Below are 72,089 nucleotides of genomic sequence, written 5' to 3' on the forward strand. Positions count from 1 at the left end.
TGCAACTATGATATAATAATATTAACCGAGACATGGTTAAATGGTAATATCTTGAGTTCTGAGTTGTTTGATGAAAGATATACAGTTTACAGAAGGGATAGGAATGACTCGTGTTTTCAGTCCAAGGTGGATGGTGGTGGAGTTTTAATAGGGGTTTTAAAATCACTAAAATCCACCAAAATTACCTTATCTAACAGTAAATGTGAAGAATTATGGATTACGGTGGAATTAAATACTGTCAATAAGCCTTGTTTAATTACCTTCTGCGCGGTATATCTTCCACCACCAGTTAGGAGATCGGAGTTGGAATACTTCGCAGACAATGTGTCAAAAATGTCAGAGCGTCTTAAGTCTCACATTTGCGTTGTAGGAGACTTTAATTTAAGTAATATTAACTGGGTAAGAGCAACTCAATCTGAAGCTTACCAAACTACTCCTTTGTATCAATACTTTATTGACTTCTTGAACATAAACAATTTAAGACAATGTAACCTTATAACCAACTATATGGATAGAACTCTAGATTTAGTGCTGGTAGATTATCCATCTTGCAGTGTATCTCGTGCTATTGATGTTTTATGTCCCGAGGATCCACTGCATCCGTCGTTAATAATCACTTTACCTTTAGTAGACGAGCCTAGCTTACCTTATAACTTAGACAACAGAAAATTGAACTTTCGTAAGGTTGATTACCCGTTAGTAAATGAAAAATTAGGCACTATAAATTGGGAGGACTTATTTTCTGGTTTAACAGATGTCAACGAAATGGTTGCCATTTTATACCACAACATACGAAACATTATAAACACGTTTGTACCTCTAACTAAAGTGACCAAAAGAAAGTATCCACCTTGGTTCTCACGAGATCTAATTAGACGATTAAATGAAAAAAATAAATATAGAATCAAATACAAAAAATATAAAAATCCATTAGACCTAATCTCCTATCGTTTACTAGCCGAACGCTGCTCTAAACTCACTACTAAATGCTATCATGATTATTTAAGCAAAACAGAGAACATAATTTCTACAAACCCTAAATACTTTTGGTCATACGTGAAGGAGAAGAGAGGCGGTACTTTTTTTTTTTTTTTTTTTTTTTTTTTTTTTTTTTTTTTTTCTTTTCGAGGGGGAAACCTTCAAAAGGTACCCGGTGCCGTGGGAGCGACACGGGGTTATGTGGGACTTTTACCGCACTAAAACCCCCCCGGTGGCCGTCCTCGGCGCTGCGTAGGGGACTCCGGGATCTCCAAAGGAACGCGACCGGAGTCCTCTCAGCGCACTGCCCCGTCGGGCTCCGCCCAGGTGACTTTGTGTCACCACACCGTCTGGTGTATACGACGGAATGCGACCACACATACCGTCGTCCTTCCCGGGGTCGCTAGCCGGGCGGTTCGAGCTCCCACTCTTGCCGCCCGTAACCCCGAAAGCCCCTTTTAGTCGCCTCTTACGACAGGCAGGGGATACCGTAGCCCTATTCTGGTCCCGGAACTACAGGGACACCGCGCCTGGGGCGTTACGTACGCCCGCGGCGACTCCTCCTTCTCCTCCGAGCGGGTTCAGCGCGCTCCCTAGCTCGTTCGGCGTCTTCCTTTGCAGACATTACGTCATTGCAGAAGGTGATCATGCCGTCCCAGGCTTCGCTACGCTGAACCATCGCCCCGATGATAGCCGATGGAGAGAGATCCGGTCCCACTTTTTCGACGAGGATCCGCCGCTGAGACTCCCACGCTGGACAGTGCTGCAGCGTGTGCTGTGCAGAATCCTCATCGCACCCACAATGATGGCACTGGGCCGTCTGCTCCCTCCTTATCCTATTCAGATACTCACCGAAACAGCCATGTCCGGTGAGCATCTGAGTCAAGCGGTAGGTCACACGACCTTTGCTTCTCAGCCAAGCCCTGAAGTTCGGCAGGATTGCGTCGACCACCCGTTGGCGTATGTTGTGTGGTTCCAGGAGCCGATTACGCCAGCACCTCAGAGCGCGCCACCTGGCTCTCCTACTAAGCGCTGCGACCGTCTCTTCGCTGAAGGGTTCAGCCCTCTGGCGGAGGACGCGGATCTTATGGAAGACCCGTGCGTCCATATCCGCCAGAATGTCCAGAGGCGGAAGCCGCCCCAGGACTGTCGCCGCCTCATACGATATGGTACGATACCCACGGGCGACTCTGATAGCGATCATACGTTGCGCGGAATTTAATTTCCGCGCACGGCGCTGGCAGGCAGACAATCTGTCCGACCATACCGGCGCCCCGTAGAGCGCAATCGAGCGTATCACACCCGCGTAGAGGCGGCGGACTTCCTCCCTTGGTCCCCCGAGATTTGGCAGCAGTCTGTGCAAGGCACCCGCTACCTTATGAATCCGGGGGACGAGACGGTCGAAGTGCTCATCGAAGCACCAGCGGTCGTCCAGTGTAAGGCCAAGATACTTCATGTACCTGCCTATCCGGACGTCCGCTTCGCCGACGCGCACTGAAGTTTCAGCTGACTCGACTCTTCGCCCACGGCCATGGAACCACATAGCCTCGGTCTTCTGGGACGCAACCCGTAGGCCCAACCCGTGGATCTTCGCTATGACGCGTGCCACCCCGAGCTCTGCTAGCCGAACCGTTCTACAAAAAGACACCCCTTCTGCAAGAACGAGAGTGTCATCGGCGTAGCAGACGATGCTCACTCCTTGTGGGAGCACCGTTCTCAGCACTGCGTCATATGCGATATTCCACAGTAGTGGGCCCAGTACCGAACCCTGCGGCACCCCGCGCACGACGTTCCTTCCGCGAACGCTCCCATAGCGGCCTGGGAAGCGGATACGCCTGTCTGACAAGTAGGCCTTTAGAACCTCCCGCAAGTATGAAGGCACTTCATGGACAGACAGGCCCTCCATGATCGCACTCCAGGGTAGAGAGTTAAAAGCGTTGACAATGTCAAGACTGACTGCCAAAACTACTCTACCCTGAGATATGGCCCGCTCTGAGAGCGTTCGGACTCGAAGGATGGCGTCCATCGTCGAACGCTGCCGCCGGAAACCGAACTGGTTTTCAGACAGGTCTGGACCATGGCATGCTAGGTGATGGCTAATTCGAGAAGAAATAATCCTCTCGAATAGCTTGCCTGCCTCATCCAATAGGCAAATGGGTCTATATGCTGATGGGGAGTCTCGAGGCTTGCCCAACTTGTGCACCAGCACTAGCTTCGCCCGCCTCCAAACTGAAGGAAACCGTCCATAACGGAAGCAGGCGGTAAACAGCTTTTGCAGCCTCCCCCCCAACACTGTCAGCGCTAGGACCCATGCCTGACCTGGGATTCCATCCGGCCCCGGGGCAGTGTTTCGCCTTGCCATGCGCTTAATGGCAGTATCAAGCTCGCATTCGGTGACCGCCAAGTCATCTGACCAATCAGAGCTATCCGGCGACGCGGCGGGAGGACCCGTTTCGCCAGTGGTTCCTGAAAACAGGCTGTCCACCACTGTGTCCACGAAATGCGGGTCGAGAGTTTCCGTGAGTGGAGGCACCCATGGACGTAACTTGCCGAGAACCATCCTGTACGGGCGTCCCCATGGGTCTCGGTCTAGTCCCTCCACAAGCGCGCTCCAGTTCCGGGCCTTGCTTTCGGCGATTGCGCCCTGAAGCAATGTTGTTGCAGCCCGGTACTCCACGTACTTCTCCTCCCATTCCGCAACGCCAGCAGACCGTCGCCGTCGAGCCCGAGTGTACTGGCGTCTAGCACGTAGGCAGGCCGCACGCAGCCGTGCGATGTGCTCTGACCACCAGTACACAGGGCGCCTCCAGCCAGGTCTGACACGCGGCATCGCGGTATCGCAGATAGCCGTCATGTCATCCCTGAGAGAGAGGCGGTACTAGCACATACCCAGCATTTATGACTGATGGTGTAAAAAGTTGTAGCAATAACAACGATATATGTAATATGTTTGCGTCTCACTTCTGTTCCGTATACAATTCACATTCCAAATCAAGCTTCAATGTACCCAAAGCGGACTACCTCAGTTCAAGAGCTGGTACACATAGTGATATTTTCTCCCCAATACATATCAGCCAAGATGAAATACTCAAAGCTCTTAAAACTTTAGATATTAATAAGAGTGCTGGATCTGATGGAATTCCTCCTATTTTTATTGTTAACTGCGCATCCAATCTTTCAACTCCATTGTACATTATTTGCAACTCGTCGATCCGATCTGGGATTTTCCCCTCTGTATGGAAAACTGGGAAGGTCGTACCCATATATAAATCGGGCGATGCTCACCTTGTGAGTAACTACAGACCTATTTCTATTTTACCCACATTAGGCAAGGTATTTGAATCTCTTGTATGTCCGTACATACAAAGACACTTTGAGAAATACGTATCTGATTGCCAGCATGGTTTCTTAAGAGGCAGATCCACACATACTAATTTGGTGACTTACGTTGAGGAGTTAGCTGAACAGGTAGACAATCACAAGCAAGTAGACGCATTATACACTGATTTCAGTAAGGCATTCGACAGGATCGTTCACGATATCTTAATAAATAAATTAGTATTGTACGGCTTTGTGGGAACATTTCAAAAGTGGCTGATTTCTTACTTGAAAGATCGTTCGTCGTTCGTGGTTCTTAATGGTTTTACTTCCAAACCATTTCCAATATTGTCAGGTGTCCCGCAAGGATCTCATTTGGGTCCAGTGCTATTTAATATATTTATTAATGATCTTCCCCAGTACTTCTTGTATTCGTCCCCTTTATTGTTTGCCGACGACCTCAAATTATACAAAACTATTGAAACATGGGAAGACGTGGCTTTATTTCAGGCAGACATCAATTCTCTTGCCAAATGGACGTCTGATAATGGAATGGAACTAAATGTGGATAAATGCTTTCACATCAAGTTCACCAGAAAAATTAACTTAATTCCATCTCGTTACCATATTAACAACACAACGATCAGCGAAGGAACACAATCAGGGACTTGGGTGTCGTAATTGACAGCAAACTTACCTTCAACCCACACATCGACGTAACTATTAAAAAAGCATCAAAAATGTTAGGCTTCGTTATGAGAAATGGAAAATTATTTAAAATGGCAACCACCAAAGTGACTCTGTACAACAGTTTAGTGAGATCGATTTTGGAGTACGGTAGTGTGGTTTGGCGTCCGCACTATGCGACGCATACACTACGTCTGGAAAGAGTACAGAAGCGGTTTATGAGGCATCTGTCATACTTCAGTGGTAAGACGAAGCGTGAATTTTCATATTCCAACATGCTCAATTATTTTAAAATGGAAGATTTAGAAAGTCGAAGAAGAAATGCGGATTTAGTTTTTTTGTTCAAACTTATAAATAACCATTTATATGTTCCTCAACTTCTGCCAAAACTGTCTTTTAGAGTTCCTGTGAGAATGCCTCGTAAACCTCTTCAGCCGTTCGTCATTCCATTTCGAAGAACTGTGCTGGGTTCCAATTCACCTATATGTAGAATGGTCCGTATATACAATGGATGCAGTGGGTCTCCAGATATGGATATTAACCATGTGTCTCTGGATAAATTTAAAAAAATGCTTAAGTCTGTAGATTAGTCATTCGTAGATTAAAAATATATATTGGTCAATTCTTAGATTAATTAATGAGTATAAATACAAACTGTACTTTTGTTTATTGTTATAATGACGTCTTACTTTTTTGTATGCTTACAAGGAGTCTTTGATACTCACCTATAAGTGATTATGCATTTATTGTTAACTGTATTCCTAGTTCTTAAGTTATGGTGGCGCATGCAAATGTAATAATCGTTGGTGATGTTAATAAATAAATAAATAAATAAATAAATACACTGGCTATATAAGTCTATGCAAGAGCAGTGGCTGCAGCGAGGGTCTTACATTAGTTTTTATGAGGCTTAATTTAAGGACCATGTATATTTCTAAATAGTTATATGTTTTTATGATATACAGGGTGTTTTTTCAAAGGGTACCCAAATTTTTTTACCATATTCTAGACATCAATAATGTTATGTTCAAAATGTGAAAACTTTAAAATCCCCCTTAATTATTTAATTACATTAATTCTAAGTTATTCCAAATTCTGCGTACATTATGGACAACCATTGCATGGTACGCGCAGTCATTGATAATAACACTAGCACTAACGCACACAAACTCGTAATACAAGTATGCCGACGCGCGGTTCTTTTCATTGAGACTGACACGCACACAAATAAATGATCGGTTAAAGATTCCAATTTTTCCTTCATACTTTTCACGGGCTTAGGACCGTCATAATGAACAAATACACACTACCTACATTACGACTTTATTGTTTTAAAACGAATGTGCATGTTTAATTTATTATGGCGTATTTAAAAAATTTGGAATCAACTATTTACAACAAATTAACTTACCTAATTGCATAATTAATCAACTTTCTTTAAGTCCCTTATAAAACACACTGGTATTTACATTGTCTACATATCACTGGTATTTCAAAAACTGTTCAAAGTGGAGTCCATTTCTCTCAATACAAAGCTGAGCACGCTTTCTTAAATTGTTTTTTAACATTATTTGTGTCTGAACACTTTTCACTTCACTAAAAGCTGTAATTATTTTATTGCGTAGGTCCTCATAACTCTGGGCTTCCTCAACGTAAACAAGTCTTTTAATTTCTCCCCATAAATAAAAGTCTAACGGAGTAAGGTCCGGTGACCTAGGTGGCCACGCTATTGGCCCCCCGCGTCCTATCCATCTATCACCATATTCATTATTTAAATAATCACGCACAGCAGTTGAATAATGGGGTGGTGCACCGTCATGTTGGAAATAAAAATTATTTAATAATGCTAAGGGTACATCTTCCAATAATTCCGATATGACACTTCGTAACATTTCTAAATAATTACCGCCAGACAACCGTCCCTCGATAAAGTACGGGCCAACGATTATGTTACTAATGATACCAGCCCAAACATTAACGCTAAATCGCACTTGATGATGGCTGTCTTTAATTACGTGGGAATTGCTCAGTGCCCAATAATGTTCGTTGTGACTATTATAAAGTCCTACCCGCGTAAATAACGCCTCATCAGTCCACAAAATATTTACAGAGTCAAGGTTTGACAATAACCATTGACAAAATTGTATCCGAGGAGGACCATCGTTGTCATGGAGTGCTTGAACACGTTGATAATGAAATGGATGATATCCTAAAGAATTTAGCAACTTCCACACGTAATAACGGCTTACGCCGAATTGTCGGGCTGCGTCGATGGTACTAGCACGAGGATCTCGCTCAAAAAACTCGAGAATAGCATTCTCGACGGCCGGACTAATTACAACATGACCTCCTCGAGATGATGCATGGACCGGCACAGTGAACTGTCCAAAATCTGACAACCTTTGGTTAGCTGCTAAAATCGTCCTCGTATTAGGTACTCTTAAGTTATTTCCATGTATTTGTAAACGCGGTAAAGAGTCACTTTCGTAAAGTCTTTGCGCACCACGTAAACTTTCACCACTTAAAATGTAGCACCGTACCATCTCATAATACTCGCGGTTCGTATAACTTATTTGACTTTGTGCCGCCATTTTCACTCATAAAAAATAGCAAACGCATTCGAAAATCGGTCACGGTTGACTGGCGCCACTGGCGGCCGGCGGGCGGCGGTTGCGCATCACAGGTGTCTGCGAGGGCGAGGGGGAAAGGGGTTGTACGAAACTAGGCGATCGGTAGCCGAATATTACCGATATCTCCCTGCATAGTTTTTATGTTTGTGTGCGAGCGCTCAGAGTAGTGTGTGATAATAAATAGCAGAACTTATGAATGAAAATTTTCGTTGTTGAAATCATGTCCATGAGTTCTGTATTTAGCGGATAAAATGGTTCAATATTTCTTAATATTTTTTTTATTTTTTTATTTCAAAAATCGGTTATATTACCGCTTCTGAACCATCTGTGTCAATTTGGGTACTCTTGCTAAGGGCGTACGCCACGTCCTTTGGGTTCCTGTGCGTGCATAACAGTTCTTGGCTTATTTTGGCTACTGGTGTTGGGCGGCTATAGAGCAGCTCGAAGAGGTTGTTGCGCTCGATGTAAGGGAGTTGGTTTATGTCTCCGGCAAGTAGTGCTTCCGTCGCTCCGGTTAATCTTATCGCCATCACGATAGCCCCGAAATGGTTCATGAGAGCTTCGTCGATCAGAAGTCGTTCGTAGCTCTTCTCTGAACCATTTACCAATAGCGAAGCCATCGTGCGTACTCTTTTTTGGGCGTACGTTCCGGTGCGGTGGATGAGTCTCGTCCGGAGATCCCTCGCTGCCTCCGTTGTGGTCGTTATTATTAAGTCTTTTCCCTCTCGGTAATGGTCCACTATCCAGGTAGATTTGCCGCAGCCCGGGACCCCATTGACCCATGTGAGTTTGGGTACTTCCCATGTGTCTGGAGTGATGCCGTGTTCACCGGATAAACTGTCCGCCATAGCTAGGATCTTGTCGTCCAGCATTATCCTAGTGCATCGGGCAATCACTATGATGGGGTCACCTGGAGGGGTACAGAACTTTTCCCGGCCGGTCCGCTTACTCTCCTCCTCGTCTCTGGCAATGAAACCTCTGGTTGCGCTATAGGCTGCCATGTGTCTACTAGTTTCCTCTCCCGTGATGTTTTGGGAGGTGTTGTTGTCGTAGATGGCAGCCTCTGATTTCTCGAGTCTTTCTTTCAGCAGCTTTTGATCGTCTTGGAGGAAGGACGGTAGGATGTTTTCACAAGTCCTTCTGTTGTCCTCCATAGTCGCTACTGTTAGGGCTTTGAACTCGAGAAATGCGTTTATTATATGGTCCAGAGGGTTCTTCGCGTCCCGGAGGTTTGGCGGCTCGACCAGCCCCTTCTCGGCTTTGTTCAATGCGGTTTTTGCTGGTAGTGGATCATTCTTTGAGGTACTTGTCGTCGGTGTCTGTTGGTCTGTCAGTAGTTTTTTCTCTGGTATGTGTTGAGAGACGGTTTTGAATGTTCTCATTATCGCAGACAGCATTCCTCTCCTCTCTTTATATTCGGCAAGCTTCTCTCCTGCTGTGGTGTTTTCTGCTGCTCTTTTTTGTTGCAGCCTTTCTGAGCCACTGACTTCTTCAGGGCAAGCTACGGGGTGTCCCCATCTGTCTACAGGGTTTAGAGCGGTGGTTATGCCTGTTTGTCGTGGCTTGAGAAAGCTGAGGTTTTCGCCTCGGTCTTCATACACCACTACCTCATGCTTTTCGGAGGCTTTTAGGCTTCCCATGTGATCTTCCGCTCTTCCCTTTATGTATCCCACCACCATAGCATCCAAGCTTAGTACCCTTGGTGTTGTGTCGGGATTTTCGCTTGGATCTCCGAGTCTCAGTAGAATCGCGCACGCTTGAGCGAACTGAGTTTCGTTATCGCTCTCTTCAAATAGTGCTATCGTCTTGTTCCTCGATCGCACTATTTTGCAGCGCGTGTTGGCCACTGAGATTTCGGATAGCGCGTTGTATGTGCTGCGCTTCATTGTTGCCCTGAAGGTACTGCCGTTTAGCAGAGCCGCTAAGCCTGGTGAAATGGCTACTCTGCCTGAGCAATTCGTGTTGCAGAAGCTTATGCCGAATCTTTCCGAGTTACTGTCCATAAAGAGGGCCACTCCCCGTATTCTTAGGCATGGTTCCCCTTGTTCCGCTTGTTGGAGCAAGTTGGTAAATGCTGAGAGGGAGTTGTCAAGGGGATTGGGTGTTTGCTCTGAGTGGTCCTCGTTTATTTCCAGTGTTCGACTTAGGGTTGTTGTGGGTTGTGATGCTGCTTGCGATAATGTAGAATTCCTTTTGGCTACTACCCGGAAGATGGAGTCCAGGTATTCAAGGAAGCATTTCCTTTCTTTTTCTTTGCTCATGATGTCGCTAAGGATTGGCTTTTCCAGTTTGGCACCAATTTTTGACTCTGTCTCCGTCCGAATCGCCAGAAACCTGGGGCACTCCAAGATCACGTGCCAGACTGTTTCGCTTGTGTTGGGGTCACATTCGCATCCGGGACTGTCTTTCAACTTAAACCGATACAAATATTCCCCAATGCCTCCGTGTCCCGTCAGGGCTTGCACCTGCACCTGTGTCAGTTTTGTCTTCCTTATGATTGTGTAGGCTTTACCCACGTCCGGGAAGAAGGTCTTGGTGACTGACCCAGTGCTCGAGGTGGTGTAACGATCCTGCCATTTCAGGATCGTCTCCTCTCTGATTTTCCTTTTGACGTAAGACAACGGAGTCTCTGCGTAGTCTGGTGTTTCTGTCGTGTTCTTGGCGGCGGTCTTTGCTAGTTCATCTGCCCGTTCGTTTCCAGCGGTACCAACGTGAGCTCGGATCCAGAATAGCTGAACATTCTTTTTTTCCCTCCTGAGCCCCCTGATGTTGTCTTTTATTGCTTTCGTCAGGGGGTGAGTTGGTTTAGGGTTTGCAAGGAGCTCGAGCGAAGATCTCGACTCGCTCAGGATGTTGATGTTCGTCCTGCCGCTTGAAACCGCTTGTTCCACAGCCTTGTGTAGGGCATACAGTTCGGCCTGGAACACTGTACAGGAGGAGTCTAGACTATAGGTCGAAAAACTGGTTTCTTTCCCGTCCTCCCACCATGTTAGGGCGGCGCCTGTCATTCCCTCGATCTTACTGCCATCTGTGTAGATCTGAGGTCCGACAACACGGTGGGTGGCTATTGTTTGGGGGTCTACGCTTTCCAGCACTTGGTAGTTGATGGTGGTCAGTGTGGAGGGGTGAGGTAGGTCTTCGTGCCTCACCATGCGTTCCAGTTTTCGTCCTGGTGGTATGTAGTCTAGGGAGATGTTCTTCTTGGCCCTGTAAAGGCTTGCTGATTCGTGGATCCGGAGGTCTAGTGGGAGCAGCCCAGATAGGACGAGTGCAGCGGTAAGTGACACGGTTCTGTACGCCTTGCAGGTTTTTTGGGCAAAGCCCCTCTGCAGTGCCTCCAGTTGGCTTTTGTTCATCTGGAGGTCTGTCGCCTGGAACCATACGCTCGAAGCGTACGTCACTATTGGTTCTATTACCGCTACATAGATGGTTCGTACTATTTCGGTGTTTAGGCCCCAAGTCACTTTCGCGGCACACGCTAGCTGTTTGTATATGTCTGCCGCATTTTTGCATGTTGCGGCCACGTGTGATTTGAAGGTGAGCTTGTTGTCTATTATGAGACCTAGGAGCTTCATCTCCTTGACCAGATGTAGTCGGGTGCCCGACATATATAGCTTTGGGGGTTCATACTTCAGTTTCTTTGTGATGAGCAGCGCATTGGTCTTGTGCGCTGCGAAACTGAGCTTGTTCCGTGTCCCCCATTTGACAACATCTGTCAGCGCGTTGTTTGCTGAGTTCTCCAGGGTCTCGATTTTGGCGCTCGAGAACACCAGTACGATATCGTCCGCAAACGCTTGGCAGTGTACCTCCTTGCCGGTTAGATGGTCTAGTAGCGGGTCTAGGATGATATTCCAGAAGGTCGGTCCACCGATGGATCCTTGGACGCACCCCTTCGTGGTTTCCTTTTCGTACGCCGCTCCGGCATAGTTGATCTTGACCGTGCGGTCCTTGAGGTATGAGCTCACCATTGCGTAGATGTTTCTTGGGCATTTCCTCTTTTTTAATTGGTGCTTGAGTGCAGGCCACCAGGCGTTGTCGAAGGCACCCTCGATGTCCAGTGAGACCATTAGTACGATCTTTTTGTTGTTGACTTCAGATCGTACGAATTCCATGAGGTCATAGAGGGCGTCCTCGGTTCCGCGCTGCGGCGTGAAGCCATATTGCGTTTTATTAAGAGTTGGAAGGATGTGCCATTGGATTCGGCCTACCATGAGTTTTTCGATGATTTTCCCCATGACTGGCAGTAGGCCGATAGGTCGATACGACTTTGGTTTTGTGTAGTCGTCCTTTCCTGGCTTTCGGAGGATTACAACGTGGGCTGTTTTCCATTGCGTGGGGAAGTGCGCCAGCTCTAGGCACTTGTTCGCTATTGCCATAAACACTTCCCTTCCACTTTGGATGGCTTCTGTGCAGATGTCAGCGGTCAACCCGTCGCTCCCAGGGGCCTTTTTTGGGTTCATCGCTTTCAGCACCAGGTCCAATTCCGCTGGTGTGAATTTGGGGTCGTCCGCTGACAGCTGCCTCGATGTTTCTAGTTGGTCCTCCGTTGACCTTCGGAGTAGCGTGTGGTATTGGTCGTCGGTTGTAGCAGAGTCCTCAGGGTAGAACGTATCGGCGAGGAGTTTCGCCGATTTGTCTGGGGTCAATGTTCGACCGCTGGCGTCTTGAAGCAGTAGATCTTCATGCTTCCTCGCTGTTCTCCTGATGACTCTGTAAATGCCGTCCCACATGCTCTCTCTCTCCTGGGTGGTGCAAAATTCCTTCCAGCTCTTAGTTTGCGCATCCTGTGCTTGTTGGGTGTATGCTTCCCTCGCCTGTAGGTATTCCTTTATTACCGTCTCCCTTCGGTGGGGCGCAGCGTTCCTTATTCGCCGTTTCTTCCGATGGGTGTCTTTCAGTGCTTCTTCTAGGGTCTTCGACCACCAAGGTAGTCTAGTGTTCCCTTTCCAAAGCCCTGTTCTCGGGATGGTTGTTTCGCACGCTTCCTGTATGGCTGATGTGTATGCCGTGACCATGGCCTCGAGGTCCTCCGGGGTTTTTCCTTCCCTGATGGCGTCTGTAGTGATGTTATTATCTTCTAGTAGAGTCCTGAATCGTGTTCGGAATTCGGGCCAGTTTGCCTTTTTGGTGTTATATACTCGCGTGGTCGCGGCCCGTTTTGTTGTTAGTGCCGCGTCCAGGCGTACCACGAAGGTGATGGCGTTGTGGTCCGATGTTGTTATATTTCCGTTCACTCTCCAGTCCTCCACTCTCCCTAGGAGCGACTGACTACAGGCCGTTACGTCCACTATACTTGCGAATAGTCTGTCGCCCCTGTACGTCTCAAAGGTTGGTGTTCTCCCGGTGTTTAAAACCTCCAGTTCCATGTCGTTCAGGAACGTGCTATAGGTTGTCCCTCTCGGATTTTCGTAGCTGCTTCCCCACCAGTGGCTCCAGGCATTTACGTCCCCAGCCACTATTAGATTTTTTGTTTGGAGCGCCTGACACGCGGATCGAGTGCGTGCTAGGTAGGGTTCTATGTCTTTGTCTCCCTCGAAGTAGACCGACACGATTCCGATTTTCAGCTGACCCGCGGTTATGAGGGCTGCCGCCTCCGTTTCGGTGACCAGCTGGGGATCGTGGGTGATTTCCAGCTGTTCGCCGAAGACGAGTATGGCCGCCTTCACTGGCTTTTGTCTGTTTTGAGAGCACTGGATGATCTTCGTCCCGGGGTATTGTCCTATGACACCTGCTTTGCCCACGTATGGTTCTTGGACGAGGGCAATGTGCATACCCTGCTCTCTTGCAGCTTTTACCAGTTCCGTTGTTGCCAGCTTTGAGCGCTGCAGATTTGCTTGAATTATCCGCAGGCTTGTCTTGTCGGTCCAGTTCGGGGGTGACACCGGATGTCCTTGGGTGCCCTTAGCAGTAGGATATTCGAGATCGCGCTATGGCGTCCCACTTTCGTCTCTCAGGACATTCATCGCTGAATGCCTGGTGCGTCTCGTTGCTCTTTCCGGTTGCCCGACGGCAGTTTACGCAGGCTGGTGGTTTTTGTTTCAGCCTGCTCGGGCATTTTTCCCACGTGTGGGTCTCCCCACAGTAGCTACATGCCTGGTCCTTCTCCTTGCATACGGCCTTTGTGTGACCGTAGCCCAGGCATTTGGTGCACTGCACTAGTGGGGATTGATCCACTATGGGTCTCCTCTGGAGGCCTATGTAGACGGTGCCTGCCTCCGTGAGTTTTTTGTGTAATACCGGGGAGAGCTCGAGGATAGGGTGACACTCGTGTGGGTTCCTCGCTTTTTTCCTGTAGCGGACGCGGATAGCTTTGTCCTTCTCACCGACGTCGCTCAGTAGGTGTTTATTCTGAGCTAAGATGTGTTCCACTATCTCTGCGTCGGTGTGATAGGACAGCACGTCTTTTATTTTGGCCAGTGGGTTGTTGGTCCTGGCCACTTCCACTTTAAGCTGTTTGTCCGCGGCCACTCTGCTTTGTATCAGGGACATGTCCTCCTTTGTCCTGCAGCTTAGGATCACCTTTTGATTTTTGGCCTTTCTTACCCGATCCACCTTTGCCCCTGTCCTTTTTAGGTCCAAAGCCACTCTGATCGTCTCAATGACATTTTCTCCGGTCTTCTGGGGGTCTGTCGATGACACGATCAGGGTGTGGTTCGGGCTGGGCTTAGGTGGTGCGGGTTTGGAGACCGCCTGGGCGTATGTCGGCTTTATTGTGTTTGCCTTTGCGAGCTCTTGGAGTGCCATTTCGGTACCTATACTGATGGCAGGCGGCGGTGTTTTTTCCTTGAGCTCGCGCATTGTCCTTAATTCAGAGGACACTGCTTCCAGGCGTTCGGTGATGGGCTGCAGGTGCTCCTGTATGTCTTGTGGCTGGGTTTGTGGCGAGTGGGGTGTGTACGTTTTTTGTAATGTCTCGGTCAGGTCGTCAAGTTTTTTACTTATACTGGCTATTTCCGTGGGGGCGAGGTCTTTTGTGGGGTTGGTGGCCTGGGTCTCCAGTATTTTATTGTTGGTGATTACTATGTCGTCTGAGCAGACTCTGACCCTCTCGACGTCCTTCCTCAGTCTGTCCATTTGGGCGGAGATTGAGTTCACGCCCGTTAGTAATTTGGCGTGATCTTTTATTAGGGGTTCTAGGTGTTTAGAACCCTCCCCCTTGCCTTTCTCCGCGGACTTGCTAAGGACGTCTTTCATCGTCTGCTCGACTACACCAACAGACTTTACCAGGCCCTTTATTTGTTTGTGGGGCTCCTGGGTCTCATAGCCCAACCAACTCCTTACGGCTCTCGTCTCTTCCAGGTTCGCGTCGATCTGCTTTTTTGTGTTTCGCAGATCCTCGGTCAGGCTTTTTATTGTGTCGGCCATGTGCTTGTTGTGGGCCCTCTCTATCCTGACCAGTTCCTGGGCATGTCTTGATCTTTCTTTCTCCAGGTTATACTTGTGGCGCGACCTGGAGTCCGAGAGAGCCAGCACTGTTTCGTAGAGCGTTTGCAAGCATTCCAGTGCGGTGGTCTTGCACTCCCTTTTCATGTTGCCTGCCGCCTCCAGCGCTTCCTTCGCCCTCTGGAGCTGTTCGTTCGCCAGCTTTGTTGCCATGTCCATTTGGACCCCACTCCGCCTGTGCGACGTTCTTATTATGCTCGGACGCCCTTGGTCGGACAGGACCGATGCGTCCGAGAACTCCTCGTCTGATTCGATCGGGCGGGGTGGGATCTCAGCCAATTCCCACGTCTCAATTTTCTGGAGGACCGAGTCTGTTGGGGTGAGAGGTTTATCCCTAGGCAGGGACCTCTCGACTGATTCCTCGCTCACCGAAGATCGCGCTGTGGTCGTTTTCGTGCGTGCCAGCACCTTTTCACGCAGCGATCTCTGCGTCTTTAGCACCGGTCTCGAAGACGATGTTGTTGACTTCGCGACCGGTGCCGACAAGTGGGGAGCGGCCTCCGCAGATGGTTTCGACACTTGTGACGTGGCCGACATTGTGTATTTTTTTTTTTTTTTTTTTTGGTGTATTTAGATGACTAACTTAAACTATAGTACTAAGGTCCTTATATTTACGGCAATGGTGATGGTGCCGGAGTAAGCCTCGTTGCTGATCTTCTTGTTCACGGATCTCAGTGCGGGCTTGGAATTTGGAGATTCTGTTGGGGCAGAATGACAGAGAATCTCCTCCCGAGTCGTTTGAGCCCAAACTCGGGTATCCTAGCCCGCCTGGTTCAGGAGTTGTGGTCCGGGGGGGTGAGGTATCCTTGCGCGGGGGGAGGGGGGGAGGGGTTTCGTGGGTCGACGATTGAGGGGGGGTTCACTTTGAGTGTGCGGGGGGGGGGGGGGTCCGAGAGGGTCGAGGGGTGGGGGTCAGTTGGCTTGATGGGGTGTCTCTTGAGCTGGTTGCTCAGAGGAGAGCTGTCGGGGGGGGTCACCTAAGGGTGTTCACTAGGGGGGGTCACCTCGAGGGGGTTCACTGGGGGGGGGGGGTTATGCAAGGGGTGGAGAGTCCTCGTTGAGCTGGTTCAGGAGAGCCCAAACACGAAGGGTGTCGGTCTTCCTGTTCCGGAGTTCCCTTGGGTGTACCTTGTGTGGTGTTGGTGAGTGATGTTTGTCGTGTGCGGAGTCCTACGTCGGTGCGGGCGAGGTCTTGGAGCCGGTATCGGAGCGCGAGCAAATTCAGCCGCGTGCTAGCGAGATTAACCACGTGCGCGCTAGGTTATAGTTCCGACCGCGTGGTCGAGTTTCCACCACGTGGTGTTTTGTACTTTGCGGCCGTCGTATCTCCGTGTAGAGTAGGAGTTCCCGGGAGATACGGGTGTCGTTTGGTTCGTCTCGCTGAGGTCTTTTCGGGGTATTATTTTGTTGCTTAATTGGATTTGCCGTTACCTGGATAATGCTCTTCAAAGTCCAGGGTCTGCTGCTCCGGAGTCCTTTGATGTAGGGTGTTGCGCACACGAATCCTGGTGAATCACTCACTGTTTTATCACTTGAACAAGTAGTAGATGTTAAATTCACTGGTTTTCCGGTTTTATTGATTTTTAAGAGTTGGAATGGTTAGGTTAGGTTAGGTTAGGTTAGGTTAGGTTAGGTTAGGTTGGGTTTTTTTTTTTTTTTTTTTTTTTTTTTTAATTTCTCCTACCTTCGGCATGGTGGCCGTAGACTTTTTATATCTTATTACCCTTTCATACCAGTTCTCGCTTGTATCCTTCTCGCACTTTCATACTTCATACTTTATCTTCTCTCATTCATCATCTTTTGCTACTTTCCGGATGGGAATTCTATTTCTAATCTATATTATCTATTTCTAATTTAGGGGGTCACTTATACATTACAATCTTATTTCTATCAAATTATTTCTAATTTCTTAACTATTTATTAATACATTTCCTTATTTCTAGATGTTCTTTCCGGTTCTTATTTCCTATTTGTTATAACTATTTTTCTATTTTTTTCACGTGTTCTTTAAAGTTCTTATTTCTAAATTGTTTTTGTAATAAAGTTTCTTAATTTTATTTACTGTACTACTATTTCTAATCTCTATATTACTATTACTAATTTCTCTTCCAGCTTTATGTTGGTTGCGTGTATGCTCAGCATATACGGACCAGCATATTTACTTTACCTTTTACATTTATTATTTTTAGTACCATATCTTTACAAAATTTTAAAAATTTTGTATCTATATGTTTGTCTTTGCTAATTATTGTTGTGTGTTTCTGTTTTCCTTTCAGGTACTCATCAGCGACTTCCACTCCACCCACTTGCTTCGCGCAACGGATCCCGCTTTTAAGCTGGGCCAATTTCTTACGAAATTGGAACCAGTTTATCTTCCTGTCAATGTCGTAGGCGGGGGTGATACCACTGATGGGCACCTGTAAGTTCGTTTTTGTGTGATCCCCTACCAGCATGGGTCTAGTGTGGGTGAGGGTGTTGTGCATGGTGTTTCCTGCCGTGCTGCCCTCAGCAATAAGCAATGGCAGCGCGGGCTAACGCATCCCATTTCCGCCTCACCAGGCATTCCTCGCTGAACGCGTTGTGTGCGGTTAGGTTAGGTTAGGTTAGGTTAGGTTAGGTTAGGTTAGGTTAGGTTTTTTTTTTTTTTTTTTTTTTGATGTTTCATCTGTTGGTCCTCCGAAATATAGTTCGGAGTCCTGGTCTGCTGTTTCTTTTCATATCAGTTATCTCTTTTTCTATATTTTATTTAAATTTAAGTTTTACATGACCTTATATTACTTATTAATGTTATTTACTTTATTTATTATCACTTCACAGTATTCTAAAAAATTATCTCTATTTATCTTTTCTTCTAATATGTTACTAAGTGTATTTCTCTTTATTTCTATATTTAGTTCTGTTTCTATATCGTTTCTATATCTACTATACACGGGACATTCAGTAATAATGTGCAGAGCACTTTCCTCGACATCAGAGTCACAGACACACGACGGACTCTCCTTGCATTTGAAGCGATGCAAATACGAGGAGAATCCGCCGTGCCCCGTAAACATCTGTACTAATTTGTGGTTTAATTTTATGTTTTTCAGTACGGGATATGCCTTGGCCGCGTCAGGGAAAAATATTTTAGTGGTAGAGCCTTGCGGTGCTTCTTGATACCGTCTGTTCCATTCGTGAATCGAGTCCGTACGAATGGCTCGCTTCACGAATGACACAGGGCATCTATCGTACTTCGATTTAACTTTTAGTTTAAGTGCAGCGTCCTTTGCTAACTCGTCCGCTCTTTCGTTTCCCTCCAGTCCTATATGTGCTTTAATCCAATACAAATTAAGTGTTTTGCCTTGGCTTTGTATTCGTGCTATGTTGTTCTTAACTAATATAGCCAAAGTATGGAGGGATGAGGTGTTAGTGACGATTTCCAGAGCGGAACGAGAGTCGCAAAAGACGCTACATGACGCATGTTTCCTCTTAATAGTTTCCTGTGTAGCTTCTGCGAGCGCCAGCAACTCCGCTTGGAACACGGAGCAACAATCTTCCAGCCTCAACTTACGTGTGCCAATTTCCTCATTACCGTGACGGATGGATAGCGCTGCGCCTACTTTGCCTTCAATCTTACTTCCATCTGTAAAGATGTTTAGGCCCGCGTCGAGATGTTCTTCGAGCGCTACTTCATCCGCCACGATTTCAAAGATAATTGGACTCCACTGCGCTGGGTGCGGCGCGGCTTTGTAGGGGATAGGTACCTCCACCTCTCGGTCTCCTACCACTCGCCGGGTGTAGCCTTTCTTTATTTCGTAAAGCGAGGCTGCTTCCCTTACACGAATGTCTAAAGGAAGCAACCCGGCGAGTAATAGGGCCGAGTTTAGGGAAACGGTTTTATAGCCCTTGATGATCTTTTGTACAAAGCCGCGCTGCACGCAATCCAGTTCCTTCCGTATTCCAATCCTTTCCGTCGCGGGTGCCCACGCGCTCGCAGCGTACATTATAGTAGGCTCTACCACCGCCGTATATATGATCCGGATGATTTCGGAATTCAATCCCCAGTGTATTTTGGCGGCACGCGAAAGTTGCTTATAAAAGTTTAGGGCCTTTTTACAAACGTTTGCAGTATGTCTCTTGAATGTCATCCTGTTGTCGATGGTGAGACCGAGCAGTTTGACTTCCTGGGATACGCCAATGTCGACCCCGCCCATGACCAGGCGTGGGGTGTCATACTTCAGTTTACGCGTAATAACCATGGCAACAGTCTTGTGTGGCGCAAACTTTAGTTTGTTCCGGACACCCCAGGCCCGGACATGCTCGAGCGCGGCATTGGCGCGCTCCTCGATCTCGTGCGCGGTACCACCATCGAACACAAGAACGATGTCATCTGCAAACGCCTGCACGTAATCCCTTCTTCTCTTGTAAAGCCTTTTTTTTTTTTTTTTTTTTTTTTTGTTTACGAGGGGGAAACCTTCAAAAGGTACCCGACGACGTGGGAGCGACGCCGGGTTATGTGGGATTTTTACCGCACTAAAACCCCCCCGGTGGCCGCCCTCAACGCTTTTTGGAGAACTCCGGGATCTCCGAGGGAACACAACCGGAGTCCTCCGAGCGCGATGCCCGATCGGGCTCTGCCCTGGGGGATCACTTTTGGCTCCTCCCAAACCGTCTGGTGTTTACGTCGGTATGCGACCACACATATCGTCGTCCTTCCCGGGGTTGCTTGCTGGACGGTTCGAGCTCCCACTCTTGCCGCCCGCAACCCCGGAAGCCCCCTTTTAGTCGCCTCTTACGACAGGCAGGGGATACCGTAGCCCTATTCTGATCCCGGTACTACAGGGACACCGCGCCGTGGGGCGTCACCTACGCCCGCGGCGCCTCCTCCTTCGCGCGGGATCTGCTCGTTCCCTGGCCCGTTCGGCGTCCTCCTTAGCGACCATAACACGGTCGCAGAAGGCGACCAAGCTATCCCATGCCTCGCCGGAACGGACCATTGCCGCGACGACAGCCTCCGGAGAGAGGTCTGGTCCTACATGTTGCACCAGGATCCGCCGCTCGGACTGCCACGCTGGACAGTGCTCGAGCGTGTGCTGCGCGGAATCCTGGGCATGCCCGCAGTGATGGCACTGCGCTGTCGCTTCCCTGCCTATTCTATGCAGATACTCACCGAAGCAGCCATGTCCGGTGAGCATCTGTGTCAGCCGGTAGGTGACGCATTTCCTCCTTTTGAGCCATGCTCGGAAGTTGGGCAGTACTGCACGGACTATGCGTTGGCGTGCGCCCCGTGGCTCCTGCAGCCGCTCACGCCAGCGTCTTAGAGCGCGCCAGCTGGCTCTCGTCCGAAGCATTCTAACCGTCTCTGGATCAGCCCTCTGGCGGAGACCGCGGATCTTAAAGAAGATCTCTGCCGTCATATCCGCCAGAATGTCCAGGGGCGGGAACCGCCCCAGGAGTGTAGCCGCCTCGTACGATATTGTACGGTACCCTCGCGCGACTCTGATCGCGATCAAACGCTGCGCGGCATTCAATTTGGCCGCGCGGCGCCGGCAGCCCGACAGTCTTTGCGACCATACGGGCGCACCGTAGAGCGCGACAGAGTGCACGACACCTGCGTAGAGGCGACGGACTTCCTCCTTCGGTCCCCCGAGATTTGGCAGCAGTCTATGCAACGCACCCGCTACCTTATGAATCCGGGGGACAAGACGGCTAAAATGCTCGTCGAAATTCCAGCGGCTGTCCAACACTAGTCCAAGATACTTTAAGTATCTGCCCACTTCGATGACTGCGTCACCCACCCGCACTGACATGCAGGGTGGTCCCACGTTCGGCCTTAGGCCGTGGAACCATATCTCTTGTAAAGCCTATACCGAAAATAGGCAATCCTGTTGCGCTTTCTGATCTACGACCTATTAGCATCTTACCATGCCTCTCGAAGGTGATAGAGAAAGTTGCATTTAATCAAATAATAAATTACCTCGAGTCAAATAATATACTACCGTTATACCAGTCTGGGTTTAGAAGGAAGCGAGGCACCACTACTGCGTTAATTCAGGTAGTGGATGATATTTTAACATCGCAGGACAAAGGAGAGGGAACAATTCTGACTCTATTAGATTTTTCGCGTGCCTTTGAATCGCTCAATATCTCACTTTTGTTATCAAAACTGTCGTTCTACGGCCTTAGTGTTCAAACAGTAAAATGGTTTAACAGTTATTTTTTTAATCGAACTCAGAAGGTCGAACTTCAAAATAGCAATAGCGGTATAAGACATCAATCAACATCTCAAAATATAAGTCGAGGAGTTCCTCAGGGGTCTATTTTGGGACCTCTTCTTTTTATATTGTACAGTGCTGATGTGATAAATAATATAAAATATTGTAAATATCACATATACGCGGATGACATACAAGTATATATTTCATTTAAACCTTGTGACACAGATGAGGCAGTGTCTAGACTAAATTCGGACCTCGATCGTATTTCCCTGTGGTCTGAACGCAACTCCTTAGTATTAAATCCGAAAAAATCTAAGTTTTTGATCATGGGAACAACTACGCAGGTTCGCAAAATTAGTGGCAAAAATCCATCTATTATTTTAAACGGAGAATTAATAGATAGGGTATCAGAGGCACGTAACCTGGGGGTAGTCATGGACGAGAACCTTAGATTCGAGAAGCACATAAATAATATTGTACGTAATTGCTTTTATAGATTAAAAGTTTTATACCGTATCAGAAAGTACCTCAATGGGACCTTACGCATCAACCTATGTGAGGCCCTTGTTTTATCTAAGTTTAGTTACGCGGATACCCTCATAGGGCCACGACTCCTAGCACGGACAAAGAAAGTCATTCAACGAGTCCAGAATGCCTGTGCACGCTTTTGTTTTAGCATTCCGCCGCGCTCTCACGTAACTCCTTATATTAATGCCGCTAACATTTTAAAAATGGACCTCCGCAGGCAACTACATCTAGCCACATTTATATTCGGTGTTATAAAAAATAAGGAACCCCTATATCTATTCAATAAGCTGACCTGGGCTAGGGATTATATAAATGATAGAACCCGGTCAGCTCCGGATAAATTATGGTACCCGTCATACTGCTCGGCTGCCTTCAGGGGTAGCTTCCGGTACAGCGCCACTAAATGTTGGAACAACCTGCCTCCTCCTCTTCGCAGCCTAAAAACAGTCCAGAGATTTAAGTGTATATACAAAACTATATTACTTAAAGATCAAAAACAAAATTGTAATTTACGATAATTATAAGAGGTACCTAAGTAGTGAGATATGGTATATCTTACGATTGTACGACCATATGTCTCATTGTAATTTTAATTTAATGCCAAATTGTATAATTATATTAAGTACAATATATTATATGACTCTTAAATAGTTGAGGTATTAATATAACGTTTTCCTTTACTTACCTAAAATTTATAGCTCATAGACATCGTAGCAGGTTAGGGTTAATTAACATTTTACACATAAATTTTATGAATCAGCATAACAACAAAATCTAGCAAATAAAATAGCACAGCCGTCCGAGCAGCCCGGATGCAGGGGCAAACTGAAAATCAGCGCCATAACTCAGTTTACCTGCTCGTGGCACAAGCTGAGTTTGTCCCTTTTCGGTCGTTGCAACACATATTATGGTAAAAATTGAACTGATGTTTTTTTATTTTATTTTTTTTATTTTTTTCTCTTTTGTTTTATGTTATTTATGTTGTTTTTGTATTTCCGTTATATTTATTTTGTGTTGCAATTTATCCGAATAAAAATGTTTCTTTCTTTCTTTCTTTCTTTCTTCTCTGTTCCAGGTCTTTGAGGAGGGGATCCAACAACAGATTCCATAAAATGGGTCCTCCGATTGAACCCTGCACACACCCCTTTTCAGTATTTTTGGCATACTCTTCACCTGAGTATCGGACTCTAACTCTGCGGCCGCTGAGATAGCTGTCTATTACCCTCCTCAAGTTTATGGGGCACTTTTCCTCCGCCAGACGGACTCGTATAGCCGGCCACCAGGCGCTATCGAAGGCTCCCTCTATATCTAATGACACTAACGTAACGATCTTCTTCTCCTCTAACTTCTCGTTAATGTGTCTTATGAGAATATAGAGGGAGTCCTCGGCGCTCCTCTGGGGCATGAATCCGAACTGGCGGGTGCTCATTCGAGGTATTAAATGAAACTTGAGTCGGGCGAACAGCATCTTCTCAAATACCTTCCCAAGGACCGGGAGGAGTCCGATTGGCCTATACGACTTGGGGGTGGTGTAGGATTCTTTCCCGGGTTTTCGCAGGACAACCACTGTGGCTTCCTTCCATGGATCCGGGAAGTGTCCATGCTCTAGGCACTTGTTGAGCACTGCCAAGAAGTAAATCGGGTCTTCTTTTATGGCCTCCAGACAGATATCAGCCGTAAATCCGTCGGCTCCAGGTGCTTTTTTCGGGTTGAAGGATTTCACCGCGACATCGAGCTCGATCTGTGTAAAGGGTGGATCGCAAGAACCATCTTGTTGCCCTTCATTCACTATTCCTGCTCTCCTCCTTATGTCGCGGTGTTCGGAATTGTCGCTTTCTGAGAGGTCTTCCGGGTAAAAGGTCTCTGCTAGAGCCTTTACGGAACCTTCTGCGTCCAATTCGATCCCATCAACCCGAAGCGGAACATCTTCCTCCCTGCTCCTGGTCCTTCCTATTACCCTGTATATTCCGTCCCAAACCCCCTCCCTATCTTGCTTCCCACAAAAGTCCTTCCAACTCTTTATTCTTGCACTACTAGCTTCATTTTCATACTGTGTTTTCTTTTCCAGGTACTCCCGGACAACTCTCTCTCTCCGGACCGGCGCGGCGCATCGGATACGTCTTCTCATGGTTCTGACCTCTTGCTTGAGCCTAGCGAGATCCTCGGACCACCACGGCAAGGTAAGTTTTTGTGTGTGTTTCTTGATAGGTATAGAGTGTGTGCATGCCTGTGTTAATGCGTGTGTGTATGTGTGTATTGCAGTCTCTATGTTTTGTGTGTTGTGTATGTGCTCTACATCCGCTGGTGTAAGGTGATTTTCTGTCATTAATTGGTTCAGTTTCGAATGAAACTGTTCCCAATTTGCTTTTTTGGTATTGTAGAGTCGTGTAGTGCGTGTGATGTGAGTTCCTGATGATTTATGTAGTTGTAAGTTGAATATGATGCTGTTGTGGTCCGAGCTCGTCAGGCTCTCTACTACAGCCCAGTCTTGAACCAGAGCGAGCATATCCTCCGAGCAAGCCGTGATATCGACATTACTGGTGTATCGCCGGTCTCCCCTAATGGTGTCGAATGTTGGAATAGAGTTGTTGTTGTTTAATATATGGAGTCCTAGCTCATTTAATGCTGATAACAACTCTATCCCCCGAGGTTTGGTCTTCACGCTTCCCCACCAGGTGCTCCAGGCGTTAGCGTCTCCTCCCACTACAAGTCTCCTCGGCCCAATCTTCCGGGCTATTGTTTGAAGATGTTCCAGGTACGGGTCTAGAGGTTTGTCGCCTTCGAAGTAAATCGAGACCAAAGTAACCTGCCAGGCACTAGTGCGGAGTCCCACCACTGAGATGTTGTTCGTGGTGAGTTCCGGGTGTTGAATTACGTCCAGCGACGGAACGAGAACTGCGATCGCGGCTTTCACCACCCCTTCTCCTTGTTGAGTGCTCTGGTAGATTCTTGTACCCGGATACGTCTTAAGCTTCCCAACAGCTCCCACACAGGGTTCCTGCAGGAGAACAGCTGCAGCCTTTCGCCTCCCGGCTTCGATGAAGCATTCGTCTGTCGCAAGTTGTTTCCTCATGAGGTTTGCCTGTATTATTTTGCAAAGGACGCCCTTAGCAATACGCCACAGTGGATCTCGCTAGCGAGTCCCACTTGCGCCTCACCGGGCAGTCATTGCTAAAGGCGTTATGCTCACCTCTACCCATTTTAGCCTTTGCGCAGTTAATGCAGCTGGGGGGTGCGACCAGGAGTTCTTCCGGGCAATCAGACCTCAGGTGCTGTCCGCCGCAATGACTGCACACGTCGACTGCCTCGGTGCAGAAACGCTTCCCATGTCCGTACCCCAGGCAACGCGAGCATTGCACCAGGGGGGACTGGTCGGCGACCCTGATCCGCTGCATGTCGACGTGAACGGCTCCCGCGTTCGTAAGGTTTTGCCAGATTTTCGGCGACACCTTTGCCACTACGTGCGAAGTGAGGGGGTTTCTCGCGCGGCGTCTGTATCGAATTTCGATGCGGTCGTCGTCCCCGGCCACTTCCTTTAAGAGGTGTTTATTTTGCACCCGGATAGCCTTCAGTATGTCCTCGTCTGTGTTGCTATTAAGGACGCCGTAGAGGATAATCAGCGGATCCTTACTTTTGATGTCCTCGACGCTTAGGTTATTTTCCTTTGCTCCTATTCGTTCCTTAACTTTCCTCATTTCCTCTTCATTTCTACATCCTATGATTATCTTCCGGTCCCTAACTTTTCGAATCCTGTCGATCCTCGTTCCCTCTTCCCTTGCATTGACCACCTTTCTTAATCTTTCAAACACCTGATCCCCTGTCTCCTGATCATTTTTGGAGGCCACGACAATGGAATGCATGCATGCGGTCTCCACGGGTTTAGTTTTCGGAGAGCCAGCTACTACACTCGCGTATGTCATTCCATTGTCGCGAGACTCTTGCTCGTTTTTCAGTGCCGTCGTGAGTCTTTCTATGTCTAAGCTATTCCTCTGCAACAACTTAGCATGCTCTTCCAATTTCTGAATGACTTCGCTGGGGTGAGGCATTACTTTTACTTCTTTTCCTTTCTCACTATTTACATCTTTTCCATTCCTGTCTTCTTCAGCTTCCTTGACGAGAGCATAGAGTCTGTCAACAGCCTCCGTAACTCCGTTTTTGATTTCAGTCTTTAGATTGCGACTGTTCCCAAGATGAAGTTTAGCTTTCATAAGACATGCCTTTGCCTCTGTCGTCCTATTTATATATTTCTTTGGGGACTCTGGAGCGTCTGTCGTCGATGCCCCCGCCGCCGCCTTTCGCGGTACCTGAGTTGGTTGCGCTCTAGTCTTAGATTGCCCTACAGGCTGACTGGAGGTCCCACGCGGCGCCGGCGGTGACATCGAAGACCGAGCCCGAATTTCCCCAAAGCTCGACCGGCTGGATACCTGGTCGTGTGGTATGGTCGGATCCTTAGTATTTTGTTGGTTTTTGGGGTCGGGGTCGGGGGTTGTTTGTCCGAGCATTGTATTAATTTAAAGTGATTGGATTTGCAAAATGTATAGAAAGATGTATCAAATAAAATAAAATTTTGTTCGGAGAATGTAAAAAATTTTGGTCTCACAATCGACCAGTCCACGTTAGTGAACGAATTGAGGGTGGGTGGGCCTACAAACTTTTCTGATTTTTTCGTCTAAAAAGGGGAATTCCCGCGGAACTACTGAAACTTTTCTGATTTTTTCGTCTATGGATAGGGGCTCAAGAGAAGCAGATACTGAAAAAGGAATGAAGAAGATAGCACGTCGGAGCGCGGAGAAATCGAAGAAAAACAAAAGGCGTCTAGTGCGAAAAATGAGAAGTGTTATTATTATTACAATTTTGCGCGGATCGGAGTGAAACGTATATGGGGAGAAAGGTATTGATGAGACAAAGCTAACGATATAAGATTTATTCGCGTAAGGCCGCGGACGGCGAAGCTACAGTAATTTCAAAATGCCTAGAGAATATTTTGTATGGAGAAACGGACTCGACCTCTATGACTCGGTCGGTAGGTACTAACTTTAATTTTTATTTTTCAGGTTTGGCGAAAATTAGGATGCGGATCGGCTATGGTAAGTGTTATTTACTGTTTTATGTAGTTTAAAGTATATAACAAGTGTGTTTTAAGTAATTTAAGGGCGGGCAACTTTTCTGATTTTTTCGTCTAAAAAGGGGAATTCCCGCGGAACTACTGAAGGTATCCCGTCGGGAGTGATGTCTATGGATAGGGGCTCAAGAGAAGCAGATACTGAAAAAGGAATGAAGAAGATAGCACGTCGGAGCGCGGAGAAATCGAAGAAAAACAAAAGGCGTCTAGTGCGAAAAATGAGAAGTGTTATTATTATTACAATTTTGCGCGGATCGGAGTGAAACGTATATGGGGAGAAAGGTATTGATGAGACAAAGCTAACGATATAAGATTTATTCGCGTAAGGCCGCGGACGGCGAAGCTACAGTAATTTCAAAATGCCTAGAGAATGGGTTAGGTTTTTTTTTTTTTTTTTTTTATTAATAAAACTACACTCCACAGACTGATCGTCCGTGCCTTTTTTTATGGTAAGTTTATTTTGTCATGTGTTACATAGCTCCACTTGGCCCGCGCTCCAGCCCTCTGCTTGTACACTGGCTATATAAGTCTATGCAAGAGCAGTTGCTGCAGCGAGGGTCTTACATTAGTTTTTATGAGGCTTAATTTAAGGACCATGTATATTTCTAAATACTTATATGTTTTTATGATATATATATTTTTTTTTTTTTTTTTTTTTTTAGATATATTTATGTGTATATATTTATGTATTTTTTTTTTTTTTTTTTTTTTTATATTAAATACATGTTTACATATGACATTAGCATTTTGTTACATAACTATTTGACTATTGACTATTACATTTTATTACGCTGTTACTTAACTATTTGACTATTACATTTTATTTACCGACTTACGACTATACAATGGGACTGACTTACAACTATACGTGCTATATAATATTATGGTAGTTTGCGGAGGTCGCTTCGAGCTTGTCCTTAGACTTGGCAATTGCCTTGAGGTCCCTGCTTCGGATTGCCATAGAGGTGTTGTAGTCCTCCAGTCTTTCGTCTGTGGCAGTCATAGCCTTCCGGATGAACTGGGCTATGGCGTCTTCGCTGTAGTCAGAGTAGTAGGTACAGCTGATGGTGTGACGCGATACTGCCACTACGGCGTGGGGGACACTGTCATGCAGTCGTAGTTGTTGGGCCGACGTGCGCACTATCACCACTGTCTCGTACGTCGATCCCTGTGCTTCGTGTATGGTTAAGATGCACGAACCTTTTCCGCTCCCAAATCCCTCGGTCTTCAGACTCTCTTTCTCGGATTGAGTGTGCACCAAGTAGAGAGTCTTCTCGAGTGACTTCGGGATCGGTGCATCTGTGAATCGCTTCAGCTGCAGGGATCTCGTGCGTGGCACGGACGAGTATATGCCGCTATAGACTTCACTAAGGGCGTACGCCACGTCCTTTGGGTTCCTGTGCGTGCATAACAGTTCTTGGCTTATTTTGGCTACTGGTGTTGGGCGGCTATAGAGCAGCTCGAAGAGGTTGTTGCGCTCGATGTAAGGGAGTTGGTTTATGTCTCCGGCAAGTAGTGCTTCCGTCGCTCCGGTTAATCTTATCGCCATCACGATAGCCCCGAAATGGTTCATGAGAGCTTCGTCGATCAGAAGTCGTTCGTAGCTCTTCTCTGAACCATTTACCAATAGCGAAGCCATCGTGCGTACTCTTTTTTGGGCGTACGTTCCGGTGCGGTGGATGAGTCTCGTCCGGAGATCCCTCGCTGCCTCCGTTGTGGTCGTTATTATTAAGTCTTTTCCCTCTCGGTAATGGTCCACTATCCAGGTAGATTTGCCGCAGCCCGGGACCCCATTGACCCATGTGAGTTTGGGTACTTCCCATGTGTCTGGAGTGATGCCGTGTTCACCGGATAAACTGTCCGCCATAGCTAGGATCTTGTCGTCCAGCATTATCCTAGTGCATCGGGCAATCACTATGATGGGGTCATCTGGAGGGGTACAGAACTTTTCCCGGCCGGTCCGCTTACTCTCCTCCTCGTCTCTGGCAATGAAACCTCTGGTTGCGCTATAGGCTGCCATGTGTCTACTAGTTTCCTCTCCCGTGATGTTTTGGGAGGTGTTGTTGTCGTAGATGGCAGCCTCTGATTTCTCGAGTCTTTCTTTCAGCAGCTTTTGATCGTCTTGGAGGAAGGACTGTAGGATGTTTTCACAAGTCCTTCTGTTGTCCTCCATAGTCGCTACTCGCTACTGTTAGGGCTTTGAACTCGTGAAATGCGTTTATTATATGGTCCAGAGGGTTCTTCGCGTCCCGGAGGTTTGGCGGCTCGACCAGCCCCTTCTCGGCTTTGTTCAATGCGGTTTTTGCTGGTAGTGGATCATTCTTTGAGGTACTTGTCGTCGGTGTCTGTTGGTCTGTCAGTAGTTTTTTTCCTGGTATGTGTTGAGAGACGGTTTTGAATGTTCTCATTATCGCAGACAGCATTCCTCTCCTCTCTTTATATTCGGCAAGCTTCTCTCCTGCTGTGGTGTTTTCTGCTGCTCTTTTTTGTTGCAGCCTTTCTGAGCCACTGACTTCTTCAGGGCAAGCTACGGGGTGTCCCCATCTGTCTACAGGGTCTAGAGCGGTGGTTATGCCTGTTTGTCGTGGCTTGAGAAAGCCGAGGTTTTCGCCTCGGTCTTCATACACCACTACCTCATGCTTTTCGGAGGCTTTTAGGCTTCCCATGTGATCTTCCGCTCTTCCCTTTATGTATCCCACCACCATAGCATCCGAGCTTAGTACCCTTGGTGTTGTGTCGGGATTTTCGCTTGGATCTCCGAGTCTCAGTAGAATCGCGCACGCTTGAGCGAACTGAGTTTCGTTATCGCTCCCTTCAAATAGTGCTATCGTCTTGTTCCTCGATCGCACTATTTTGCAGCGCGTGTTGGCCACTGAGATTTCGGATAGCGCGTTGTATGTGCTGCGCTTCATTGTTGCCCTGAAGGTACTGCCGTTTAGCAGAGCCGCTAAGCCTGGTGAAATGGCTACTCTGCCTGAACAATTCGTGTTGCAGAAGCTTATGCCGAATCTTTCCGAGTTACTGTCCATAAAGAGGGCCACTCCCCGTATTCTTAGGCATGGTTCCCCTTGTTCCGCTTGTTGGAGCAAGTTGGTAAATGCTGAGAGGGAGTTGTCAAGGGGATTGGGTGTTTGCTCTGAGTGGTCCTCGTTTATTTCCAGTGTTCGACTTAGGGTTGTTGTGGGTTGTGATGCTGCTTGCGATAATGTAGAATTCCTTTTGGCTACTACCCGGAAGATGGAGTCCAGGTATTCAAGGAAGCATTTCCTTTCTTTTTCTTTGCTCATGATGTCGCTAAGGATTGGCTTTTCCAGTTTGGCACCAATTTTTGACTCTGTCTCCGTCCGAATCGCCAGAAACCTGGGGCACTCCAAGATCACGTGCCAGACTGTTTCGCTTGTGTTGGGGTCACATTCGCATCCGGGACTGTCTTTCAACTTAAACCGATACAAATATTCCCCAATGCCTCCGTGTCCCGTCAGGGCTTGCACCTGCACCTGTGTCAGTTTTGTCTTCCTTATGATTGTGTAGGCTTTACCCACGTCCGGGAAGAAGGTCTTGGTGACTGACCCAGTGCTCGAGGTGGTGTAACGATCCTGCCATTTCAGGATCGTCTCCTCTCTGATTTTCCTTTTGACGTAAGACAACGGAGTCTCTGCGTAGTCTGGTGTTTCTGTCGTGTTCTTGGCGGCGGTCTTTGCTAGTTCATCTGCCCGTTCGTTTCCAGCGGTACCAACGTGAGCTCGGATCCAGAATAGCTGAACATTCTTTTTTTCCCTCCTGAGCCCCCTGATGTTGTCTTTTATTGCTTTCGTCAGGGGGTGAGTTGGTTTAGGGTTTGCAAGGAGCTCGAGCGAAGATCTCGACTCGCTCAGGATGTTGATGTTCGTCCTGCCGCTTGAAACCGCTTGTTCCACAGCCTTGTGTAGGGCATACAGTTCGGCCTGGAACACTGTACAGGAGGAGTCTAGACTATAGGTCGAAAAACTGGTTTCTTTCCCGTCCTCCCACCATGTTAGGGCGGCGCCTGTCATTCCCTCGATCTTACTGCCATCTGTGTAGATCTGAGGTCCGACAACACGGTGGGTGGCCATTGTTTGGGGGTCTACGCTTTCCAGCACTTGGTAGTTGATGGTGGTCAGTGTGGAGGGGTGAGGTAGGTCTTCGTGCCTCACCATGCGTTCCAGTTTTCGTCCTGGTGGTATGTAGTCTAGGGAGATGTTCTTCTTGGCCCTGTAAAGGCTTGCTGATTCGTGGATCCGGAGGTCTAGTGGGAGCAGCCCAGATAGGACGAGTGCAGCGGTAAGTGACACGGTTCTGTACGCCTTGCAGGTTTTTTGGGCAAAGCCCCTCTGCAGTGCCTCCAGTTGGCTTTTGTTCATCTGGAGGTCTGTCGCCTGGAACCATACGCTCGAAGCGTACGTCACTATTGGTTCTATTACCGCTACATAGATGGTTCGTACTATTTCGGTGTTTAGGCCCCAAGTCACTTTCGCGGCACACGCTAGCTGTTTGTATATGTCTGCCGCTTTTTTGCATGTTGCGGCCACGTGTGATTTGAAGGTGAGCTTGTTGTCTATTATGAGACCTAGGAGCTTCATCTCCTTGACCAGATGTAGTCGGGTGCCCGACATATATAGCTTTGGGGGTTCATACTTCAGTTTCTTTGTGATGAGCAGCGCATTGGTCTTGTGCGCTGCGAAACTGAGCTTGTTCCGTGTCCCCCATTTGACACATCTGTCAGCGCGTTGTTTGCTGAGTTCTCCAGGGTCACGATTTTGGCGCTCGAGAACACCAGTACGATATCGTCCGCAAACGCTTGTCAGTGTACCTCCTTGCCGGTTAGATGGTCTAGTAGCGGGTCTAGGATGATATTCCAGAAGGTCGGTCCACCGATGGATCCTTGGACGCACCCCTTCGTGGTTTCCTTTTCGTACGTCGCTCCGGCATAGTTGATCTTGACCGTGCGGTCCTTGAGGTATGAGCTCACCATTGCGTAGATGTTTCTTGGGCATGTGTAATTGTTGTATAAGTCGGAGTAGTTCCTGAGTTGCCAAGGACCAAATCGTGCGAAGTAATCAATGCGTTGATCTCTTTGCCCCTTTTGTTACTTTTGGGCGAACCCCACGAGGGATGCCAACCGTTGAAATCTCCGCCAATAATAATCTGCGCCTTGTGATTTGCCTTCAGGAACATCTCCAGGCGATTTAGGGTGTTGTTTTCATCTGTTCTCGGCTCTATGTACACAGAGATGAAGAATAATTTTCGCCCTTTCGTAATAAGTTGAACAATACACAGGTTAGACGACGAGTATTCTGACATTCCCAATGTTGCAGCTATTCCGGACCGGATGATAATGCATGCTTTGACACGATCGTTATTTGGGAATTGATGTATTTCAAATCCAGGAATGTTTTTGACTGTATTCTGGTTGCCAACATAAGGTTCGCAAACAAGGCCTATTGCATAATTGTTTGAGATGAGATGATTTGTGAGCTCGTTATAACTGTTAAAGCTTCTGTCCACGTTACCCTGGATGACGCGCAGTAATTGCTATGCGCCATAGTCGATTCTTGACATGACCCTAAGGCGCATAGCTTCCTTGACTGGGCACTTGTTTGAGACCGCTGAATGCTTTGTATCAGAAGTAGTGTTCGTTTTCCTGTCTCTATTCACACAGTTGCAGCAACTTGCGTCGTTTATATTGTTTTTGGAGGGGCAGGTGTCAATATTGTGGGTGTCCACACCGCAGTGTGTACAAAGAGATACATCGCTAGTGCAGTATTTGCGGAGATGCCCGTACTGCAAGCATTTGTAACACTGCAGTAATGGAACGAATTCCTCAACGTGGACCTTTTGGTGGTCCACGTTGAGTCTACCCAGTTCTATTATTTTTTTCCAGATTATGGGGGAGGTCAACATTACTGCGTTATACAGATTTCCGTTCCTATTGCGTCTTTCGAACCGATACTGCAGATCTTCGGTGGTTGGCATCAGCAGGCCCACCTCGGGGTTCTGTTGTATGATGAGTTTCGTGAGTTCCTCCGTTGAGGTCTGCTTAGACACGCCTTTCAATATGATCATGGGCTTTAATTTGCGTGATGGTTCAGCTCTAATGTCCCTCGCCGTTTCCAACCTTTTTAGAGTCTCGTCGCGTTGTTCTGTGGTATCAAATTCGACCCTTAATCGGTTCTTGCCAACTGGTTGAATACCAGCCGGCGCGTACGTCGCATTTTTAAAATTAATATTACTACGCCACTGCTCTGCTACTTCTTTCCTATTTTTGTCTTCTGAGGTTGGGTATACTATAATTGACGGTTTGGTTATGGGTTTCGAAGTAATGGGAGGGTTTGTGGTGGAGGCCACCTGCGCATAGGTGGCAGGCAGGTTTGTCTTCGGTACGGATTTATTTAATTTTGAAAGCTCTGTTTTGATGGTGCTTTGAATACTGGCCTTCACGTCCACCAAGATGTTGTTATGCTCAACCGAAATCACTGTCTCACGGCTAAGCGTTTCTATTTCTTTCGCCAGATTGATAACGAGCTTCTTATTCTCCGAAGAGACGCTTTTGCCCACTGTTATCGCAAATATAATACGCTTTGACAGTTGTTGTATCTGTGCAAGCCTGTCGATGTTGCTGTCAGGGCTTGCTCGTGATCTATCACCTGGATGTTCTACTGCAGGTTGTGCATCAAAAAATGCGTCCATGGCTGTATTTGCGGGCGTGGAAGTCGACGTACTGGCCATATTAAACTATAAAAGTATTCAGGGAAGTATTTAAGACTCAGAATTTCAATAAAATCGGCAGAGTGAAAATCAGGATTTATGTCGTCCACCTTAGGTGTTACGATAAAGGGTGGGTGAGCGGGCAAATTTTTCCGATTTTTCGGGTATAAAACCAGGAATTCCGGGAGAACCACCACTCCTACAGAGACGCGAGTGGTGTCGGCGGATAGGTGTTATTACAACGGAGCTATTAATACAAAAATGGAAGAAATCTAACGAGGGGGGGCCAAGAAATAGGCGAAAAACTGATTCTAAAATGTGCAAAAACTAAGAATTGGATTAATTTGAAACATATTTATCTGACAAAAGAAAATGAGGTATCTGGTGAAAGGTTAGAAAGAGACGAATCCGTGGATACCAAAAATGTTGAGATGTGACGGCGGACTACGGAGAAAATGGCTTTCAAAAATGAAGAGAGTATACTCGGTTAGGTTAGGTTAGGTTAGGTTAGGTTAGGTTAGGTTTTTTTTTTTTTTTTTTTTGGATGTTTCATCTGTTTGGTCCTCCGAAATATAGTTCGGAGTCCTGGTCTGCTGTTTTCTTTTCATATCTGTTATCTCTTTATTTATATTTAACTTTTACATGACTTTATATTACTTATTTATGTTATTAACTTTATTGATTATCACTTCACAGTATTCTAAAAATTTATCTCTATTTGTCTTGTCTTCTAATATGTTACTAAGTGTATTTCTCTTTATTTTTATATTTAGTTCTGTTTCTATATCGTTCCTATATCTACAATACACGGGACATTCGGTAATAATGTGCAGAGCACTTTCCTCTACATCAGAGTCACAGACACACGACGGACTCTCCTTGCATTTGAAGCGATGCAAATACGAGGAGAATCCGCCGTGTCCTGTGAACATCTGTACCAATTTGTTGTTCAGTTTTATATTTTTTACTATGGGATATGCCTTAATCGCGTCGGGGAAAAATGCTTTAGTGGTAGAGCCCTGTGTTACTTCCTGATAACGCCTGTTCCATTCGTGAATCGAGTCCGCACGAATGGCTCGTTTCACGAATGACACAGGGCATCTATCGTACTTCGATTTAACTTTGAGTTGAAGTGCGGCGTCCTTTGCTAACTCGTCCGCTCTTTCGTTTCCCTCCAATCCTATATGCGCCTTTATCCAGTACAAATTAAGTTTTTTGCCTTGGCTTTGTATTTGGGCTATGTTATTTTTAATTGATATAGCCAAAGGATGGAGGGATGAGATGTTAGTAACGATTTCTAGAGCGGAACGAGAGTCGCAAAAGACGCTACATGACGTATGTTTCCTTTTAATAGCCTCCTGTGTAGCTTCTGCGAGCGCCAGCAACTCCGCTTGAAACACGGTGCAACAATCCTCGAGTCGCAGCTTACGTGTGCATATTTCTTCGTTACCGTGACGGATGGATAGCGCTGCGCCTACTCTGCCTTCGATCTTGCTTCCATCTGTAAAGATGTTTAGGCTTGCGTTAAGATTTTCTTTGAGCGCCACTTCATCCGCCACGATCTCGAAGCTCATTGGAATCCACTGCGCTGGGTGCGGCGCGGCTTTGTAAGGGATAGGTACCTCCACATCTCGGTCTCCTACCACTCGCCGGGTGTACCCTTTCTTTATCTCGTACAGCGAGGCTGCTTCCCTTATACGAATGTCTAAAGGAAGCAGCCCGGCGAGTAATAGGGCCGAATTTAGGGAAATGGTTTTGTAGCCCTTGATGATCTTTTGTACAAAGCCGCGCTGCACGCAATCCAGTTCCTTCCGTATCCCAATCCTTTCCGTCGCGGGTGCCCACGCGCTCGCAGCGTACATTATAGTAGGCTCTACCACCGCCGTATATATAATCCGGACAATTTCGGAGTTTAATCCCCAGTGTATCTTGGCCGCGCGCGAGAGTTGTTTGTAGAAGTTAAGGGCCTTCTTGCAAACTTTTGCAGTATGACTCTTGAATGTCAGCTTGTTGTCGATGGTGAGACCGAGCAGTTTGATTTCCTGGGATACGCCAATGCCGACCCCGCCCATGACCAGGCGTGGGGTGTCATACTTCAGTTTGCGCGTAATAACCATGGCCACAGTCTTGTGTGGCGCAAACTTTAGTTTATTCCGGACACCCCAAGCCCGGACATGCTCGAGCGCAGTATTGGCGCGCTCCTCGATCTCTTGCGCGGTACCACCATCGAACACAAGAACGATGTCATCTGCAAACGCCTGCACGTAGTCCCTTCTCTGTTCCAGGTCTTTGAGGAGGGGATCCAACAACAGATTCCATAAAATGGGTCCTCCGATTGAACCCTGCACACACCCCTTTTCAGTATTTTTGGCATACTCTTCACCTGAGTATCGGACTCTAACTCTGCGGCCGCTGAGATAGCTGTCTATTACCCTCCTCAAGTTTATGGGGCATTGTTCCTCCGCCAGACGGACTCGTATAGCCGGCCACCAGGCGCTATCGAAGGCCCCCTCTATATCCAATGACACCAACGTAACGATCTTCTTCTCCTCGAGCTTTTCGTTAATGTGTCGCATGAGAATATAGAGGGAGTCCTCGGCGCTCCTCTGGGGCATGAATCCGAACTGGCGGGTGCTCATTCGAGGTATTAAATGAAACTTGAGTCGGGCGAACAGCATCTTCTCAAATACCTTCCCAAGGACCGGGAGGAGTCCGATTGGCCTGTACGACTTAGGGGTGGTGTAGGATTCTTTCCCGGGTTTTCGCAGGACAACCACTGTAGCTTCCTTCCATGGATCCGGGAAGTGTCCATGCTCTAAGCACTTGTTGAGCACTGCCAAGAAGTAAGCCGGGTCTTGTTTTATGGCTTCCATACAAATATCAGCCGTAAATCCGTCGGCTCCAGGTGCTTTTTTCGGGTTGAAGGATTTCACCGCGACATCGAGCTCGATCCGTGTAAAGGGTGGATCGCAAGGACCGCCTTGTTGCCCTTTATTCACCATTTCTGCTCTCATCCTTATGTCGCGGTGTTTGGAATTGTCGCTATCTGAGAGGTCTTCCGGGTAAAAGGTCTCTGCTAGAGCCTTTACGGAACCTTCTGCGTTCAATTCGATCCCATCAACCCGAAGCGGAACATCTTCCTCCCTGCTCCTGGTCCTTCCTATTACCCTGTATATTCCGTCCCAAACCCCCTCCCTATCTTGCTTCCCACAAAAGTCTTTCCAGCTCTTTATTCTTGCACTACTAGCTTCATTTTCATACTGTGTTTTCTTTTCCAGGTACTCCCGGACAACTCTCTCTCTCCGGACCGGCGCGGCGGATCGGATACGTCTTCTCATGGTTCTGACCTCTTGCTTGAGCCTAGCGAGATCCTCGGACCACCACGGCAAGGTAAGTTTTTGTGTGTGTTTCTTGATAGGTATAGAGTGTGTGCATGCCTGTGTTAATGCGTGTGTGTATGTGTGTATTGCTGTCTCTATGTTTTGTGTGTTGTGTATGTGCTCTACATCCACTGGTGTAAGATGATTTTCTATCATTAATTGGTTCAGTTTCAAATGAAACTGTTCCCAATTTGCTTTTTTGGTGTTGTAGAGCCGTGTAGTGCGTGTGATGTGAGTTCCTGATGATTTATGTAATTGTAAGTTGAATATGATAGGTGTTATTACAACGGAGCTATTAATACAAAAATGGAAGAAATCTAACGAGGGGGGGCCAAGAAATAGGCGAAAAACTGATTCTAAAATGTGCAAAAACTAAGAATTGGATTAATTTGAAAAATATTTATCTGACAAAAGAAAATGAGGTATCCGGTGAAAGGTTAGAGATAGACGAATCCGTGGACACCAAAAATGTTGAGATGTGACGGCGGACTACGGAGAAAATGGCTTTCAAAAATGAAGAGAGTATACTTTGTATGGCGGTAAGCGACTTAACCACTACACCTCGGTACTCAAGGTCACTTCCTGCTTTCTGTTTGTGTTCCAGATATGGCGGTTCTACAAATGCGGATCGACGGAGGTAAGTATAATCTATTGTTTTATGTAGTTTTTATAAGATATATAAGGTATATAATATAGTATATAGGCGAGCAAACTTTCCGATTTTTCGGGTATAAAACCAGGAATTCCGGGAGAACCACCACTCGTACAGAGACGCGAGTGGTGTCGGCGGATAGGTGTTATTACAACGGAGCTATTAATACAAAAATGGAAGAAATCTAACGAGGGGGGGCCAAGAAATAGGCGAAAAACTGATTCTAAAATGTGCAAAAACTAAGAATTGGATTAATTTGAAAAATATTTATCTGACAAAAGAAAATGAGGTATCCGGTGAAAGGTTAGAGAGAGACGAATCCGTGGACACCAAAAATGTTGAGATGTGACGGCGGACTACGGAGAAAATGGCTTTCAAAAATGAAGAGAGTATACTTTGTATGGCGGTAAGCGACTTAACCACTACACCTCGGTACTCAAGGTCACTTCCTGCTTTCTGTTTGTGTTCCAGATATGGCGGTTCTACAAATGCGGATCGACGGAGGTAAGTATAATCTATTGTTTTATGTAGTTTTTATAAGATATATAAGGTATATAATATAGTATATAGGCGAGCAAACTTTCCGATTTTTCGGGTATAAAACCAGGAATTCCGGGAGAACCACCACTCGTACAGAGACGCGAGTGGTGTCGGCGGATAGGTGTTATTACAACGGAGCTATTAATACAAAAATGGAAGAAATCTAACGAGGGGGGGCCAAGAAATAGGCGAAAAACTGATTCTAAAATGTGCAAAAACTAAGAATTGGATTAATTTGAAAAATATTTATCTGACAAAAGAAAATGAGGTATCCGGTGAAAGGTTAGAGAGAGACGAATCCGTGGACACCAAAAATGTTGAGATGTGACGGCGGACTACGGAGAAAATGGCTTTCAAAAATGAAGAGAGTATACTTTGTATGGCGGTAAGCGACTTAACCACTACACCTCGGTACTCAAGGTCACTTCCTGCTTTCTGTTTGTGTTCCAGATATGGCGGTTCTACAAATGCGGATCGACGGAGGTAAGTATAATCTATTGTTTTATGTAGTTTTTATAAGATATATAAGGTATATAATATAGTATATAACCCCGGAACCCCGGAACCCGAAAAAAACAAAGTTTTTGATTTTGGGAACACCAACACAGATCCGTAAGATTGGTGCAAAAAGGCCGACGATTACTTTAAACGGAGAACAAATAGAAAGAGTGACAGAAGCACGAGATCTTGGGGTCGTCATTGATGAAAATCTTAGATTTGAGAAGTATATTATGAACACGGTACGTAACTGTTATTATAGGCTAAAAATATTATACCGTATAAGAGATTATCTTAGTGAGACATTGCGCGTTAATCTCTGTGAAGCACTTGTTCTGTCTAAATTAAATTATGGGGACACTCTTATTGGGCCACGACTTCTAGCACGTACAAAGAAAGTCATCCAACGAGTACAGAATGCCTGTGCGCGTTTTTGTTTTAACATCCCGCCTCGCTCTCACGTTACTCCCTATATTAATACAGCCAACATACTAAAAATGGACCTTCGCAGGCACTTACATCTCGCCACGTTACTATTTGGCATTATAAAAAATAAAGAATCGCTTTACCTCTTCAATAAGCTGGCGTGGGCCAGAGATTATTTACACGATAGAACCAGATCAGCTCCAGACAAATTGTGGTACCCATCCTACTGCTCAGCTGCCTTCAGGGGCAGCTTCAGGTACAGCGCCACGAAATGTTGGAATAACATACCGCCTCCTCTTCGGAACCTAAAAACAATAGGGAGTTTTAAATATAAACTAAAAATGTTACTATTACAAAAACAAAAAGAAGATAATAACTAACTAAGGTATAATAGGAAACATAGTAAAGAGTTATTATCCCATATTGAACAACGCTCGCACACGTACACATATTTTATACCACACACATATATATTGTATACCTATTATAATTCCTTTGCCTTAGTTCTAGTTAGGGCTTAATCTGAAGTAACCATAACCTACCTCTAATTTGTAGCTCATTGGCATGGATGCTGGTTTCCACATTTCGGGCGCGGTGCTACTGGGTAGTGGGAGGGTATGATCGGAGCGCATGGCTATAGTCATACGGAAATGTTCCATTCTCAGTCGTCCTGTGAATAATAAGATACTACTTAAAATTTCTTGGCTCAATAATAAGATTATTTGTAGTGTACATGTGTCTATAAAATATTTGTACTTACCAATTTATATAAACAATGAGTAGTAATCCAGTGGAGTTTCGAATATATGTATATTATACAGGTACATCAAAAATTATTTGTAAGATAACTGTGTCGGGCAGGCGGCGGCCGTCCGAGCCGCCTCGTATCATGGGGCAAACTGAAAACCAGAGCTGTGGGTAGGTGTTTTTAACCGCTCATGGCAGAATTCTGAGTTTGCACCCTTTCGCGATTGTTGCAGCGCATAGTACTTTAACAGCACTAGATAATTATAACCTTTGTTTTGTTATTGCCTTTTGTTTGTTTTTGTTCAAGTTTTTATTTCTTTATTATTATTTTTTTTTTTGTTTTTCTTGTTGTTATTACTTTTGTTTTTTTGTGATTTTTGTTTTTTTTCTTAAATTTATTTTTTAATTTTTATTTTAGTATATTTAGTTTTAAGAAATTGTACTGTGTACTGCAATTGTGGTGAATAAATTATATTATTATTATTATTATTATTATTATTATTATTATATAGGCGAGCAAACTTTCCGATTTTTCGGGTATAAAACCAGGGATTCCGGGAGAACCACCACTCGTACAGAGACGCGAGTGGTGTCGGCGGATAGGTGTTATTACAACGGAGCTATTAATACAAAAATGGAAGAAATCTAACGAGGGGGGGGGCCAAGAAATAGGCGAAAAACTGATTCTAAAATGTGCAAAAACTAAGAATTGGATTAATTTGAAAAATATTTATCTGACAAAAGAAAATGAGGTATCCGGTGAAAGGTTAGAGAGAGACGAATCCGTGGACACCAAAAATGTTGAGATGTGACGGCGGACTACGGAGAAAATGGCTTTCAAAAATGAAGAGAGTATACTTTGTATGGCGGTAAGCGACTTAACCACTACACCTCGGTACTCAAGGTCACTTCCTGCTTTCTGTTTGTGTTCCAGATATGGCGGTTCTACAAATGCGGATCGACGGAGGTAAGTATAATCTATTGTTTTATATAGTTTTTATAAGATATATAAGGTATATAATATAGTATATAGGCGAGCAAACTTTCCGATTTTTCGGGTATAAAACCAGGAATTCCGGGAGAACCACCACTCGTACAGAGACGCGAGTGGTGTCGGCGGATAGGTGTTATTACAACGGAGCTATTAATACAAAAATGGAAGAAATCTAACGAGGGGGGGCCAAGAAATAGGCGAAAAACTGATTCTAAAATGTGCAAAAACTAAGAATTGGATTAATTTGAAAAATATTTATCTGACAAAAGAAAATTAGGTATCCGGTGAAAGGTTAGAGAGAGACGAATCCGTGGACACCAAAAATGTTGAGATGTGACGGCGGACTACGGAGAAAATGGCTTTCAAAAATGAAGAGAGTATACTTTGTATGGCGGTAAGCGACTTAACCACTACACCTCGGTACTCAAGGTCACTTCCTGCTTTCTGTTTGTGTTCCAGATATGGCGGTTCTACAAATGCGGATCGACGGAGGTAAGTATAATCTATTGTTTTATGTAGTTTTTATAAGATATATAAGGTATATAATATAGTATATAGGCGAGCAAACTTTCCGATTTTTCGGGTATAAAACCAGGAATTCCGGGAGAACCACCACTCGTACAGAGACGCGAGTGGTGTCGGCGGATAGGTGTTATTACAACGGAGCTATTAATACAAAAATGGAAGAAATCTAACGAGGGGGGGGGCCAAGAAATAGATAGATAGATAGATAGATAGATAGATTATTTATTTCAAGAACTTAAGCAACAACAACAAATTATAACACACAATAAACAATGAAATCCAAAAATACACATATGGAAACACAAACTTAATTATGAACTTATTGACTAAATTTTCTTAAGAAATAAAATTACACAAAATATAAAAAAAAAAAAAAACTGAAAATAATAAAGTAAATTAAAAAATAAAAACAAACAAAATACATAATCGAGTGTTGCAGCTAAAGTCTGTGAAAAAGGTTCCGGAGCTCAGAAAAAAACCGAGATTGGATCTCGGCAACTGATTTTCAGCCCGGACCGTATGCGAACGTTGCTCGGAAGGCTGTGCAGTATACATCGTGCCAAGTGTTGTAAACGGGAGAAAAAAAGAAAAAATTCTTCTACCCTATTTTTTTTATTAATTTTATATTAACCTACTATAAACATTGTGATGCTCAATAAGTGCCGTTTTGTGTTACAAAAGTGAACTAATATTAAGAAAATAACGATTACGTGTAAGAACGAGTATGTTAAACGAAAAGTTAGTATATCTGTTATCTACGTTCTATTAGAGTATTTAATTTAACCTTGTATTATAAATGTAGTTTAATTTTTAAGGTGCCGAAGCGTAAGGAAGGATGCAGGAACATGCTATGCGCGAATAATAAAGTATAACCTACAATTGAACAGATTACCGTCGGTTACCCAGCCGCTGGAAATCAGGAGTATAGGAACAACGCCAACCACTCATTAGCAACACAGAATAGGTAAGTAGATCAACAGGTTATTTAATAATAATTAATAAACGTATTGCAAATTACTTTAACGAGATATATACCTTTATCTACCCTAAATATACGTAAAATTAATAGTATAATTAAATAACTACAGTTGTAATATAAATTGTAATGTATTAAGATATGTATGCGATTTATGAAATATGTAATTGTGGTGAGTAATGTCTAATAATAATCCTAGGATATGCTAAATTGTTAGATGTAATAAATTAATACATTATGTTAATTTTATCTTCGGGTATACGTATATACAAAGTTCCAAGCATAGTGGCACTTGGTTGATCTACTTAACCACTCAATTTTTGTTCATCTAATAAGAACAGTTTGTAATTTTTATTGAATGAGATTATTGTTGTTTTTAGGCTACGAAGAGGCGGAGGCAGATTGTTCCAGCATTTCGTGGCGCTGTATTTGAAACTTCCTCTAAAAGCAGCCGAGGAGCTATACGGATATAGTAGCGGCCTACAGGTGGACCTAGAACTATGCGTCTGATTATAATCTCTTGCCCATTTCAACTTGTCAAACAGGTATTTAGGCTCCTCTTTCTTTACAATACCGAATAGTAAAGTGGCGAAGTGTAAGCGCCTACGGAAGTCCATCTTCAATATATTTGCGCTATTTAAGAAAGGAGTAACGTGGGCACGCGGTGGAATATTGAAACAGAACCTTGCACAGGCATTTTGAACACGCTGTATTACTTTTTTGGAGCGAGCTAATAAACGCGGTTCGAGAAGTGTATCGGCATAATTAAACTTTGATAGAATGAGACTATCACAAAGATAAATACGCAATGTAACACTGAGATAGTCACGAATGCGGTATAAGACTTTTAATCGATAGAAGCAGTTACGAGCAATATCTATGACATGCCTTTCAAAACGCAGGTTCTCGTCCATCAATACGCCAAGGTTACGCGCTTCTAATACTCTGTCGATCGGCTGCCCATTTAGGACGATTGGGAGTATTTTGGCGGTAACTTTACGTATTTGGGTCGGTGTACCAAGAATCATGTATTTGCTTTTATTTGGGTTCAGAACTAAAGTATTATGCTCAGACCATAAACATATGCGCTCTAAATCGGAGTTTAGTTTGGCCACAGCTATACTTAAATCACAAGGCTTAAATGAAATGTAGATTTGCAGATCGTCCGCGTATAAATGATACCTACAATGTTTTATTGCATTTACGATATCTGCACTGTATAATATAAAAAGTAGTGGACCCAAAATAGAACCCTGTGGAACACCCCGACCAACATGTCGACAAGAGGAAGTAGTAGTCCTTCCGGTAGAACCCTCTTGTGTTTCTACTTGTTGCAGGCGACAGGTAAAATACGAGTCAAACCATTTAATAGCTTTTGTTCCGACGCCATAATATGCTAACTTTGAGAGCAAAAGAGACACATTTAAGGTTTCGAAGGCGCGCGAGAAATCAAGCAAAGTCAATATAGTGCTCTCTCCATTGGCCTGCGACGTGATAATATTGTCTACCACATCAATCAAGGCGGTTGAGGTACCACGATGCCTTCTAAAACCAGATTGATACATAGGGAAAATTTTGTTACATTCAAAATAGTTAAATAACTGATTATACGCTACCTTTTCCATTATTTTAGACAGGCACGGCAGAATACTGATAGGGCGCAAGTCGGACATCCCATCCGGGTTCGTCACTTTTGATATTGGCTTTACGACAGCTATTTTCCATAAATCAGGGTAGGTACTCGTCTCAAAAGACTTATTTATTAAGTTTGTTATGGTTGGGAGGCAGTCTGGAAGTAGTAACCGTATCATGTCAAGAGAGATACCGTCATATCCTGTTGCGTTGGATTGCAAGGTATTTAAAAACATTCCCACGTCATGTTCTGAAATTGTTGTAAATTCGAACGAGGCGTTAGTGAAACGATGAAATTCATAAAATGTTAGATTGGCTAAAGGAACGGTGGTGTTTCCAGGGACATTGAGAAAATGATCGTTTATCGCATCCGCATCGTTAAGATGGATAGGAAGAGAAGTGTCTTTATTTTTTACTACCACGTGTTGCTTAATGTGCTTCCACATTGTTCTAGGTTGTTTAGTTTTAGAATTTATATAAAATTTAAAGTAAGCCCTCTTTTCAGAGACCATAGCGGCGTTAACTACAGCTTTCAATTCTTTATAATGCAATCTGTGAACGTCTAACTTGGTCTTGCGGGCTCGAATTTGAGCCTGGTTGCGTTTCCTCATCATACATCTGATGTTATATGTCACCCAGGGATAGTTATTCTCCTTAACACAAACTTTTTTCAGGGGAGCGTATAAATTATATATATCCAAAACTACACCATTAAAAGATCGAACTATATCGTTTACATCCTGCAAAGACGAAATAGAGATCCAGTTAATATTTTTTAAAGTTTCTTCAAAAAGAGTCATATCGATATCCTTTAATGGTCTGTGCACAACCCATTTAGACAATGGACGGAGCTTAGGGAAGTCAAGTTCACAAATAATTATAGCATGGCTACTCAAATCTTTAATATGGTCCACCTGTATACTTGATACTGGTGCATCGGCGCATACGACGTCAATAAGTGTCTCACTACTGTCGGTGAAATGTGTCGGTTCCTCAACATACTGTGTTAAATTATTACACCTAAGAAATTCATATAACATTTTGGTACCTACATTATAATTGTTTAGAATATTAATGTTAAAGTCACCCAGTAAGACCACATAATCGTACCCTCTAAAACTGGATAGTGACTCACTGAGCGCATCAAGGAATATTTGTGCGCATAACCATGGTGGTCTGTAGGCGGTACCAACAAGAAGCGATTTACCATTAACTTTTAAGCATAACCACATTTGCTCCACCGTGGGACAAATAGGATGCTGGAGAGTGCGCGTACGTTAGTCATGCCGCAGATAAAATCCTATTCCGCCACCACGGGTACGAATTTCGGCTGGCCGAGGGATATGTCGCAACCGATAACCCGATATAAAAGGCGCACGTCCCTCCTCACCTGCTCGAAGCCAGGTCTCGTTGATGGCCATGATATCCACATCGTGCTGCTTCATTGCTACAGAGAACTCATCGTGTCGGGTACCGAGGGAGCCGGGATTTAGAAAACCAATTTTAAACTTATTTAAGTTAATCATTGTTATATTGATTATTATTCGTAATAGAGACAGCACCACGGCGAATAAAAAATTGTATTAAATTAGTAATAAATAATTTTCGACAGCATTTTTGCAATGAGATTAAATAAATAAACTGCATATACCTTGCAACAAATACATACCAAATATCGACAATATGCGATATAAATAAACTTATAAACAGCGCAATTGCAAGTGAAATATTTATTGTGCACTTTATGCTGCAACACTGATCTATGTACATACAAAACAGAAAAGGAAGTAATATATGGGACCGCATACACGAAATATCAACAATCCACGTAAGACAGTCTATAGATATTAAAATATTAACCATGTAATATATCCCGAGACACATATCAGGGTATTGCATTCTATAACAAACACTAGTAAGCAAGACTTCAGTACGTTGTACGTATGTATGTATTAAGATAAAATAAATAAGCTTTGAAAATTTGTTTATATCAACAATAAATGGAACATAAAAAACTAATTTAAATGAGTACAAACTCCAACAACTTATGTCCCAAAAATCTTAACCATGTCCAATGCAGTGCGAATACGGAGTCGCGGTGTGTCACCATCGCGACGAGCAAAAATACGGCCATCCCGTGTCCACACGTATCGCCATCCCTTTCGACGACCTGCCTCACGAGCCTCATAAAACAGTTGCTTATTAGCGCGAGTTAGGCGTTCGTTAAAATAAAATCTACGCGGCTCCTTTCCTATGTCCAGTCCAGCGGTGTCGGCCCCGCGGCGCACGCGTGCCGCTTTTAACAAATTATCGCGAACGGAACGCCGAGCGAGACGCAAAATAATATGACGAGGTTTGCTGGGCTTATCAGCGTCCGGTGTAAGATCACGGATTGCGCCCGTACGCGTCGCACTCACCACGTCCCGCTCATCCAAAGTAACGCCGAGTTTACTCGCCAGCAATGTGACAATATGCATTTGATTTTCCCCTCTTCCTTCGGGAACACCAGATATTTCAATATCATTAAGGAGCAGTTCTTGGTCCCGATCATTAATCCGACATGTTAATTCGGACAATGACTCTTCTACTTTGGAGATAGGCGAGGACTTCTGCGCATCAGACGCCCGTTGTTCAAGAACTGAAACCCTATTTTCAACGTCGCCTAGCTTAGTACTTAGCTCAGTTACATTCGAGTTTATCTTTGTCATCTCTAATCTGAAAGTTGTCATCTCCTGGGCAATTGTAGTAAGACTCTCTCGAATTAATTTAATTTCATTAGCTAGTTCGACACTCACGTTACGCCCTCTAGCGGAGCCATCTACTAACGCGTCGACAAAGTCATTATCTGGGCTACCGGAGCTAGGTGTCGCGGTCGCAGCGCTAGCGCCTGAACCCTTGGGCTTACATTCACGACACTGCCATTTACTCGAAATTCTAACTTCATTGCTTATGTTGACACATTGCCTATGAAATAAGCTTGAGCATTTCGAGCATTTAGCCCCGTCAATAGTAGACGCAAATCTTCCGCAAGTGCCACACTTGTTCATGATTGTTTAGTATAGTAACTGTGTTATAGTTCTGTATATTGCCGACAGATGTCGCTGTGTTATTATAAGTAGATTTAAGTTAATTTATTTGATATTAATTTGATTAAAAGTTGTGATTAAATGATTTGTTTAATTATCAAGTTCGCTTAACTGTTAAATAGCACTTAACACTGATTGATGCAGTTATCCGCGGTCACGCAGTTTACGCAGTTCTGACAAGCACTACCGTGACAAACAGCTGTTATACAATCAGCTGATTACACCTCAGAACACTGAATACACTATATCCACAGTGATAACTACACTTTATAGCAACACTACTAAACTGTCCTTATATTATATTCAAATATTTGTGCAAAAAGAGCCTTATTTATAATATTTCTAATTTTTTTTCTTAAAAACACAGCACACTGTGACAGCCGTCCGAGCTACCCTCCGGATAGGCGAAAAACCGATTCTAAAATGTGCAAAAACTAAGAATTGGATTAATTTGAAAAATATTTATCTGACAAAAGAAAATGAGGTATCCGGTGAAAGGTTAGAGAGAGACGAATCCGTGGACACCAAAAATGTTGAGATGTGACGGCGGACTACGGAGAAAATGGCTTTCAAAAATGAAGAGAGTATACTTTGTATGGCGGTAAGCGACTTAACCACTACACCTCGGTACTCAAGGTCACTTCCTGCTTTCTGTTTGTGTTCCAGATATGGCGGTTCTACAAATGCGGATCGACGGAGGTAAGTATAATCTATTGTTTTATGTAGTTTTTATAAGATATATAAGGTATATAATATAGTATATAGGCGAGCAAACTTTCCGATTTTTCGGGTATAAAACCAGGAATTCCGGGAGAACCACCACTCGTACAGAGACGCGAGTGGTGTCGGCGGATAGGTGTTATTACAACGGAGCTATTAATACAAAAATGGAAGAAATCTAACGAGGGGGGGCCAAGAAATAGGCGAAAAACTGATTCTAAAATGTGCAAAAACTAAGAATTGGATTAATTTGAAAAATATTTATCTGACAAAAGAAAATGAGGTATCCGGTGAAAGGTTAGAGAGAGACGAATCCGTGGACACCAAAAATGTTGAGATGTGACGGCGGACTACGGAGAAAATGGCTTTCAAAAATGAAGAGAGTATACTTTGTATGGCGGTAAGCGACTTAACCACTACACCTCGGTACTCAAGGTCACTTCCTGCTTTCTGTTTGTGTTCCAGATATGGCGGTTCTACAAATGCGGATCGACGGAGGTAAGTATAATCTATTGTTTTATGTAGTTTTTATAAGATATATAAGGTATATAATATAGTATATAGGCGAGCAAACTTTCCGATTTTTCGGGTATAAAACCAGGAATTCCGGGAGAACCACCACTCGTACAGAGACGCGAGTGGTGTCGGCGGATAGGTGTTATTACAACGGAGCTATTAATACAAAAATGGAAGAAATCTAACGAGGGGGGGGGCCAAGAAATAGGCGAAAAACTGATTCTAAAATGTGCAAAAACTAAGAATTGGATTAATTTGAAAAATATTTATCTGACAAAAGAAAATGAGGTATCCGGTGAAAGGTTAGAGAGAGACGAATCCGTGGACACCAAAAATGTTGAGATGTGACGGCGGACTACGGAGAAAATGGCTTTCAAAAATGAAGAGAGTATACTTTGTATGGCGGTAAGCGACTTAACCACTACACCTCGGTACTCAAGGTCACTTCCTGCTTTCTGTTTGTGTTCCAGATATGGCGGTTCTACAAATGCGGATCGACGGAGGTAAGTATAATCTATTGTTTTATGTAGTTTTTATAAGATATATAAGGTATATAATATAGTATATAGGCGAGCAAACTTTCCGATTTTTCGGGTATAAAACCAGGAATTCCGGGAGAACCACCACTCGTACAGAGACGCGAGTGGTGTCGGCGGATAGGTGTTATTACAACGGAGCTATTAATACAAAAATGGAAGAAATCTAACGAGGGGGGGGCCAAGAAATAGGCGAAAAACTGATTCTAAAATGTGCAAAAACTAAGAATTGGATTAATTTGAAAAATATTTATCTGACAAAAGAAAATGAGGTATCCGGTGAAAGGTTAGAGAGAGACGAATCCGTGGACACCAAAAATGTTGAGATGTGACGGCGGACTACGGAGAAAATGGCTTTCAAAAATGAAGAGAGTATACTTTGTATGGCGGTAAGCGACTTAACCACTACACCTCGGTACTCAAGGTCACTTCCTGCTTTCTGTTTGTGTTCCAGATATGGCGGTTCTACAAATGCGGATCGACGGAGGTAAGTATAATCTATTGTTTTATGTAGTTTTTATAAGATATATAAGGTATATAATATAGTATATAGGCGAGCAAACTTTCCGATTTTTCGGGTATAAAACCAGGAATTCCGGGAGAACCACCACTCGTACAGAGACGCGAGTGGTGTCGGCGGATAGGTGTTATTACAACGGAGCTATTAATACAAAAATGGAAGAAATCTAACGAGGGGGGGGCCAAGAAATAGGCGAAAAACTGATTCTAAAATGTGCAAAAACTAAGAATTGGATTAATTTGAAAAATATTTATCTGACAAAAGAAAATGAGGTATCCGGTGAAAGGTTAGAGAGAGACGAATCCGTGGACACCAAAAATGTTGAGATGTGACGGCGGACTACGGAGAAAATGGCTTTCAAAAATGAAGAGAGTATACTTTGTATGGCGGTAAGCGACTTAACCACTACACCTCGGTACTCAAGGTCACTTCCTGCTTTCTGTTTGTGTTCCAGATATGGCGGTTCTACAAATGCGGATCGACGGAGGTAAGTATAATCTATTGTTTTATGTAGTTTTTATAAGATATATAAGGTATATAATATAGTATATAGGCGAGCAAACTTTCCGATTTTTCGGGTATAAAACCAGGAATTCCGGGAGAACCACCACTCGTACAGAGACGCGAGTGGTGTCGGCGGATAGGTGTTATTACAACGGAGCTATTAATACAAAAATGGAAGAAATCTAACGAGGGGGGGGCAAGAAATAGGCGAAAAACTGATTCTAAAATGTGCAAAAACTAAGAATTGGATTAATTTGAAAAATATTTATCTGACAAAAGAAAATGAGGTATCCGGTGAAAGGTTAGAGAGAGACGAATCCGTGGACACCAAAAATGTTGAGATGTGACGGCGGACTACGGAGAAAATGGCTTTCAAAAATGAAGAGAGTATACTTTGTATGGCGGTAAGCGACTTAACCACTACACCTCGGTACTCAAGGTCACTTCCTGCTTTCTGTTTGTGTTCCAGATATGGCGGTTCTACAAATGCGGATCGACGGAGGTAAGTATAATCTATTGTTTTATGTAGTTTTTATAAGATATATAAGGTATATAATATAGTATATAGGCGAGCAAACTTTCCGATTTTTCGGGTATAAAACCAGGAATTCCGGGAGAACCACCACTCGTACAGAGACGCGAGTGGTGTCGGCGGATAGGTGTTATTACAACGGAGCTATTAATACAAAAATGGAAGAAATCTAACGAGGGGGGGCCAAGAAATAGGCGAAAAACTGATTCTAAAATGTGCAAAAACTAAGAATTGGATTAATTTGAAAAATATTTATCTGACAAAAGAAAATGAGGTATCCGGTGAAAGGTTAGAGAGAGACGAATCCGTGGACACCAAAAATGTTGAGATGTGACGGCGGACTACGGAGAAAATGGCTTTCAAAAATGAAGAGAGTATACTTTGTATGGCGGTAAGCGACTTAACCACTACACCTCGGTACTCAAGGTCACTTCCTGCTTTCTGTTTGTGTTCCAGATATGGCGGTTTTACAAATGCGGATCGACGGAGGTAAGTATAATCTATTGTTTTATGTAGTTTTTATAAGATATATAAGGTATATAATATAGTATATAGGCGAGCAAACTTTCCGATTTTTCGGGTATAAAACCAGGAATTCCGGGAGAACCACCACTCGTACAGAGACGCGAGTGGTGTCGGCGGATAGGTGTTATTACAACGGAGCTATTAATACAAAAATGGAAGAAATCTAACGAGGGGGGGCCAAGAAATAGGCGAAAAACTGATTCTAAAATGTGCAAAAACTAAGAATTGGATTAATTTGAAAAATATTTATCTGACAAAAGAAAATGAGGTATCCGGTGAAAGGTTAGAGAGAGACGAATCCGTGGACACCAAAAATGTTGAGATGTGACGGCGGACTACGGAGAAAATGGCTTTCAAAAATGAAGAGAGTATACTTTGTATGGCGGTAAGCGACTTAACCACTACACCTCGGTACTCAAGGTCACTTCCTGCTTTCTGTTTGTGTTCCAGATATGGCGGTTCTACAAATGCGGATCGACGGAGGTAAGTATAATCTATTGTTTTATGTAGTTTTTATAAGATATATAAGGTATATAATATAGTATATAGGCGAGCAAACTTTCCGATTTTTCGGGTATAAAACCAGGAATTCCGGGAGAACCACCACTCGTACAGAGACGCGAGTGGTGTCGGCGGATAGGTGTTATTACAACGGAGCTATTAATACAAAAATGGAAGAAATCTAACGAGGGGGGGCCAAGAAATAGGCGAAAAACTGATTCTAAAATGTGCAAAAACTAAGAATTGGATTAATTTGAAAAATATTTATCTGACAAAAGAAAATGAGGTATCCGGTGAAAGGTTAGAGAGAGACGAATCCGTGGACACCAAAAATGTTGAGATGTGACGGCGGACTACGGAGAAAATGGCTTTCAAAAATGAAGAGAGTATACTTTGTATGGCGGTAAGCGACTTAACCACTACACCTCGGTACTCAAGGTCACTTCCTGCTTTCTGTTTGTGTTCCAGATATGGCGGTTCTACAAATGCGGATCGACGGAGGTAAGTATAATCTATTGTTTTATGTAGTTTTTATAAGATATATAAGGTATATAATATAGTATATAGGCGAGCAAACTTTCCGATTTTTCGGGTATAAAACCAGGAATTCCGGGAGAACCACCACTCGTACAGAGACGCGAGTGGTGTCGGCGGATAGGTGTTATTACAACGGAGCTATTAATACAAAAATGGAAGAAATCTAACGAGGGGGGGCCAAGAAATAGGCGAAAAACTGATTCTAAAATGTGCAAAAACTAAGAATTGGATTAATTTGAAAAATATTTATCTGACAAAAGAAAATGAGGTATCCGGTGAAAGGTTAGAGAGAGACGAATCCGTGGACACCAAAAATGTTGAGATGTGACGGCGGACTACGGAGAAAATGGCTTTCAAAAATGAAGAGAGTATACTTTGTATGGCGGTAAGCGACTTAACCACTACACCTCGGTACTCAAGGTCACTTCCTGCTTTCTGTTTGTGTTCCAGATATGGCGGTTCTACAAATGCGGATCGACGGAGGTAAGTATAATCTATTGTTTTATGTAGTTTTTATAAGATATATAAGGTATATAATATAGTATATAGGCGAGCAAACTTTCCGATTTTTCGGGTATAAAACCAGGAATTCCGGGAGAACCACCACTCGTACAGAGACGCGAGTGGTGTCGGCGGATAGGTGTTATTACAACGGAGCTATTAATACAAAAATGGAAGAAATCTAACGAGGGGGGGCCAAGAAATAGGCGAAAAACTGATTCTAAAATGTGCAAAAACTAAGAATTGGATTAATTTGAAAAATATTTATCTGACAAAAGAAAATGAGGTATCCGGTGAAAGGTTAGAGAGAGACGAATCCGTGGACACCAAAAATGTTGAGATGTGACGGCGGACTACGGAGAAAATGGCTTTCAAAAATGAAGAGAGTATACTTTGTATGGCGGTAAGCGACTTAACCACTACACCTCGGTACTCAAGGTCACTTCCTGCTTTCTGTTTGTGTTCCAGATATGGCGGTTCTACAAATGCGGATCGACGGAGGTAAGTATAATCTATTGTTTTATGTAGTTTTTATAAGATATATAAGGTATATAATATAGTATATAGGCGAGCAAACTTTCCGATTTTTCGGGTATAAAACCAGGAATTCCGGGAGAACCACCACTCGTACAGAGACGCGAGTGGTGTCGGCGGATAGGTGTTATTACAACGGAGCTATTAATACAAAAATGGAAGAAATCTAACGAGGGGGGGGGCCAAGAAATAGGCGAAAAACTGATTCTAAAATGTGCAAAAACTAAGAATTGGATTAATTTGAAAAATATTTATCTGACAAAAGAAAATGAGGTATCCGGTGAAAGGTTAGAGAGAGACGAATCCGTGGACACCAAAAATGTTGAGATGTGACGGCGGACTACGGAGAAAATGGCTTTCAAAAATGAAGAGAGTATACTTTGTATGGCGGTAAGCGACTTAACCACTACACCTCGGTACTCAAGGTCACTTCCTGCTTTCTGTTTGTGTTCCAGATATGGCGGTTCTACAAATGCGGATCGACGGAGGTAAGTATAATCTATTGTTTTATGTAGTTTTTATAAGATATATAAGGTATATAATATAGTATATAGGCGAGCAAACTTTCCGATTTTTCGGGTATAAAACCAGGAATTCCGGGAGAACCACCACTCGTACAGAGACGCGAGTGGTGTCGGCGGATAGGTGTTATTACAACGGAGCTATTAATACAAAAATGGAAGAAATCTAACGAGGGGGGGGGCCAAGAAATAGGCGAAAAACTGATTCTAAAATGTGCAAAAACTAAGAATTGGATTAATTTGAAAAATATTTATCTGACAAAAGAAAATGAGGTATCCGGTGAAAGGTTAGAGAGAGACGAATCCGTGGACACCAAAAATGTTGAGATGTGACGGCGGACTACGGAGAAAATGGCTTTCAAAAATGAAGAGAGTATACTTTGTATGGCGGTAAGCGACTTAACCACTACACCTCGGTACTCAAGGTCACTTCCTGCTTTCTGTTTGTGTTCCAGATATGGCGGTTCTACAAATGCGGATCGACGGAGGTAAGTATAATCTATTGTTTTATGTAGTTTTTATAAGATATATAAGGTATATAATATAGTATATAGGCGAGCAAACTTTCCGATTTTTCGGGTATAAAACCAGGAATTCCGGGAGAACCACCACTCGTACAGAGACGCGAGTGGTGTCGGCGGATAGGTGTTATTACAACGGAGCTATTAATACAAAAATGGAAGAAATCTAACGAGGGGGGGGGGCCAAGAAATAGGCGAAAAACTGATTCTAAAATGTGCAAAAACTAAGAATTGGATTAATTTGAAAAATATTTATCTGACAAAAGAAAATGAGGTATCCGGTGAAAGGTTAGAGAGAGACGAATCCGTGGACACCAAAAATGTTGAGATGTGACGGCGGACTACGGAGAAAATGGCTTTCAAAAATGAAGAGAGTATACTTTGTATGGCGGTAAGCGACTTAACCACTACACCTCGGTACTCAAGGTCACTTCCTGCTTTCTGTTTGTGTTCCAGATATGGCGGTTCTACAAATGCGGATCGACGGAGGTAAGTATAATCTATTGTTTTATGTAGTTTTTATAAGATATATAAGGTATATAATATAGTATATAGGCGAGCAAACTTTCCGATTTTTCGGGTATAAAACCAGGAATTCCGGGAGAACCACCACTCGTACAGAGACGCGAGTGGTGTCGGCGGATAGGTGTTATTACAACGGAGCTATTAATACAAAAATGGAAGAAATCTAACGAGGGGGGGCCAAGAAATAGGCGAAAAACTGATTCTAAAATGTGCAAAAACTAAGAATTGGATTAATTTGAAAAATATTTATCTGACAAAAGAAAAAGAGGTATCCGGTGAAAGGTTAGAGAGAGACGAATCCGTGGACACCAAAAATGTTGAGATGTGACGGCGGACTACGGAGAAAATGGCTTTCAAAAATGAAGAGAGTATACTTTGTATGGCGGTAAGCGACTTAACCACTACACCTCGGTACTCAAGGTCACTTCCTGCTTTCTGTTTGTGTTCCAGATATGGCGGTTCTACAAATGCGGATCGACGGAGGTAAGTATAATCTATTGTTTTATGTAGTTTTTATAAGATATATAAGGTATATAATATAGTATATAGGCGAGCAAACTTTCCGATTTTTCGGGTATAAAACCAGGAATTCCGGGAGAACCACCACTCGTACAGAGACGCGAGTGGTGTCGGCGGATAGGTGTTATTACAACGGAGCTATTAATACAAAAATGGAAGAAATCTAACGAGGGGGGGCCAAGAAATAGGCGAAAAACTGATTCTAAAATGTGCAAAAACTAAGAATTGGATTAATTTGAAAAATATTTATCTGACAAAAGAAAATGAGGTATCCGGTGAAAGGTTAGAGAGAGACGAATCCGTGGACACCAAAAATGTTGAGATGTGACGGCGGACTACGGAGAAAATGGCTTTCAAAAATGAAGAGAGTATACTTTGTATGGCGGTAAGCGACTTAACCACTACACCTCGGTACTCAAGGTCACTTCCTGCTTTCTGTTTGTGTTCCAGATATGGCGGTTCTACAAATGCGGATCGACGGAGGTAAGTATAATCTATTGTTTTATGTAGTTTTTATAAGATATATAAGGTATATAATATAGTATATAGGCGAGCAAACTTTCCGATTTTTCGGGTATAAAACCAGGAATTCCGGGAGAACCACCACTCGTACAGAGACGCGAGTGGTGTCGGCGGATAGGTGTTATTACAACGGAGCTATTAATACAAAAATGGAAGAAATCTAACGAGGGGGGGCCAAGAAATAGGCGAAAAACTGATTCTAAAATGTGCAAAAACTAAGAATTGGATTAATTTGAAAAATATTTATCTGACAAAAGAAAATGAGGTATCCGGTGAAAGGTTAGAGAGAGACGAATCCGTGGACACCAAAAATGTTGAGATGTGACGGCGGACTACGGAGAAAATGGCTTTCAAAAATGAAGAGAGTATACTTTGTATGGCGGTAAGCGACTTAACCACTACACCTCGGTACTCAAGGTCACTTCCTGCTTTCTGTTTGTGTTCCAGATATGGCGGTTCTACAAATGCGGATCGACGGAGGTAAGTATAATCTATTGTTTTATGTAGTTTTTATAAGATATATAAGGTATATAATATAGTATATAGGCGAGCAAACTTTCCGATTTTTCGGGTATAAAACCAGGAATTCCGGGAGAACCACCACTCGTACAGAGACGCGAGTGGTGTCGGCGGATAGGTGTTATTACAACGGAGCTATTAATACAAAAATGGAAGAAATCTAACGAGGGGGGGGGCCAAGAAATAGGCGAAAAACTGATTCTAAAATGTGCAAAAACTAAGAATTGGATTAATTTGAAAAATATTTATCTGACAAAAGAAAATGAGGTATCCGGTGAAAGGTTAGAGAGAGACGAATCCGTGGACACCAAAAATGTTGAGATGTGACGGCGGACTACGGAGAAAATGGCTTTCAAAAATGAAGAGAGTATACTTTGTATGGCGGTAAGCGACTTAACCACTACACCTCGGTACTCAAGGTCACTTCCTGCTTTCTGTTTGTGTTCCAGATATGGCGGTTCTACAAATGCGGATCGACGGAGGTAAGTATAATCTATTGTTTTATGTAGTTTTTATAAGATATATAAGGTATATAATATAGTATATAGGCGAGCAAACTTTCCGATTTTTCGGGTATAAAACCAGGAATTCCGGGAGAACCACCACTCGTACAGAGACGCGAGTGGTGTCGGCGGATAGGTGTTATTACAACGGAGCTATTAATACAAAAATGGAAGAAATCTAACGAGGGGGGGCCAAGAAATAGGCGAAAAACTGATTCTAAAATGTGCAAAAACTAAGAATTGGATTAATTTGAAAAATATTTATCTGACAAAAGAAAATGAGGTATCCGGTGAAAGGTTAGAGAGAGACGAATCCGTGGACACCAAAAATGTTGAGATGTGACGGCGGACTACGGAGAAAATGGCTTTCAAAAATGAAGAGAGTATACTTTGTATGGCGGTAAGCGACTTAACCACTACACCTCGGTACTCAAGGTCACTTCCTGCTTTCTGTTTGTGTTCCAGATATGGCGGTTCTACAAATGCGGATCGACGGAGGTAAGTATAATCTATTGTTTTATGTAGTTTTTATAAGATATATAAGGTATATAATATAGTATATAGGCGAGCAAACTTTCCGATTTTTCGGGTATAAAACCAGGAATTCCGGGAGAACCACCACTCGTACAGAGACGCGAGTGGTGTCGGCGGATAGGTGTTATTACAACGGAGCTATTAATACAAAAATGGAAGAAATCTAACGAGGGGGGGGGCCAAGAAATAGGCGAAAAACTGATTCTAAAATGTGCAAAAACTAAGAATTGGATTAATTTGAAAAATATTTATCTGACAAAAGAAAATGAGGTATCCGGTGAAAGGTTAGAGAGAGACGAATCCGTGGACACCAAAAATGTTGAGATGTGACGGCGGACTACGGAGAAAATGGCTTTCAAAAATGAAGAGAGTATACTTTGTATGGCGGTAAGCGACTTAACCACTACACCTCGGTACTCAAGGTCACTTCCTGCTTTCTGTTTGTGTTCCAGATATGGCGGTTCTACAAATGCGGATCGACGGAGGTAAGTATAATCTATTGTTTTATGTAGTTTTTATAAGATATATAAGGTATATAATATAGTATATAGGCGAGCAAACTTTCCGATTTTTCGGGTATAAAACCAGGAATTCCGGGAGAACCACCACTCGTACAGAGACGCGAGTGGTGTCGGCGGATAGGTGTTATTACAACGGAGCTATTAATACAAAAATGGAAGAAATCTAACGAGGGGGGGCCAAGAAATAGGCGAAAAACTGATTCTAAAATGTGCAAAAACTAAGAATTGGATTAATTTGAAAAATATTTATCTGACAAAAGAAAATGAGGTATCCGGTGAAAGGTTAGAGAGAGACGAATCCGTGGACACCAAAAATGTTGAGATGTGACGGCGGACTACGGAGAAAATGGCTTTCAAAAATGAAGAGAGTATACTTTGTATGGCGGTAAGCGACTTAACCACTACACCTCGGTACTCAAGGTCACTTCCTGCTTTCTGTTTGTGTTCCAGATATGGCGGTTCTACAAATGCGGATCGACGGAGGTAAGTATAATCTATTGTTTTATGTAGTTTTTATAAGATATATAAGGTATATAATATAGTATATAGGCGAGCAAACTTTCCGATTTTTCGGGTATAAAACCAGGAATTCCGGGAGAACCACCACTCGTACAGAGACGCGAGTGGTGTCGGCGGATAGGTGTTATTACAACGGAGCTATTAATACAAAAATGGAAGAAATCTAACGAGGGGGGGCCAAGAAATAGGCGAAAAACTGATTCTAAAATGTGCAAAAACTAAGAATTGGATTAATTTGAAAAATATTTATCTGACAAAAGAAAATGAGGTATCCGGTGAAAGGTTAGAGAGAGACGAATCCGTGGACACCAAAAATGTTGAGATGTGACGGCGGACTACGGAGAAAATGGCTTTCAAAAATGAAGAGAGTATACTTTGTATGGCGGTAAGCGACTTAACCACTACACCTCGGTACTCAAGGTCACTTCCTGCTTTCTGTTTGTGTTCCAGATATGGCGGTTCTACAAATGCGGATCGACGGAGGTAAGTATAATCTATTGTTTTATGTAGTTTTTATAAGATATATAAGGTATATAATATAGTATATAGGCGAGCAAACTTTCCGATTTTTCGGGTATAAAACCAGGAATTCCGGGAGAACCACCACTCGTACAGAGACGCGAGTGGTGTCGGCGGATAGGTGTTATTACAACGGAGCTATTAATACAAAAATGGAAGAAATCTAACGAGGGGGGGCCAAGAAATAGGCGAAAAACTGATTCTAAAATGTGCAAAAACTAAGAATTGGATTAATTTGAAAAATATTTATCTGACAAAAGAAAATGAGGTATCCGGTGAAAGGTTAGAGAGAGACGAATCCGTGGACACCAAAAATGTTGAGATGTGACGGCGGACTACGGAGAAAATGGCTTTCAAAAATGAAGAGAGTATACTTTGTATGGCGGTAAGCGACTTAACCACTACACCTCGGTACTCAAGGTCACTTCCTGCTTTCTGTTTGTGTTCCAGATATGGCGGTTTTACAAATGCGGATCGACGGAGGTAAGTATAATCTATTGTTTTATGTAGTTTTTATAAGATATATAAGGTATATAATATAGTATATAGGCGAGCAAACTTTCCGATTTTTCGGGTATAAAACCAGGAATTCCGGGAGAACCACCACTCGTACAGAGACGCGAGTGGTGTCGGCGGATAGGTGTTATTACAACGGAGCTATTAATACAAAAATGGAAGAAATCTAACGAGGGGGGGCCAAGAAATAGGCGAAAAACTGATTCTAAAATGTGCAAAAACTAAGAATTGGATTAATTTGAAAAATATTTATCTGACAAAAGAAAATGAGGTATCCGGTGAAAGGTTAGAGAGAGACGAATCCGTGGACACCAAAAATGTTGAGATGTGACGGCGGACTACGGAGAAAATGGCTTTCAAAAATGAAGAGAGTATACTTTGTATGGCGGTAAGCGACTTAACCACTACACCTCGGTACTCAAGGTCACTTCCTGCTTTCTGTTTGTGTTCCAGATATGGCGGTTCTACAAATGCGGATCGACGGAGGTAAGTATAATCTATTGTTTTATGTAGTTTTTATAAGATATATAAGGTATATAATATAGTATATAGGCGAGCAAACTTTCCGATTTTTCGGGTATAAAACCAGGAATTCCGGGAGAACCACCACTCGTACAGAGACGCGAGTGGTGTCGGCGGATAGGTGTTATTACAACGGAGCTATTAATACAAAAATGGAAGAAATCTAACGAGGGGGGGCCAAGAAATAGGCGAAAAACTGATTCTAAAATGTGCAAAAACTAAGAATTGGATTAATTTGAAAAATATTTATCTGACAAAAGAAAATGAGGTATCCGGTGAAAGGTTAGAGAGAGACGAATCCGTGGACACCAAAAATGTTGAGATGTGACGGCGGACTACGGAGAAAATGGCTTTCAAAAATGAAGAGAGTATACTTTGTATGGCGGTAAGCGACTTAACCACTACACCTCGGTACTCAAGGTCACTTCCTGCTTTCTGTTTGTGTTCCAGATATGGCGGTTCTACAAATGCGGATCGACGGAGGTAAGTATAATCTATTGTTTTATGTAGTTTTTATAAGATATATAAGGTATATAATATAGTATATAGGCGAGCAAACTTTCCGATTTTTCGGGTATAAAACCAGGAATTCCGGGAGAACCACCACTCGTACAGAGACGCGAGTGGTGTCGGCGGATAGGTGTTATTACAACGGAGCTATTAATACAAAAATGGAAGAAATCTAACGAGGGGGGGCCAAGAAATAGGCGAAAAACTGATTCTAAAATGTGCAAAAACTAAGAATTGGATTAATTTGAAAAATATTTATCTGACAAAAGAAAATGAGGTATCCGGTGAAAGGTTAGAGAGAGACGAATCCGTGGACACCAAAAATGTTGAGATGTGACGGCGGACTACGGAGAAAATGGCTTTCAAAAATGAAGAGAGTATACTTTGTATGGCGGTAAGCGACTTAACCACTACACCTCGGTACTCAAGGTCACTTCCTGCTTTCTGTTTGTGTTCCAGATATGGCGGTTCTACAAATGCGGATCGACGGAGGTAAGTATAATCTATTGTTTTATGTAGTTTTTATAAGATATATAAGGTATATAATATAGTATATAGGCGAGCAAACTTTCCGATTTTTCGGGTATAAAACCAGGAATTCCGGGAGAACCACCACTCGTACAGAGACGCGAGTGGTGTCGGCGGATAGGTGTTATTACAACGGAGCTATTAATACAAAAATGGAAGAAATCTAACGAGGGGGGGCCAAGAAATAGGCGAAAAACTGATTCTAAAATGTGCAAAAACTAAGAATTGGATTAATTTGAAAAATATTTATCTGACAAAAGAAAATGAGGTATCCGGTGAAAGGTTAGAGAGAGACGAATCCGTGGACACCAAAAATGTTGAGATGTGACGGCGGACTACGGAGAAAATGGCTTTCAAAAATGAAGAGAGTATACTTTGTATGGCGGTAAGCGACTTAACCACTACACCTCGGTACTCAAGGTCACTTCCTGCTTTCTGTTTGTGTTCCAGATATGGCGGTTCTACAAATGCGGATCGACGGAGGTAAGTATAATCTATTGTTTTATGTAGTTTTTATAAGATATATAAGGTATATAATATAGTATATAGGCGAGCAAACTTTCCGATTTTTCGGGTATAAAACCAGGAATTCCGGGAGAACCACCACTCGTACAGAGACGCGAGTGGTGTCGGCGGATAGGTGTTATTACAACGGAGCTATTAATACAAAAATGGAAGAAATCTAACGAGGGGGGGGGCCAAGAAATAGGCGAAAAACTGATTCTAAAATGTGCAAAAACTAAGAATTGGATTAATTTGAAAAATATTTATCTGACAAAAGAAAATGAGGTATCCGGTGAAAGGTTAGAGAGAGACGAATCCGTGGACACCAAAAATGTTGAGATGTGACGGCGGACTACGGAGAAAATGGCTTTCAAAAATGAAGAGAGTATACTTTGTATGGCGGTAAGCGACTTAACCACTACACCTCGGTACTCAAGGTCACTTCCTGCTTTCTGTTTGTGTTCCAGATATGGCGGTTCTACAAATGCGGATCGACGGAGGTAAGTATAATCTATTGTTTTATGTAGTTTTTATAAGATATATAAGGTATATAATATAGTATATAGGCGAGCAAACTTTCCGATTTTTCGGGTATAAAACCAGGAATTCCGGGAGAACCACCACTCGTACAGAGACGCGAGTGGTGTCGGCGGATAGGTGTTATTACAACGGAGCTATTAATACAAAAATGGAAGAAATCTAACGAGGGGGGGGGCCAAGAAATAGGCGAAAAACTGATTCTAAAATGTGCAAAAACTAAGAATTGGATTAATTTGAAAAATATTTATCTGACAAAAGAAAATGAGGTATCCGGTGAAAGGTTAGAGAGAGACGAATCCGTGGACACCAAAAATGTTGAGATGTGACGGCGGACTACGGAGAAAATGGCTTTCAAAAATGAAGAGAGTAGAATTGTGTAGCTCGCGAGTGAGTGATATAAAAGATATATATCTTCACCAAAGAGCTAATCACTCATCAACTCCGACGGATTTGAATTATATCTTTATATCCGCATCACATGGTTTAGTTCATAGATTCAAACGATTCCGGATATAAGATCTTCTTCAACTCAACAGTGTTATACTAGCTCGCGAGTGAGCGATGAGTCAAATGAGCGACTGACTGAGAGTGAGTAGTGAGCCTGATTCGAGTCAAATGCGTTGATTGAGATATATAACAGTTACGGTTACGTATTAAACACTAAATTAAAATATTTTATTGCTAAGAACATGGAAACCGGCATATACAAATAGCGTTGGCTGTGATAATTCATATATAATTTCTTGCCAGTTTTGTATTAATTATAGGAATCAAAAATGTTGTCAAAACATTTTGATCTGATTCTCTGATATACTGATATAAAATGTCGCGTATCTTTACAGAGCTACTGAGCTAAAGTGAGCTATTGAGCTAAAAGAGTGATATATATCACTGAGTTCAAAAGATATATATCACTCTTTTCACTTTAGTGATACATTTTGCGCAACTCTAGAAGAGAGTATACTTTGTATGGCGGTAAGCGACTTAACCACTACACCTCGGTACTCAAGGTCACTTCCTGCTTTCTGTTTGTGTTCCAGATATGGCGGTTCTACAAATGCGGATCGACGGAGGTAAGTATAATCTATTGTTTTATGTAGTTTTTATAAGATATATAAGGTATATAATATAGTATATAGGCGAGCAAACTTTCCGATTTTTCGGGTATAAAACCAGGAATTCCGGGAGAACCACCACTCGTACAGAGACGCGAGTGGTGTCGGCGGATAGGTGTTATTACAACGGAGCTATTAATACAAAAATGGAAGAAATCTAACGAGGGGGGGCCAAGAAATAGGCGAAAAACTGATTCTAAAATGTGCAAAAACTAAGAATTGGATTAATTTGAAAAATATTTATCTGACAAAAGAAAATGAGGTATCCGGTGAAAGGTTAGAGAGAGACGAATCCGTGGACACCAAAAATGTTGAGATGTGACGGCGGACTACGGAGAAAATGGCTTTCAAAAATGAAGAGAGTATACTTTGTATGGCGGTAAGCGACTTAACCACTACACCTCGGTACTCAAGGTCACTTCCTGCTTTCTGTTTGTGTTCCAGATATGGCGGTTCTACAAATGCGGATCGACGGAGGTAAGTATAATCTATTGTTTTATGTAGTTTTTATAAGATATATAAGGTATATAATATAGTATATAGGCGAGCAAACTTTCCGATTTTTCGGGTATAAAACCAGGAATTCCGGGAGAACCACCACTCGTACAGAGACGCGAGTGGTGTCGGCGGATAGGTGTTATTACAACGGAGCTATTAATACAAAAATGGAAGAAATCTAACGAGGGGGGGCCAAGAAATAGGCGAAAAACTGATTCTAAAATGTGCAAAAACTAAGAATTGGATTAATTTGAAAAATATTTATCTGACAAAAGAAAATGAGGTATCCGGTGAAAGGTTAGAGAGAGACGAATCCGTGGACACCAAAAATGTTGAGATGTGACGGCGGACTACGGAGAAAATGGCTTTCAAAAATGAAGAGAGTATACTTTGTATGGCGGTAAGCGACTTAACCACTACACCTCGGTACTCAAGGTCACTTCCTGCTTTCTGTTTGTGTTCCAGATATGGCGGCTTTACAAATGCGGATCGACGGAGGTAAGTATAATCTATTGTTTTATGTAGTTTTTATAAGATATATAAGGTATATAATATAGTATATAGGCGAGCAAACTTTCCGATTTTTCGGGTATAAAACCAGGAATTCCGGGAGAACCACCACTCGTACAGAGACGCGAGTGGTGTCGGCGGATAGGTGTTATTACAACGGAGCTATTAATACAAAAATGGAAGAAATCTAACGAGGGGGGGGGCCAAGAAATAGGCGAAAAACTGATTCTAAAATGTGCAAAAACTAAGAATTGGATTAATTTGAAAAATATTTATCTGACAAAAGAAAATGAGGTATCCGGTGAAAGGTTAGAGAGAGACGAATCCGTGGACACCAAAAATGTTGAGATGTGACGGCGGACTACGGAGAAAATGGCTTTCAAAAATGAAGAGAGTATACTTTGTATGGCGGTAAGCGACTTAACCACTACACCTCGGTACTCAAGGTCACTTCCTGCTTTCTGTTTGTGTTCCAGATATGGCGGTTCTACAAATGCGGATCGACGGAGGTAAGTATAATCTATTGTTTTATGTAGTTTTTATAAGATATATAAGGTATATAATATAGTATATAGGCGAGCAAACTTTCCGATTTTTCGGGTATAAAACCAGGAATTCCGGGAGAACCACCACTCGTACAGAGACGCGAGTGGTGTCGGCGGATAGGTGTTATTACAACGGAGCTATTAATACAAAAATGGAAGAAATCTAACGAGGGGGGGCCAAGAAATAGGCGAAAAACTGATTCTAAAATGTGCAAAAACTAAGAATTGGATTAATTTGAAAAATATTTATCTGACAAAAGAAAATGAGGTATCCGGTGAAAGGTTAGAGAGAGACGAATCCGTGGACACCAAAAATGTTGAGATGTGACGGCGGACTACGGAGAAAATGGCTTTCAAAAATGAAGAGAGTATACTTTGTATGGCGGTAAGCGACTTAACCACTACACCTCGGTACTCAAGGTCACTTCCTGCTTTCTGTTTGTGTTCCAGATATGGCGGTTCTACAAATGCGGATCGACGGAGGTAAGTATAATCTATTGTTTTATGTAGTTTTTATAAGATATATAAGGTATATAATATAGTATATAGGCGAGCAAACTTTCCGATTTTTCGGGTATAAAACCAGGAATTCCGGGAGAACCACCACTCGTACGGAGACGCGAGTCGTGTCGGCGGATAGGTGTTATTACAACGGAGCTATTAATACAAAAATGGAAGAAATCTAACGAGGGGGGGCCAAGAAATAGGCGAAAAACTGATTCTAAAATGTGCAAAAACTAAGAATTGGATTAATTTGAAAAATATTTATCTGACAAAAGAAAATGAGGTATCCGGTGAAAGGTTAGAGAGAGACGAATCCGTGGACACCAAAAATGTTGAGATGTGACGGCGGACTACGGAGAAAATGGCTTTCAAAAATGAAGAGAGTATACTTTGTATGGCGGTAAGCGACTTAACCACTACACCTCGGTACTCAAGGTCACTTCCTGCTTTCTGTTTGTGTTCCAGATATGGCGGTTCTACAAATGCGGATCGACGGAGGTAAGTATAATCTATTGTTTTATGTAGTTTTTATAAGATATATAAGGTATATAATATAGTATATAGGCGAGCAAACTTTCCGATTTTTCGGGTATAAAACCAGGAATTCCGGGAGAACCACCACTCGTACAGAGACGCGAGTGGTGTCGGCGGATAGGTGTTATTACAACGGAGCTATTAATACAAAAATGGAAGAAATCTAACGAGGGGGGGCCAAGAAATAGGCGAAAAACTGATTCTAAAATGTGCAAAAACTAAGAATTGGATTAATTTGAAAAATATTTATCTGAAAAAAGAAAATGAGGTATCCGGTGAAAGGTTAGAGAGAGACGAATCCGTGGACACCAAAAATGTTGAGATGTGACGGCGGACTACGGAGAAAATGGCTTTCAAAAATGAAGAGAGTATACTTTGTATGGCGGTAAGCGACTTAACCACTACACCTCGGTACTCAAGGTGTATTATATAATACACTTGCCAATCATTTTATTTCTCTTTAATCAGTTTTGTTCCTCATAATTACTTTATTTGCTATGTACTTGCAATATTTAATAAATTTCTCTCTTTTGTGTTCGTCTGCTATGATTTTGTGTATTGTGCTTTTTCCTATTTCCATGTCTAGCTCCTGTTCCATGTTATATCTGCGATTTGCGAATTCTGGACACTCCGCTACCACGTGGAGCACTGTCTCCTCCGCCCCGGTGCCGCAGGCGCACGACGGGCTCTCCCTACACTTGAATCGTTCCAAGTATTGGGCGAACCCGCCGTGCCCCGTCATGATTTGGGTCGTCACGCCGCACAGTTCCATTTTCCTGACGATCCTGTACGCATCTATAGTGTTGGGCAAGAAGAGTTTCGTCACGGAGGCCGTCTCTCCGGCCCCGTATCGTCGGTCCCATTCGGCAAGCGATTCCAGTCGGATTTGTCGCTTGACGTATGAGACCGGCACAAGATCGTAAGTCGGCCTCCGTTTCGTTTCTCTTGCTGCCCCCTTGGCCAGTTGGTCGGCACGCTCGTTTCCCTCCAGCCCCGCGTGGGCTTTAACCCAGAACAGGGATATTTCCCTGTTTTGCGCCTGGATAGTTCTTATATTCCTGCGAGCTTCCACCGCTAGGTGATGGAGGGAACTAGGATTTATTAGCGTCTCGAGCGCCGACCGCGAGTCACTGAAGAGTAGGGTGTCCCGTAAATTTTTTTTTTCGATTCTCTTAACAGCAGACCCCTCAAAAGTTGCGTATTTGAGCGTAGATTAATAAAAAAATAATAAAAAAAATATCAAACTACATCTTTAGGGCTCTACCGAGCTTCAAAGTTTTGCGAAATTGACATTTTTTGGTGATATTTCGCTGTTCATTATTAGATAGATAGATAGATAGATAGATTATTTATTTCAAGAACTTAAGCAACAACAACAAATTATAACACACAATAAACAATGAAATCCAAAAATACACATATGGAAACACAAACTTAATTATGAACTTATTGACTAAATTTTCTTAAGAAATAAAATTACACAATATATAAAAAAAAGAAACTGAAAATAATAAAGTAAATTAAAAAATAAAAACAAACAAAATACATAATCGAGTGTTGCAGCTAAAGTCTGTGAAAAAGGTTCCGGAGCTCAGAAAAAAACCGAGATAGGATCTCGGCAACTGATTTTCAGCCCGGACCGTATGCGAACGTTGCTCGGAAGGCTGTGCAGTATACATCGTGCCAAGTGTTGTAAACGGGAGAAAAAAAGAAAAAATTCTTCTACCCTTTTTTTTTATTAATTTTATATTAACCTACTATAAACATTGTGATGCTCAATAAGTGCCGTTTTGTGTTACAAAAGTGAACTAATATTAAGAAAATTACGATTACGAGTAAGAACGAGTATGTTAAACGAAAAGTTAGTATATCTTTTATCTAAGTTCTATTAGAGTATTTAATTTAACCTTGTATTATATGTAGTTTAATTTTTAAGGTGCCGAAGCGTAAGGAAGGATGCTGGAACATGCTATGCGCGAATAATAAAGTATAACCTACAATTGAACAGATTACCGTCGGTTACCCAGCTGCTGGAAATCAGGAGTTTAGGAACAACGCCAACCACTCATTAGCAACACAGAATTGGTAAGTAGATCAACAGGTTAATTAATAATAATTAATAAACGTATTGCATATTACTTTAACGAGATATATACCTTTATCTACCCTAAATAACTGTTCCTTAACTTAATTTTAAACGTTTATTTACTCTATTTTCTATATTGGGTCAATACAAACACGACGTTTTGATTTGCTTACAACAACCCATTACCAGCGACTTCGCATTTATTAGGATTTAATCAGCAAATCCTCATATTTCCACAAGTTTTTTGTTTTGACTCGCGAGTGTTTTCTTTGTGGCAAAAGCAATTGTTATACCATATTTGCTGTTTATACTATGTGAGAAACATACAGAGAACTTGATGATCGGCAGCTACCAACTATATAGGGACATCCAATAACATTTGCGTGTCATCTGAAGAGCTCTACCTAACTTTAAAGTTTTATAAATTTTACATTTTTACAGACACACAACAAACATCTATCAACCGTACAAAATTTAGTTTATAATCAATGACAATAACATAAAATAAAAAAGTATTTTCTACCCAGAAATTGTGCTTGATTTTACAATTACATTGTATAATTTACTAAAATAATAATAATTAAAAAATAAGACTATATCTTTAGGGCTCTACCGAGCTAAAATTTTTGAAAAAAATACATTTTTATGGTAATATTTCGTTTTACGTAGTTGTGGTTCCTGAACGTAATATTATAAAATATTTACTCTATTCTTCATTATAGAGATAATAAATATATGAAGTTTCGATTTACTTCCAACAACTCATTACAAGCGACTTATAAATTGTTACGTTTCAACGTGCAAATCCTTAAGTTTACATGTATTACGCGAACTTTGTTGTCTTGACTAGCGAGTGTGATTCCTCGTAGCCAAAGTAATTCGTATACCACAGTTGATAGTTATACGATTCATATAAGCATTATAGTCAATTTTATAGGTATATAATAATGAGTTCGAGACGTAGTGACACCACATGTGCTATATTGGGACCATACAAAGAACTTGGCGATCGGCACCTTCCAACTATAAGGGACGTCATTTCATTTGTTTTATTTGTCCAGAATGACCTGAAATTAAAACATAATGGAAAGAATCCATCAAATTCAGATATCTATTCGATTGTATATGAAAAGATTAACCATATTTGGACCAAAGCTTCGATTCCAATCGTAACTAAGAAACGAGTTATTCAATTACTAAAATCTTATTTTGAAAAGTATCTCACTTTAAAAAGATACCCCAAAAGAAAACGGAGTCATAGTTTTGAAAACAAACTCAAGTGCTTTTTAGACTTATCTGAAAAGCTGTTCGACATTGCTGCTTGTAAATGCACTTCATTTGAATCTTGTTCGTGTTTAAAACCTAACAAAGTACCAATCAGTGAAAGATTGTTTTTGTCGGATCAAAGAAATGATAGAAAAATGGTTATAAGCGGTATCGATAAGAAAGAAACGGCTAAATTATTTAAACGACAGCAGAGACAGATTGAAAAGTCAGAAAGGGCAGAAAAAATATCACGTTCTACTTAAGAGAATCGAGAATCTTCTCCAGACACGAATCAGATAACAGAGAACAAACCAGCAAACACGCCCTTGCCAGAGACACCATCGACATCTACGATGAATCGGAACGTATTGCCATTACCAACTGTTGCTAAGATCTGTAATAGATACGGTTTATCAACACGATCTGCTGCAGCTGTTGCTTCAGCTGTTTTGGTTGATATTGGCTTAGTATATACCGAAAATTTAACCCTTATTATTGATAAAAACAAGATCCATCGAGCTGTCTCTAAAGCCCGGACAGAAGCTTCAAAAAATGTGGGAGATATAGTTATAAGAAGCATTTACTTTGATGGACGAAAAGACAAGACTCTGATAAATGAAAAAATAGGAAATCGTTACCACCGCAAAGAAGTTTTAGAAGAGCACATTTCAATTTTAGCAGAACCTGGATCAATTTATTTGGGATTCACGACGCCAAGTCGTGGCACTGCAAAGGGAATTCTTACTTCGATTACAACTTTATTTGAGAGTAAATATAATTTAGATGATGTTATTTGTGTTGGATGTGACGCAACTGCAACTAACACTGGTTGGAAGGGTGGTGTGGTTCAACATTTGGAGGAGTACTTGCAGAGGCCGTTACAATGGTGTATTTGTATGCTTCATGTCAATGAATTACCTCTTCGCCATTTATTCTTAACCCTGGATGGTTGCACTTCGAGCCCTAGAGAATATTCCGGACCTATTGCGAAACAATTAACTGGTTGCGAAAGCAAATCTACAGTGCCTTTTTTAGCAGTGACCAGTAATTTGCCTGTCTTGCCGAAAAATGTAGTCGACGAATTAAGTACGGATCAAAAATATCTTTATGAGATAAGTCAAGCTGTATCAACTGGTTCCTGTACTCAAGAGCTGGCACGTCGTCAACCTGGAAAAATGGCGCACTCGAGATGGCTTACATTTGCTAATCGTTTACTCAGACTTTACGTAAGTACTCTGAATCCATCCGAAAATTTGCAATTACTTGTCAACTACGTGGTTAAAGTATATGCTCCGATGTGGTTTCTAATCAAGAAAAATGCTTCTTTTAAGGACGGAGCCAAACATATTTTTGAAATGATTACTTACTCTCGATTTTTACCCAAGCATCTGAGATCTATAGTGGATTCTGTTATCGAAAGAAATGCTTTTTTTGCGCACCCAGAAAACCTACTTGTGAGTATGTTGCTTGATGATAGACACCATATTCGAGAGCTTGCAAAACGAAAAATAATAAAAGCCAGAGAAGCAGAAAGTAGCATTAAACGCAGGATATTTAGACCGCCTAAAATAAACTTCTCTGCTAGAGAATATACTGAGATTATTGTGTGGCATGAGTGTCAGGTTACTGAACCGCCGGTTTTGCGACGTTTTTCTAATGCAGACCTCAGTATTATGGCAAAAAATAAGAGCTTTAATATTGTTGATTTTCCATGTCACACACAATCTGTGGAAAGATGTGTTAAATTGGTAACAGAGGCTTCACAAAGAATAACTGACGCTGCTGCTAGAGATGGCTTTATTAGAGCAAGGTTGCAATCCCAAGAAATGCCAAATTTTAGCCACAAAAATAAGTTTAATTTCTAATTTTTTCGTATTGATTATAATTTATATTTTGTTTATATTGTTTATTTGTATTTTTTCATTAATTTTTGATAACAAATTACATTGTAAACTATTTATTTTAATTATTTTAGGTATACGGTTTAGGTGTGAAAAATTTATTTTTTTAAAACTTCAAAGCTCGGTAGAGCCCTCAAGATGACATGCAATTGTATTTTTTTTACTTTATTCGTAATCTGTGTAAAATTACGCAACTTTTGATACCTCTGCTCATAGTCTAGCTCAAAAAAATATTGTTTTCATACAAGGACGGGACACCCTACTGAAGAGCCCATAACTGGGGTGCCTGCCCCTTGCCGCCTCCTCCGTTGCCTTGCATATGGTCAGGAGTTCCGCCTGGTAGACCGTGCAGTACGATGACAGCTTTAAACGAACAGACTTGGTCTCGGTCCCCCCATTCCATAAGGATAGGGCGGCCCCGACACCGTCTTCCGTCTTGCTGCCGTCGGTAAAGATCTTTACTGCTTGTGTGCCATTAATCTCTAGGTCTTGTCGGTCCACCAAGCTTTTGAACTCCAGGCTCATATGGCTTCCGGGGTGCGGAGTTTCCGCGTACCTCACCGCCCGCTCGATTTCCCGGTCCGCTAGTACCGGCAGCGGTACTCCCCTCTTTGCCTCATACAGGGCGGCTGCCTCTCGTATTCTGAGGTCGAGGGGCAGTATCCCCGCCAGCACCAGGGCCGAGTTCAGCGAGACGGTGCGGTACGCTTTTGTTACTTTTTGGGCAAACACCCTCTGCACTGCGTTCAGTTGCCTCCGGACTCCCAGCCTCCTCGCTGCCGGCGCCCAGACGCTGGCTGCGTACAGGACTACTGGCTCCATGACGGCTGTGTAAATGACCCTTACAACTTCCGGGTGGAGGCCCCAGCTAACATGAGCTGTTCTAGTTAGTTGTTTGTATAAGCGGAGCGCCTTACCGCAGGCGCCCGCGACGTGCTCGCCGAACGAAAGCCTGTTGTCGATGACGACGCCCAAGATCTTGATTTTGGGTACCATCTCTATCTGTCTCCCGCCCATGTTCAGGTGCGGGGTGTCGTACTTTAGTTTATTCGTTAACAGCATGGCATTGGTCTTATGTGCCGCAAATTTTAGTTTGTTTCTGACACCCCACTCCTGGACATAGGCTAGGGCTTTGTTCGCCTGTCTCTGTACTTCTATGGCGGCGTCGCCATCGAACACTAGGACGACGTCGTCCGCGAACGCCTGACAATAGTCGCCCCGCTCCCCCAACGTCTGCAGCAGAGGGTCCAGTAGCAAATTCCATAGAATGGGTCCT

At 43.3% G+C, this 72,089-nt stretch overlaps 2 protein-coding genes and 2 long non-coding RNA genes across 4 annotated transcripts; 1 reads left to right on the forward strand and 3 right to left on the reverse strand.

Annotated features, from left to right (window-relative positions):
* Positions 1-16,277: 16,277 nt before the first annotated feature.
* LOC140746813 (uncharacterized) lies at positions 16,278-19,294 on the reverse strand. The gene is made up of 3 exons (XM_073078910.1): positions 17,852-19,294; positions 17,410-17,587; positions 16,278-16,561 (listed from the first exon to the last, which is right to left on the reverse strand). The coding sequence occupies exons 1-3, from the start codon at positions 19,292-19,294 to the stop codon at positions 16,278-16,280; spliced, it is 1,905 nt and encodes a 634-aa protein (XP_072935011.1).
* A 14,988-nt stretch (positions 19,295-34,282) lies between these two features.
* LOC140746815 (uncharacterized) lies at positions 34,283-35,746 on the reverse strand. The gene has a single exon (XM_073078911.1). It carries the CDS (start codon positions 35,744-35,746, stop codon positions 34,283-34,285), a length of 1,464 nt encoding a protein of 487 aa, XP_072935012.1.
* A 3,026-nt stretch (positions 35,747-38,772) lies between these two features.
* On the reverse strand, positions 38,773-40,210 carry LOC140746704 (uncharacterized). Its single transcript, XR_012102812.1, has 3 exons — positions 39,886-40,210; positions 39,668-39,795; positions 38,773-39,430 (listed from the first exon to the last, which is right to left on the reverse strand). It is a non-coding gene; the product is annotated as an uncharacterized LOC140746704 (long non-coding RNA).
* A 1,381-nt stretch (positions 40,211-41,591) lies between these two features.
* On the forward strand, positions 41,592-43,384 carry LOC140746705 (uncharacterized). The gene is made up of 3 exons (XR_012102813.1): positions 41,592-42,129; positions 42,207-42,355; positions 42,748-43,384. It is a non-coding gene; the product is annotated as an uncharacterized LOC140746705 (long non-coding RNA).
* The last annotated feature ends 28,705 nt before the right edge of the window (positions 43,385-72,089 follow it).

This window comes from Epargyreus clarus, unplaced genomic scaffold (genome assembly GCF_041222505.1).
Source record: "Epargyreus clarus isolate Ecla_fem2 unplaced genomic scaffold, WU_Ecla_fem_2.2 ptg000013l, whole genome shotgun sequence".
NCBI lineage: Eukaryota > Metazoa > Arthropoda > Insecta > Lepidoptera > Hesperiidae > Epargyreus > Epargyreus clarus.

Bases quoted from the DNA above. Each gene is read 5' to 3' on its own strand.
- LOC140746813 (XM_073078910.1), bottom strand. From the start codon at position 19,294: ATGGTTATTACGCGTAAACTGAAGTATGACACCCCACGCCTGGTCATG. The intron at 17,588-17,851 runs GTAAATAACATT...GGGATGCGTTAG, and splicing joins GTGAAGTGATAATAAATAAA to CCCGCGCTGCCATTGCTTAT. The intron at 16,562-17,409 runs GTAAGAAATTGG...GTGATTCACCAG, and splicing joins GATAAACTGGTTCCAATTTC to GATTCGTGTGCGCAACACCC.
- LOC140746815 (XM_073078911.1), bottom strand. From the start codon at position 35,746: ATGGTTATTACGCGCAAACTGAAGTATGACACCCCACGCCTGGTCATG.